At 43.6% G+C, this 72,089-nt stretch overlaps 1 protein-coding gene across 1 annotated transcript; it reads left to right on the top strand.

The window, feature by feature from the left end:
- Positions 1–16,088: 16,088 nt before the first annotated feature.
- Positions 16,089–50,446, top strand: LOC147633031 (BTB/POZ domain-containing protein At1g30440-like). The gene is made up of 4 exons (XM_086806029.1): positions 16,089–16,337; positions 48,206–48,275; positions 48,395–49,618; positions 49,737–50,446. The coding sequence occupies exons 1-4, from the start codon at positions 16,279–16,281 to the stop codon at positions 50,295–50,297; spliced, it is 1,914 nt and encodes a 637-aa protein (XP_086662155.1). The 5' UTR covers positions 16,089–16,278; the 3' UTR covers positions 50,298–50,446.
- Positions 50,447–72,089: the final 21,643 nt, after the last annotated feature.

Here is a 72,089-nt window from a genome sequence, read left to right as displayed (position 1 = left end):
TGATGCTCACTAAGAGGGAAACTCCATCCCACTTGTATCTCATGTTCAAATTAATAAAGCAACGAAAAAAGAGTGTTTCTGCGTACTTGGTTTTTGTATGTGAAAAATGTTAAAAATGATGATGTACAAGTAGACACTCTTATGAGTGATAGGCTGAGATTTTTAGATGCATATAAAGATTGTTTTGTAGATGCATTGCCAGGAGAGTTACCTCCCGATAGACCCGAGGATCACTGCCTTGATTTGGTGCCGGGTAGCTCCGCCACCAAATAGACTTGCATATAGGGCAAGTGGAGCACAGCAAGAGGAGATTATGAAACCGGTGACGAAGCTATTGGACCGAGGTTTAGTTCCGCCAAGCTCTTCACCATATTGATATTGCTAGTGCAGGAGGAGGATGGTTCCTTCTGTATGTTTGTGGATTACACGGAGAATGATAGGTATGATAAAGTATGATTCAGCTCCTGGTAGAGTTTCATACGTGGCCTTAAATTTGGGGCTATATATGCATGTGGGAGTCGGGACTTAAAAATATTGACAATTTGACACTTGAAACTTGAAAGTTAAGGCTGAAAACTTGAATGTACATATTACATACTATGTACTGTATGTACTAGTAAGTATGTGAAGTACATTGGTACATCATAGGGATTTTTCATAGTATAGTGCCTACTACCCAACATGAGGCCCAGGTTCTTTACAACCCGAGCCTAGTACCTATAGGGTGCAAACCAGCCACAATCACTTTTAGCAAAAAAGTCTCAAATTTTTTATTTAAAAAAAAAGAGCAAGAATGATAGGCTAGTTTCATACGCCGTTTTACCATACGTTAGTAAATGTTTTCTTCACTAATCAACGAATATGATATGAACTATGGTGTGCACAAAACATAAGCTAAGGGTTGTCCTAGGATGACCTACGCTCTTATACCAATGTGACATGCATTGCAGAAGCATGTTCTTGATTAACGCTAAGCAAAGTAGATTAATGTTAATCCTATGTTTAGCAAAGACACAGAAGAGAAGGAGAGATAGACCTAATCTATTGTATATTGCCAAAACAAGCTATTTATACAATGATCTTCCTGATTCAGAGCTTCATATGCATACCAAAGATCCTTGCAACCCTCTACTTGTTGCAATCGAACAAGAGAAGCTCGTGTTGATCCACCAACTGTGTCCTTGCTGCCTTGCATACTCTGAGAAATGGATCCTCTTGATCTTTGAATGGTGATCCTAATGAATGAATAATGATCCTATTTGTAGGGAAAAGATAGAAATTCGTAAATTAAGACGATTTTGCCTTTTTAGCCCAGAAAACTGTCCACAAAAAGTCATATTTTGTGTTCATAATGTGTCCAACTTGTTTTCTAACCATCACGAAGAAGAGGATAGGGAGAGGAAAACAAAAGGGGGAGCGAAAGGTTGGAGAGGAGGAAGCGCAGATGCAAGGGGGGGAGCTGGGTGGCACCTAGATTGGAGGAGGAGGAGGAGGAGGCACTGGGGAAGGCGAGGAGGTGGATATGAGGTAGGGTGGTGCGGAGGCAGACACTTGTGGTGGGCATCATTTGGGCTGCCAAGACTAATCAAACTTGCCTCTTATCTTGCCCATATATCTGCTCATGAGGATAAGCATGTCCATGAGCATCAGGATTAACAGATGGACCTTTTGAAGCCTCTAGTCAATAATGGGTTCTCTGCCTCTTATCTTGCCTCTTATCTTGCCCATATATCTGCTCATGAGGATAAGCATGTCCATGAGCATCAGGATTAACAGATGGACCTTTTGAAGCCTCTAGTCAATAATGGGTTCTCTGCCCGGGTAGTCCCCCCAAATTTGATTGTATCTCTTGTTTGTTTTTCCTTGTAATGCTCCATCAATTCCTATCTATCCTTGCCTAGAGAAAGGGGGGGCTACTTTGAGTAGACTGATGTAAGTTGAAGTCATGTGGTCAAGCTCCATTTGCAGGATTGACTGTGATTTCTTGTACCATGTCAGGTATGGCCATTGTGATCTTTTGCATCACATGGTGCCACTGAGCCCAAATCACCGTGCCTATTTAAGGTCTATCTTAATACATCTCTACCTTTGCTCCCTAGTCCGTACTGTGAGTCACCCTTTGGAATGATGATAGGTGTTCCAGGTATTCGGCTTGTAGCCAGATGCCAAGCACCTAGGAAGAGCATGTAGGATTTACATAGTGTCGGTTTGTACCCAACACTTGGGCTACCTAGGGCAGCCCATGGGCCTTGACATTGGCCCATAAGAAGCCCTAAGCATGTAGGATTTGCATAGTGTCGGTTTGTACCCAACACTTGGGCTACCTAGGGCAACCCATGGGCCTTGACATTGGCCCATAAGAAGCCCTAAGCATGTGTGGCCAGCCCTTGGGGCATAGGCCTTCATAAGAAGCCCTTGACATTGGCCCATAAGAAACCCTAATCATGTGTGGCCAACCCTTGGGGCATAGGCCTTCATGGCCAGCCTCTAGGAGAGGCAAGGGGCCAGCCGGCCAGCCCCTAGTGGGCATGGACTGGCTGTGGACAGCTAGTCGGCCAGTGCCAAAGGCCTCGCCAATCAGTCGGCCAGCCTATGGAGGGCGGCATTCCACAACAGGCGACCAACACCTAGGCAGCCTGGAGGACAACAAGGCAGGCTAGCACACAAGGGCTGCCAGGCAGTAGTAGATAATGGTGCATGTTTAATGGACATAAAAAATAGACCTGCCCCCAACTAGGGATCAGATGATCTATGATTGAACTGTTGCTTGCTATTTATAGGCTCCTGGAGATCCCCTACATCAATCCAATTGTTGTCGGCCAATAGAGACAAGCACAAAAAATCATTTAAATACTATATAATGTTGCTGACTTCTCCTAATTGTTGCCAAAAGACATGGCGGACTAAGTACCCAAAGTATGGGCATCTTCTTCTCCCTACTACCTGAGCCAAAATCTAACCTGCATATGCTGCCTAATCAAGGATTAGCTAGGAGACTTAGCCATGTCCACGTGTGTGGATGTGACATTCCCTCCTGCTAAACTTGATAATGGGTTGGAAACCTGTCATCCTTTCTCTTGGGATTACTATCACGGGGGACGCTCATCTCGGGCATGTTGCCATATATGTATATAGGCAGTGATATGTGTGAACACACTTAGGACCGCCGGGGCACTTTTTTCCTCTTTAGGAGGTTTTTTCCCCCGGCTTGTATATACGCCCATCCTTCTAGGGCTAACTTATCTTTTGTACATTGACACAATCTAATACATTGTGTGTTGTGTGCATTCTTGCTTCTTCTTCTCCAAGCTTTGTGTGCTTTCCTGCAACCCTAATTCCAACAATTGGTATCAGAGCAGGCATCAGCTCCCAGGGCTACGCCGCCAGCACCCTCCGACTCACGTTCTCCGATTGAGGTGAGTTTTCACGAGCGCTTGTAGGTTCCTATACTCTGCAAATTATTCCGTAGGGCTCTGCGTTCTCAGAATTTGCATCTGAGGTCGTTTCGGGCTCCGTTTTTGCATTTCAAGTTCTGCACATGTGTTTTCGTCATTTTCTGCAGAAATTTCGACAGTGCAGTTTTCTGCAAAACAGGCATACGTACTCTATTGTGGTCGTGCTACATAGCATGAGTTGTTTTCTGTTTAGTGTTTGCTTCATTATAGGTAGCTTTTGCATCAGTTTCAGTCAGTGGCCATGGCTGATAACAGCAATGATGTATTTCGCATGTTATCTGATGACAAATTGGATGGAGACAGCAACTACCCACTTTGGGCATACATGATGCAGCATGTTTTGGTTGCAAAAGGAGTGTGGAACATTGTGCAGGGTATGGATGTACGTCCAGGTTCTGTGGATGTAGGATCTGTTGAGGATGTTGCAGGTTCTAGCAGCTCTACTGTTGCTGCTGTTTTACCCACTGCTGAACAAGCTCGTTTTGGGATGGTAAAGATGCGCAGGCTCATGCCTTGATTGCACTTTCTGTCAAACGTAACATCACCCCATATATTCGTTCAGCTAAAATAGCAAAACAGACTTGGGATATTCTAGCTGGTTTGTATGCAAGTCATAACGAGGCAAAAATCGCTTACCTGCGTAAAGAGCTAGAATGGAAGATTATGCAAGAAGATGATGACATGAATGTTTTTCTTGCTGAGATTAAAGATCTCAAAGAACAGTTGTAAAGGCTAAAGAGGCAAAGAAGAAAGAGTCAAATGCAGCCACAATAGCAGATGCTTCTACAAATGCAGATTCTGCAAATGTTGTGCAGGATACAGAATGGGCGTTTAGCATGTATTGCCAGTATGACCCATCTGTACATGATGCATGTTTGGCAGTTTCTGTTGACTCTAATGTATGGTATTTTGACAGTGGTGCTACAAAGCACATTACCTTGCATCGTGATATGTTCACTTGTCTTGAGGCTGTTTCTAATGGGAATACTGTCACATGTGCCAATAATGCTTCTTACCCAGTGAAGGGCGTTGGTAAAATTATGCTTACTGCTGCAAATGGCAGCGCTTTCACACTTTCAGATGCTTCGTATGTGCCAGGGATAAAGAAGAATCTATTGTCTGTCTCTACGCTTGTTGCTAGACTTGGATTTGTAGTCAAATTTGTGGATGCAAGATGTACTGTTCATGATTTGGCTTCTGGTGATACGATTATTGCATGTGGCACCTTGTTTTGTGGGCTGTATAGGCTCAATTCTTATGACAAGTGTGTGGAAGATTCAGCAAATGCAGTTTCTAATGAAAAGGCAGTTTCAGATGCAAAACTATGGCATGCTCGTTTTGGTCATCTGAACTTTGCTAGTTTGCTGCGTTTGCAGAAATTTGATATGGTTGCTTCATTGCCCCCTCTTGAGGCACCATTGAAACATGTTTGTGAAGGCTGTATTTTGGGCAAAATGCAGCGTTCTGCGTTTCCAAAGGATGGTTCGTGCGGGCCACTCACAAATTGCAACTTGTACATAGTGATGTATGTGGGCCTATGCAAACTCCGTCATTTGGTAAACACTTGTACTTCGTGACTTTCATTGATGATTACTCGAGGCATGCATGGGTATATCCACTGAAGGCAAAGTCCAAAGTGTTTTTGTGCTTCAAACAGTTTTTTCTTATGGTTAAAAATGTATCCAATTGTACTGTGGGCACCCTCCGTTCTGATCGGGGGGGGGGGAGTACTTGTCTAAAGAGTTTGATGCATTTCTGGCTAGTCGTGGGATAAAACACCAATGTACAGTGCCGTATACCCCTCAGCAAAATGGTGTTGCTGAGAGAAAAAACAGGTCACTTATGGAGATGGCACGATGTATGGTCAAGAGCCAAGCTTTGCCACATGCATTTTGGCTTGAGGCTGTCATGTGTGCTGCATATGTACTCAACAGGTGTCCCACTAAGGCCTTGCAGTCTATTACTCCATACGAAGCTTGGCATGGCAGGAAGCCTTCTATTGGTCACTTGCGTGTCTTTGGTTGCTTGGCCTATGCTTTAGTGCCTATGCAACAATGCAGAAAATTGGATGATAAGGCTGTCAAATACATTTTTGTTGGCTACAGTGCTGAGAGCAAGGGTTACAGATTGTATCATCCACAGTCAAAGCGTATCTTGATTAGTTGAGATGTTGTTTTTGTAGAAGATGCTGTGCAGCCTTTGTTATCATGTACCAAAGAGACAGATGTGAGCTCACGGGATGTATTTGATACATTGTTGCCTCTGTTTACAGGTGGGAATTCAAATGTAAGTCCTAATGAGGCAAATATTCAGCCTATGCAAATTTCAAACGACATCATAGATCAGCCTATTTCTGATGCAGATTTACAGGATGTAATTTCTAAGGATAGGGCTGAAAATGAGCAGACTAGAGGTATGCCTAAATGGCTGGTGCAAACCTTGCGTGATAGTAAAATTGATGCACCTATATCTAGTCGTACTCGTTCAGGTTTTCAACATGCCTCTTATGCATCAGATTGTTATGCTTTGGCTGTGTCTAGTACGTGTGAAGAGGAAGAACCTCTTTCATTTGATGAGGCACAAAAATCAGAAAATTGGTTGGCTGCAATGCAAAGTGAATATGATGCTATAATGAAGAATGGTACATGGTCTTTGTGTGATTTGCCTATTGGTAAAAAGGCCATTGGATGTAAGTGGGTTTTTAAGTTGAAACGAAAGCCAGATGGCAGCTATAAGGCTAGACTTGTTGCAAAGGGTTATGCTCAAGAAAAGGGCATTGATTTTGATGAGACCTTTGCTCCCACTTGTCGTATGACTACCATTCGTAGCATTTGTGCATTGGCAGCTCATAATGGTTGGAATGTACATCAGTTGGACATAAAGACTACATTCTTGAATGGAGATTTGCATGAGGATGTGTATGTATCGCAGCCTCGTGGTTTTGTTCAAAGAGGGCAGGAAAACAAAGTGTGCAGGTTGAAAAAGGCTTTATATGGTTTAAAGCAAGCTCCACAAGCTTGGTATGAAAAGATACATGCATATTTGACTGCACATGGTTTTCAGAATAGTCCAACAGAAAGTGCTTTGTATGTTAAACGTGTGGATGATGTACATCTAATCATTGCTCTCTATGTCGATGACATGCTGCTCACAGGACCAAATGAGAGTCATATTGCTGATTTTAAGACTGACTTGAATGCCTCTTTTGAGATGTCAGATTTGGGGCATTTGCATCATTATTTAGGGATACAATTTAAGCAGTGTGATGGAGGTAGGTATTGCTTTGTGTTAGACAAAGTATATTGAGACATTGTTGCAGAGATTTGGCCTTGAAGACTGCAAGCCTATTGCTACTCCAATGGATACAGGTTTGAAGTTGAGTCTTCATGATGCTGGAGATCACTTTGATGTCACACTCTATCGGACAGCTGTTGGTTGCCTCATTTATGTATGCATTACGAGGCCGGACATTCAGTTTGCAGTCTCACAGGTGAGCAGGTTTATGCATAGCCCAGGGTCTCAGCATTGGAAGGCAGTTAAATGCATCTTTCGCTACTTGAGTGGCGCCATACATCTTGGGTTTTTTTATCCCAAGGGGGGATCGTTTTGCCGCCAGATTTACATGCTTTTTCGGACTCAGATTGGGCTGGTTGCTATGACACAAGAGTGTCCACAAGTGGTTTTTGTTTCATGCTCGGTAGCTCATGCATATCTTGGTTGAGCACGAAGCAACCTACTGTGGCCACTTCTAGTTGTGAAGCTGAGTACAAGGCAGCTTTCACAGCTACGGTTGAGTGTGTGTGGCTCAGACGGCTTATGGCTGACTTGGGTGTTGGACAGGAGTCTGCCACCTCTATCTTCACTGACAGTCAGAGTGCATTGGCAGTTGCGAGAAACCCAGTTTTTCATGCTCACACAAAGCACATTGAGGTGCATTATCACTATGTCAGGGAGAGACTCTCAGCAGGAGAGATCAGCTTGGCCTATGTGCCAACACAGGACAACCTCGCCAATCTTTTCACAAAGGTGCTTCCTCATGAGAAGTTCGAAGCTTTCCGCAAAGCTTTGGGCTTGCTCCCCTTTGTGGACTGATCTACTTCGGGCATGGCAGTCCCCTATACATGAGTGCCAGCTCTCGTTCACACCATCACTCCGTTGACATATATATATATAGGCAGTTATGTGTGTGAACACACTTAGGACCGTCGGGGCACTTTTTTCCTCTTTAGGAGGTTTTTTCCCCCGGCTTGTATATACGCCCATCCTTCTAGGGCTAACTTATCTTTTGTATATTGACACAATCTAATACATTGTGTGTTGTGTGCATTCTTGCTTCTTCTTCTCTAAGCTTTGTGTGCTTTCCTGCAACCCTAATTCCAACAATGGATATGTGTTAAGGCTGTGGCCATGTTTAAGTGTTTTAATATGCATTGATGGTATCAAGAAGTGTGTCAAAGGTCCTAGTCCCCCGGGCACCCGCGGCGAGTTACATTGGTATCAAAGCATAGGTTTCCTTGGAAGCGGAGGCTTCCTTCTATCAATAAGGAAGAGAAAAGATCTCAAGTGGGGACCACACTTACCATCATTGCTGTTAAGCATGGCCAGCCGCTTCATAGTCTATGAAGCAAGAGCATGAGCAATAGACAACTTGGTCTAAGGATTTATGAATTCACAAAATTTATCTTGGAAGTATGGAGTTGGCTTTATGTACACACGTTTAGCACTCTTTCCATATGGATATTGTGGATTATATTATCAAGCTTACAAGCAATCTATATGGAGATATATCTCAAGATATCTTAAGGATATGGCGACGAGATATTTCTTTTGGCTTCGTGACCAACCTGGCAAAGAAAAGCTAAGTATACTTTGAGTTTGCAAAGTTGGTCCTTTTGCTATTTACTATGAAGTGTTTTTGATGTTCACTAACCTTTGTACATGCAAGGAGAAAGGTGTTGTTTGCCTTGAGATGGCTTCAAGGAAACATTGTTTATGGCTCCCTTTATTGGGATGGATTATATCTATGGAGATTTCTTTCTTGGACGAGATTTATATAGATATTGGGCTTCACAAACAATTTCTATGGACGAATCTATCCGAGTTTATAGAGAAGAAATCTTTGGATATCTCATGGATATGGTGCTTTTATGGATGAAGCCCACCTCTACTCCAAGGTGTGTGGTTAGCACTTAGTATTTGGTAAGAGTTTTGATATACAAGAGTTGTGGTATATAGATTTATAGATTCATGCACTTCTTTTGTAGGGATTAGGATCCATCCTCAGGTTTATGGATTATTCTTTTTGGCTCCCTTTATTTGGGATGCATTGGACTTATGAAACTCATGGTTCGCATACCCTGTGTAGTGTTCTCTTGTCCTACGTGCTCTCTTGAAGATTGTTTCTACCATGGTGGGTGGAATAATAGAGAGCAGATGGAATGGAACATGGGCACTTTATAGGGTAGTGTCAAGGACAACATACCCTGTGTAGTCTTAGATATATGGCTTGAAGCTTAAAGTTGCAGACAACTTTTAAGAAGTTGGGGAGGATATCACCCGCTTGGACATTTCCAAGTGTGAAAGGGGTCTAGTGGACTCAAAGTCGTCTAAATATTTGAAAAGTACAAGCTTTGGGAATGGGGGATTATCCTGGAATACAAAGGATCACACTCCTAAAATTTAGGAGAGTTGTTATTTTTGGGAATGAGGGATTATCTTGGAATACAAAGGATCACACTCCTAAAATTTAGGAGAGTTGCTATTTTTGGCTTGACTCTGATGGAAATTTTGTTTCGCGTCATTACGTCTGGAATTGAGCAAATACCAAGAGTTGCCAAAGTACTTATGACAAATGGGCTACTAGTTGTGATATTTTTAGAGGTAAAGATTATGGGAGAACCCATCTCTTAGATTGGAACATGTGGCAAGAAAGTGAATCAAAGTGAGACAAGTGGCCTCACACTTGTCAGAAAGTGGATCAAAGTGAGACAAGTGGCCTCACACTTGTCACTTCAGTTATTGTGTGGCTCTCCACTTGTCATTATAGCCTTCTCTTGCCATTTTAGCTCATGGGAGGCCCAAATCTATAAATTGGAGCCCTCTCTTCATTAAAGGAGGCTCTCTTGTTGAACACTAGCCTCTACCACTGTTACAGGCTGCCCTAATGATGGCTTCTCTCTCTCTCTCTCTCTCTCTCTCTCTCTCTCTCTCTCTCGCTCTTGAAGGCTGCCCATGAAGTATACTAGCTGTTGGGGACTGTTTTGGAGGCTTCCATCGCAAAGAAATACTGAAGGCAAGGGTATTTAATCATTTATTATGATTTCCAGCCCTTATACTGGCTGTACCAGCCAGTACTGTACTGACTGTATCAGCACTGTACTGGCTGTACCAAGCCTTGTACTTGCTGTACCAGCCACCACTGTTCTGGTTGTACCAATCCTTGTACCTACTATACACCAGCCACTGTACTTGCTGTAATCGGCTGAAAGGAGAGCCATTGTACCTACTATATACCAGCCTCACTGTACTTGCTGTAATCGGCTGAAAGGAGAGCTATGTTAAATTTGCAGCAATGTGATGAGCTATGGTGGATCAAATGCTAGAATCAATATCATTAGAAAAGAGATTAGATGATAATTAAGATATGATTAGTGAGCAATTAATTGATAGCTTAATGTAGGCATGGATAATCAAAAACCAGCAAATTCTCGTTAGACCAATGCCTCAATTTATAGAGTTTACATCCAAGCATCTTATCCCACTGATCTCTCCTTGATTCACTCCACCTATTTTGCTTGATTCTCTCCACTCCAGAATATCTCCACACCTCCTAAATCTTCTCATGCTACCCTTTATTCTCTCCTAGTAGATACTTCTCACCTTTTCACAGCTTCTCTCACATTTACAGATTCTCTTTTACAGCCTCTTGCTAAGGGCTTATTCCCGCACACACCCTATTCACTTGTATATTTCAACACCTCCCCTCCTAGCACACCTGGACCCTATACCAAGTTTCCCTCTTACTTGATAGTCCGCGACCAATGCCTCAAGTCCCTAAACTCATAGTCCTTGACACACTCTCTCTCTCTATGTGTCCAAGGCTACTACAAGTCCCAGTGACCTTGACTAAAGTGCTCACATATACATCTACCACATGGTCTACATCATCGGTGGCTCAGAGGTGGTTTTACTCTGTTGGGACAGGTTACGTTGGGTTGTGGGGTTCCTCTCTCTCTCTCTCTCTCTCAGAAAAGATGATCTGACTCCACTTCCTTAGGAGCCTCCATGAAGTTTGCTGATGTCGTTCCTTCTCCACTGGGTTTACTGTAGTAGTCTCTTGCCATGTGTCCTGGCTTTCCATAGTTATGGCAAGTGAAGGTCCTTCTTCCTACTCTGCCTCTTCCTCGTCCTCGTCCTTGAGAGAATCCTCCTCGGGTGAAGAATGCTTTTTCTTCTCCAACAATTGTTGAGTCCAGTCATTTCTTCTCTTTGACTCTGGTCTCTTGCTCTAGTAGAGCTCCTTCTATCTCGTGCAGCTTCAATTCAGGTACGTTCTTTAATTTTGCTACAATGTTTTCATATTCACCTTTGTCCACACTCTTTAGAAGCACTGCTAGTGCCTCATCATCTTCTACCTTTTTGCCAATGGATGACAGTTCTTGCTTAATGCTTTTATATTTGTTCAAGTGTGTGATTAAAGGTTCACTTTCCTTCATATCCAGTTTGTAGAATTGCATTAATAGATTTATCTTTGAATTTTTTGCTTGAGTGCCAAATAATTTATTGAGTTCATCCCATGCATCTTTTGCCCATTATATCCCTATGATGTAATGAATGATTTCATCATTTAAACTAAGTGCGATAAGTCCTAATGCTTTCTCATTCCTGCTCTTCCACTCATTTTTCCCTCACCTCTGGGCATTCATCTCTTCCCTCAACTAGCCCCCACAGATTTTTCCTCATGAGCAAATACATGGTATTTCAAGATTCAAGGGCAGTGTCTACCCTTTTACAACTTAATTTGGTGTTTAGGTCATGATTACAACAGATTTATTAGATTACAACTCAATTTGGTGTTAAGGTGATGATTACAACACATTTATCAGCATAAATTCACCAAAAATTACATTAAACCAAGGGTAACAAATCTGTACGGAATGGTTGGATATCAAACCATATCCGAATTGCAATCTGAAGTTATAGGGATCTGTATCAGATACCCAATGGTTAATTTGAACCCTCAATTGCACCAAAATACAGTGATTAGAATTGATTAATCACTGATTAGCAAAATAATCCTCTGTTTTGTGTGCAGAAAACAGAGTATGCGGGGAGTCCAGATCTAGGGCCTTAGAGTTCAAATGAGCTCAAATCCTTTCAAGGCCATCAATAGTAGAGGATTAAGCCAAGAAACACAAGATTTGACCAAACATTGAATGCTTAATCTCTGTTTTACCAAAGTCACCTGTAGATTTGATGAAGAGCTTGGATCTCACTATAGACTTGATCAAATCAAAAACTGTCTTCACCAGCTTGTAGAGCACCCTTGAAAACCCCTAGGGCCAAGAGGAATTAGAGCCATTTCATCTGGTGTAGACAAGATCTCCATTTCCCTTCAGAAAAAAGGCGCCTGCAGATTCGCAAAATTCGGCAGCAGCTACTACGAGCAGCGATTTGGCACGCCGATTAGATGGGTTGATCATGGGCAAGGTGGCTATGTTTGCCTAGAAGCATTTACCCTAATAATGATCCTGGAGGGAGATCAAGCCCCTCCACTAGCTGGGGGTGCAGAGACTCTTTGAAAAGAAGAGGTAAAACTTGATTATCTACTAATCTTGATTAGCTAGGTGATTAGCAAGATAATGAGCTCATAAATTTGATGGATTCTAGGCTAGGCTCTGATACCATGTTAAATTTGCAGCAATGTGATGAGCTATGCTAGAATCAACATCATTAGAAAAGAGATTAGAAGATAATTAAGACATGATTAGTAAATTTCTCATTGGCCAATGCCTCAATTTATAGAGTTTACATCCAAGCATCTAATCCCACTGATCTCTCCTTGATTCACTCCACCTCTTTTGCTTGATTCTCTCCACCTCTTCCCAGAATATCTCCACACCTCCTAAATCTTCTCATGCTACCCTTTATTCTCTCCCAGTAGATACTTCTTACCTTTTCACAACTTCTCTCACATTTACAGATTCTCTTTACAACCTCTTGCTAAGGGCTTGTTCCCGTACGCACCCTATTCACTTGTATATTTCAACAAGCTAAACCTGTTGTACCTAGCTCTATTGCATGAAGACTCGTGGTTTTTGGGGAAGAATTAGTACCCACACGGAGGTATATGGATTATATTATTGGCTCGTTTCTACAGCCTGTGTTCCGGCTTGGTTGCCTCGTGTTGGGTTGTGTTATGGCATTTGTATATGGATAATCTGGCATCTCCTGTGGGGAGAGTAAGGCCCGCAAAGCTTGTACATGATATTATTCTCCTTGGGTAATAAAATAATCCAAGGGGGGGGTCGGCCCATTCCGGCCTCTATGTAGTGTCATATATGCAAGCTCCATTTTCAGCATTTGTGGATGTTTTGTCCAGCTTCTATGTTTTATGCAAAGTGATGATGGATATGTGTTAAGGCTGTGGCCATGTTTAAGTGTTTTAATATGCATTGATGGTATCAACAAGTGTGTCAAAGGCCCTAGTCCCCCGGGCACCCGCCGTCTCGCGAGTTACAGACAGACTATGCCTTGTTGTACTTGATCCAACCCTAAGCCTGCTAATTAATGCTATAGCAATGAATAGATAGTAGAGAGAAGAGAGAGAGGAACTGTATTTTCAATATATGGATATGATAAAAAAAGATGTATACTACTTTATAACTTCCATATCCTTTGGCCTTCCAAAAGTGGACTGAACTCTTAACCAAAAGACTTCCTAAGTATGACTATGATCGGCATGCCCGCAACTAGGGATCAAATACCTATGCCTATGACTGAGACTTTCTATTTATAAGCTCCTAGGCTACCCTTGCCCCTACTTGACTGCTATTGGCCAGTAGAGGACAAGCTTAAATAATATTTTTTTGCTCATTAAATGATGCTGACTTTGTCTATATGATGCCAAATGGGAGCACCTAAATCTAATCTAAATCTACCGCCTACTAATAGGGGATTAGCTAGGACTAGCCAGGTCCACGTGTGTGCATGTGGCATTCCCTCCTGCTAAACTTGATGAAGGGTTGAAAACCTGTCATCCTTCCTCCCTGGACTACTTGACTTTGTACTTAGCTTGACTTATGCATCTATTCCACTTGTCCCCATGCCTACAATCCCTTTCCCTTAACACAGCTATGGTCTTCTATTGAAAATGACCATGCCTGATGCTCCACCTTTGAAACTGGTCTAAGGGCCACTGGTATGCGCCTTTGAGCACACAACTCCCAGGAAAAGCCTTCCTTTGGCTTTGCATGCTATAGACCACCTCATAAAGGCTACCCTGGCTACATTCTTCCTTGGATATGTGCACCTTTCTTGGGACAGCTTGGTGCTTAGATGGCTGAGCTTAAATGCTCTATTACCAATGTTGCATGCGGAAGCCTTGCAATGTATAGATAGCAGAGAGAAGAGAGAGAGGCGTTGTATTTTCAATATTGATATAATACAAGCTGTACAACTTCATGGGCTTTGGCCTTCTAAAAGTGGACTGAATTCTTGACCAAAAGCCTACCTAAGGGCTGACTATAACCTGCCCCCCATTGGGGATCAGATGATCTATGACCAAACTGTTGCTTGCTATTTATAGGCTCTTGGAGATCCAGCAATCTAACTGCTGTGGCCAGCAAAGACAAGCACAAAAAATCATTTAAATATTATATAATGCTATTGGCATCCCCTGATTGTCGTCAAAAGACCTGGCCGACTCGGCCTTGCTAAGGTGTCACTTGAAGTTGGAGCAAGAAAAAGAAGAGTGAATTTCAAAAGCACTAATGAAGACATGCATAGAGGGAAGTGACACTGTGAAGAAGATAAGAATCCAGATCTTGCAAACTAGATCCAAGTTGATAGCCTAGCTTCCCTGAGTGCCAGAATTTTAAACAAACCAGACCAATGTGATCCGAGGCTCCTATGGCAAGGTGGCTTTCTGTACATTTTAAAACAGAGCCTCACCTCTTAATTGAGCTATACCTCTTCAAGGTGGTCAAGACTAGCGAGAGATGCAAGGTACTTCATATTTGGATGGAGATGCAATCACTCAGTGGAGACGAATTGAGGTCGAGCACATAGACAAGTGTGGGAATATGACTAACAATCGGCAGGAGCAACATGACTTACACTTGGCAAGGATTTGTAGACCAAATCCAGCACTGTTTTCATCCAATATTACATGAAACCGTGAAGAAGCCAGGGACAATTGAACAATGTATCCACAAACTTCAACAACTTCGAGTTCAACTACACATCACACAAAAAGCCAGCTCAATGCCTTCATCACTGGGCGAGAAATCCAATTGATGTGGGAGGTTTTTGGCAAAGCCTTGGGTCTTGCACAATGATACAAGTCAATAGCCTACAAAGAAGGAATCGGCTTGTTCAACCAAGCCAACCCTTGAGTAGGAACAAAAATCCAGTACCAATACAAGGAGAGAAATACTTTTGGTTTTGTATCAAGAGGATATGGAACACCATTTCAGGAAAAACAAAATGTCATGAAGTGGACTGTGCTAAGAAGATTGTCCCATGCTTTAAGACACTATGTAGATCACATAGCAAACACCACACATTTCAGACACAGCTTAGACTATTGTTGCTCTAGTTGTTTTACTTCAATAGAAGCAAGGTCCTTGACATAATGGGGATTCTGCATAAAGGAAATCATCAAATTGCTTTGGAGGACAAGTGAATGGAATCAAGGTAGCCGTAAAGAGGATTTGACAACCCTAGCAGTGGTATCTCTCCTTAGAATACAGCAGGGCTCGTCGTGAGCACAAATAAGATTTTGCAAACACGCCTCCCCCTCGACACAGCCTATGGCCCCAGCCCATCCACTGTCTAGTGGTCTGTCAGGTGTGGCGGGTCGTGTCATGTGCCCATCCTCTGCGTGGGGACGTTGGGACCCCTCCCTCAGGTCATGCACAGCAGGATGGTGATGCTTTGGATCACAGTAGTGAGACCATCCGTGCAGAAGGATGGTGCCTCAGGCCAGGATGACTTTGTTTAGTCATCCTGGCCTGAGGCAGTTTGCAGGATGTACAGGGCATAGTTGTTACGAGGTGCGCCTCTAACAGTTCGAGGCGTATGATTGCCCGATCGAGGCGTCCACAATTTTTATTTATTTATTTGCCCAACAACGTCGATTATTTTTTCTGGCTATCACACCTAAATAATGTGTAAAGACCTAAAGACGGTTATGCATCTTGTGTCACACTAGCACCAACCGTGTGACACAAGATCATCGATGCATATTGGTGGGGTGGGTCATGGCTCAATGAAGTCATGGGCATGGCCCCTAAAGTAAGTGTGTTTCATACTTGTCCAAAGGATTGCTAATTTAATTAATTGATATATGATGATATATGTTCAATTTGATTAGATTAGTCTACTATACGATCAATTTAATATATTTGTAGGCTTGAGTTCTTCCTGTATTCGTGGGTTGTCAGGACTCAGCTGTATATGGTTTTGGGCAAGCTGTAGCTATTGTTTTGACCCCGTGTCGTCTCTCGCGCTTCCATGGCGCCTCACCCTGCCAGTTGGCTGCAACCCTAAAGTGCAGACCCTGTGTACCAGTTTGTCTCCTCTTAGATTTTGCACCCCGGACATGGCCTGCCTCAAGCTGGGCTCCAAGCCTGATGGATTTCAACGCAAAGGGCAAGCGTGGTGAGTATTCCATGGTTAAAACTGCACTTTCATCAAATTTAATTTATAATGAAAGAGGGTCCCATAAGATCTTCTGTGCTTGCATTCTGTAGTGCATTATATGCCTCTTGTGTAATGGGCAGCAGCTTAATAGAATGCCTGTTGCATAATAGGCAGAGCTTAATGGCAAATCAGTTATGCCGGCAGGTCAGATTAGCCTTTTGTCAATGTTTTATTTCTCTGAAATGCTTTGCCTGCCTTCGATGGCAAGGCACCTTTGTTTAGAGAGCCTGTTGGGTTGGGAGTTTTGTGGGGGAGCTAAAGAATATTTCAGATGGCTCCCAGCAAACCGACTGGTCACTTTGATGGGTTTTGGGAGTGACGAGCATCAGCTGCAGCCGTTAAGACAACGGGGCTGATTACTGTGATATGGGTTCACAAGTGTTTGAAAGAAGCGAGACCGATCATTCTATGAGGGACGTGGGGCCAATCACTCTAATGTGTTAGGGAGCTTCACCGAGGCTTTCCCGGATAGGGAAAGTCTGAGCATCCAAGAGGTCAGGAGTTTTTCATTGTCTGTTTTTTTTGGCCTCATTGATGCTTTGAATTCTGACTGTCACACGAAAAGGATGCCATGTCAGAGGGTCCTCTTGAGATTTTCCGTCTCATTTATGCGTTATACACCCTCTTTTAAATAACAACCTGAACACCTCAAAGTAAGAGATCACGAGCTCTACTAACTTGTCTTGAAATAGCTCAATACTGCAGGCATTCTGGAGTTTTTAAGCTATTAATCAACACCTGTACTACACTAAATGTGCATGAAGGCTTGATTGCACTACTCAGGCCATCTCATTGGGAAATGGCAGGCCAGCATTATCTCACCCTATCTAGCCCATCTCGAGGATTGATGCATCTCAGATCTCCTCTTGCTTATCTCCGAGGACTATACATGCTCAAATTTGTTGCTGAGAAGATTTGGGTGGATTGGCTAGAGGGAGATTTGAAATCTGGGTCCTCCAATAAATGTGTCATACTATTGGAGGTGTTTGAAACAAGGATAACATAGACAAACGTGTCATACTGTTTTTTTGAAACGAGGATCTGGGTTATCCGAACATACTTCAAGTCCCCAGCTAGTGCGATGTGCTACTGTGTATGCTTTGAGGCTGTTAATTGGTCCTGAAACTCCACACACGCTGTCTGCCATATTCGGGAAAATGGATGGAGGATGTTGAACCAGCGTTTCCCAACCCGTGCACACCATGGATAATGTTTGTGAGAATGGGCCCAAAAACAATGCAGGAATAATGCAGAAGTACGCAGCAAACTGTAGTGGAAGAAATAACATCATAAACTTGAAGATAACACTTGCAAAGATTTGCTAATTAATTCTTAAAAGAAATAGATACAATCACCTTTGCAAGTTTGTTGCAAAACTGCACAGCAAGTGTGCACTCCCTCCTTATTATGGATCTGTTAGAAAATGCAGAGTCAATGGGACAAAAGAGGAGAGAGAGAAACACTTGATTACATGAACACACACACTTGCGCAAGAGAGTGAGATAGAGCACAAGGGAACTTGCTTTAGCTTGATTGCACTTATGAATAATGTTACATGAGGGTCCTTTTGTTACGACCCTTACACGTGGCAACACATGGGACGCATACTCACTGATACGAGGGATTTACATATGCTAGTAATGCGTGGGACACGTGGATGCTGCGTGGGAAAACCAATGGCGGCATACTTTTGCACATTACCGCTTATATTAATAAGTGTGAACGGGTAATGTTTGTGGGTGACGGTTGTAGGCCAAAGACCCGGTGGTGTGTAGCATGGGGGTATCAGCGGGGACACAGGGGGCTCGTGAGTATGGTGTGTGGCCGGTAAGGTACACACTGGACACCCGGGGTCATCGGTATATATAATGGTTGGGTGGTTAAACATGGTATGCCTAGCTAGGTTTATTTTTTTGCTATTCTTAAGGAGTTCTTCTTCTCTCTCACGTTTTTGCATGAAGCTGGTTTTTCACAGAGCTAGGTTAACTTGCATGGAGGCTTGACATTCGGTATCAGAGCTTAAGGATTTGTTCTTGGTTATGGTGGAAGAATTGTAGCAGGTTTGAGCTTGCCTTGAGCATGGAGATTTCAAACTCGTTTCTGTCATTGAAGTTTGTCCATTGCTGTCGCATTTTTTTCGACGTTCCGTCCGTCGCTATTCGATTTCCGTCATTGTCACTGTTCCGTTGATGTACTAGTTGTCGTCCATTCGTTTCCGTTGTTGTCATGCTGCCGTTGCTGCGATAGCTACTGGGTAATCGCCACCACACCAAGGTGGTGGCTAAGGACCTTGGGGTGGCGCTTGTCAAGCCACACACAACCCGGTCTTCTATCCTTCGATCTTGCTACACGAGTTGCGCAGTCGCCATCGGCGTCGTTGCGTGTCAACGGTGTAGAGAAGAAGAAGATAAAAGTCCGCTTCTCTTTTACCTAAAGCTTATTAGAGAGAAAAAAAGAAAGCCTAAGCTTTTTATTTTTCTTAGAGGGAGTTCTTGTGCATTGCATCTTGGCAACTGTTTCGTGAAGCATTTGGCACGATCTATGAAGCTGTAGCTTTACACGACTTCCATCTTCATCGGCTTCCACATCCTTTCGACTAGGGAGCTCAATTATCCCTTCTCTTTTATTTTCTGTCGTTTAGTACTTCTTGCATATTATTGGTTAAAAATGGAATCCGATCACTCTGCCCCACAATCATTGGAATCTGTTCCTCTTCGCCAACAAATGCATGATTTGCGGGAACAAATGAATTTATTTATGAATGATATTCATACTGTGATAACACCTATAGTACCTTAGTCGTCTACTTCGAATACCCATCTCTTGGGTAATGTGAGGGTACACCGAAAAAGGGATTAAAGCCAAAACTTGCATTAAAGGATTTGAAACCACCAAAGTACATTGGTACTTTACTTTCTCGTACGGCCGATGCAGTAGATTAGTGGCTTTCTAAGTGGGAACAATGATTTACTTTGTGTGATATCATAGATGAGCACATTAGAATCCAGCATGCTGCATATAATTTACAGGATGTGGCTCATCATTGGTGGAGGAAAATTTAAAAAGGCAAGGCGATCCCAAATACATGGGAGGAATTTAAGGATATGTTTATTCAGAATTTTGTGCTACTAGATGATCAGAGTAGAGCCCTTGATACTTGGTTTTTTATCTCTCAAAAGAATCTTACGGTGTAGGAGTATGCAGATAAGTATCGAGAGGTGCTTATGAAAATTTCGCAAATTTTACGAGATTTCTTATAGATCTTCTCTCACTCCAGAACAGTTTGAGAATGCAAAGAGTGAAGGCTTATGCTATGTTTGTTTGGGCAAGCATCAAAGGCATGATTGTCCATTGAAGAAGCAGTGCATAGTTGCAAATATGACCACGATGCCTATAGATTCAGATCACGGGGATGATCTCGAGGAAGATTTCTTACTAGGATAAGTGTCAATTGAGAAACAGGTACCTACGGTTGCATCTTATCTTCAGAGGCTAGTCGTGGTTACCAGTTTTCGGTTACAAAACTTATTGTCATGAAGGGAAACCAGTGTAGGTACTCTTCTATACAGGCCCTTGTTGTTTGTTTGTTTGTTTATTTGTTTGCAGGTTTCGAGTCTAGTACCAGGAACGATCACGAGGAGATCCGGTGGGGATTTGACACCTTGGCTCAGGAGTGATTTCTTGGAGCAGCAAGAAGTAACCAACTGTTGCCTTATCTTCCATGGAGGCAGAGTATCGGGTTGCTTGTGGTGCTTCTCGCGAGGTGGTGTGGCTGAGGAGGTTACTTTGCGAGATCAGGTTTCCGCAGAAGGAACCTGGAACCCACGGTCATCAATCAGAGCTGTATAGCTATTGCTCGGAACCATGTCTTCCATGCTCGAACCAAGCATATAGAGATACAATATCACTTTGGTCGAGAGAAGATTTTGGATGGTGACATCCTGCTAGCCTTTTGTACGACGGAGGACAATGCGGCGGACCTCTTCACGAAGCCTCTTCCTCAACAGATGCTCCGTTAGCACTCCAGCTCACTGGGATTGGTTCCACATCCAGGAGCTGAGAGGGGTTGTTAGCATTCATCTCCTGTCTGTACCATACTATACCATAGGGAGTGAGGGCCTATGATGTGGGTGTGCCCACCCATGGGAGGAGTCACTGATGTTTTTTCCTAGTTTTGTAGGCTTGTGTGGAGGGCTGTTTTCTCTCTGGTCGTTTTGTAGGAGGCGGCTGGCCAAGTGGGCCCGACTAGGGGCTGGCCGACCGAGCCATGTTGGCCGATCTGGTCATAGGGCCCATGTTGGGGTTGTTGGCCCTGTTTATATAGGCCGACTGGCTGCCCTAGCCTATATATATAGGGGCACCATGCCCCCCACCCACATCTCTTCTCCAGCATTAATGCATATTCTGATCTCAGTTTTCAGTCTCATTTCCGCTGCATGTTCCGACAATGCTAAGCTAGGTTTATTTTTTGCTATTCTTGAGTCTTCTTCTTCTCTCTCATGCTTTTGCATGAAGTTGGTTTTTCACAGAGCTAGGTTGCCTTGCATAGAGGCCTGACACCTTTATATAGGCATTGGGCCTAGCCCCAAAGTGCGTGCACTAAAGTGTATTCACACTAACCTTAACACTTAATTAAGAGGTTGTTAGTTATGTATGTACTCTGACGTCCCCTCAAGGAGGCGCACAAGTGGAGATGCACCGTAAACCCTACATCCAAGAGGAACTTGGCCTTTCAATGAAGGAGAGGTGCCTTTCTATAGGTCTGCAAGGGCGGTTTCTGAACCGATAAGCAGGAGGGCAAGGTTGAGGAGCAAAAGAAAGCCCTCATTCATGCTTATGGCTCAGCAAAGGGACAACAGTTCACTGTTCTCTTTGATATGGGTAGCTCTGAGGATGCCATTTCTCCTCAGTTAGCTAAAAAGTTGTACTCTTGTACCCCATCATCTGGACGTAGACAGGTTCACACCCGGTCTTCGCACACACATCTCTCATAAGGCTCAACAATTCACATTCATCACATTTCAGCGAGACTTCATTGTCTCACCTCTTTTGGGGTGTGATATGATTCTCGGCATTCAGTGGTTTAGGGAGTATGCACCCATTCCTGATTGGAGGCAAGACACTTTCACGATTATTGATGGTGTTCTTGAGCCTGTCATAATTTGCGGGGATAGGAGCATTCCAGGTATTCCCCTAATCTCACACATCCAGGCCCAACAAGCTATCAGAAAAGAAGCTGAGTGTGCATTGATATACGTCCCTAGCGAGCACTTTGTTGTTCAGTCAGCAACCCCATTAAAGCTCAAATTGGATGGCCTCCTAGCACAGTTTCAGGGCATCATGCTAAAGGATGATCTTCCACCTCTGCAGCTCCCACCTAGTCGTCTTGAGGATCATCACATTGAGTTGGTCCCCGAGACAGAACCACCCAATAAGTTTCCCTATTGTCTTTCTAAGGCACTAGAGAGCGAACTAGAGCAATAGCTTTCCCAGCTACTTCGCCGTGGATTCATCCGGCCGTCATCCTCGCCCTTTGTTGCACCTATCCTATTTGTGCAGAAGAAATACAAGTCCGCATGATTTGCGTGGACTACAGGGCGCTTAACAAGCTCATAGTGAAGAATAGGTTTCCAATGCCCAAGATCAAGTATATCCTTGAGCGACTCAACGGTGCAAAGTTCTTTTCAAAGATAGATCTCAAAAGTGGCCATTACGAGTTTGTGGTGATGCCATTCGGTCTCACCAATGCACTTGTGACATTCAACAAGATGATGGCTCCGGTATTTGTAGAGCTCATAGGAAAGTGAGTGTTCTTTTTAGATGATATACTCATTTTTTCTGCAACTGCAAAGTAGCATGTGCAGGATGTCGAAAAGGTCTTGCAACTTTTGTGAGACAAATTGACAATGTGCTCTACATCAATGCAAAGAAGAGCAAATTTGAAGTAGAAGAAATCCATTATATGGGATATATTATTAGTTCAAACAGGATTAGTCTCGACCTTGAAAAGGCAAGGGCAATTCTCGAATGGGATGTTCCCAAGAATGCGCAAGAGATCCGCTCTTTTGTGGGTCTCTGCCAAGCATACAATACCCATATGGACAATTTTCCGACCTTGCAGCACCACTCACTGATCTGCTCAAGGGCGTGAAGACGCGTCGTCAAAAGGTGTCCGTCATCACGGGCAAAGCACTTGAGGCATTTCATGCAATGAAAAAAGTGGCCTCTGAGTCTTCGGTTCTCAAATTGGCTTCATGGGATGATCCTTTCGAGATAATCACCGATGCCAACAATTTAGCCATAGGAGTTGTCCTCCAACAGGAAGGACGCCCGGTGGCTTATTAAATTAAATGATGCATAAAATGATTATTCTGTGTATGACAAAGAGTTGTTGGGGGTGATGACAACACTTAAACATTGGAAACACTTTCTTAGAGATTTTATTGTTAAGACAGTTCACCAGGCACTGAAATGGTTATAGAGTGCCCAATGGAGTGACAGACAAGCTAGATGGAGTCGGATCTTCCAATAGTTTGGAGGTATGAATGAATATATCCTTGGCTCAAATAACCCCGTTGCCAATGCCCTCAGTCACAAAGGCACAATTCAAAATTTTCAAGAGTCCACTGCGCTTGAAATATAGGGAAAAAGATCTTGACAGTATGAAGGCACATTACGAGGATTCTTTGGAATTCGAGACTCAATTTCGATTGGCCCTGAGTCAGAACCGGGTCACTACACCATTCATGATGGTTGGTTATTTTACAAGAACCGGTTGTGCATTCTCAAGGAAAAGCGACAAGCACTTCTCCATGATGCACATGATTCTTGAATGAGTGCACAGAGCGGAAGCAAACAAGCACTAGAGTGTGCTGAGCAGAGAGTGCAAGAGAGAGGGAGATGGAGCAACTATGCTGAATATACTGAAATGATACAGTCCCAAGCAAGAGATAGGAAGAGTCTCATAAGTGAGGGGGCAAAAGGAAAGACTAGACTATGAGAAAAGTGAGAGGCCAGCCCACCTATTTATAGGTAAGAGGGGCTAGCCGATTGGACAAGAGAACTTGGCCGATTGGACAAGAGAACCTGGCCGACTGGACATGGTTATGTTGGCCAACTGGGAAAAAGGTACCCGACATGGGAAAAATCCCAAAAAAATGTGCAAAAATAGGGTGGCCAACCCACAATCAAAGGCCATGAAAAAGGGACCAAAAGGGACACCAAATATGAGCAAAAATTGGGGATGAATGTGCTAACACCCCTCCTTAGCACCAGATACTGAACATACTCCGAGAAGCCGAAGATGAGGAGCCAAGGAAGCTTGAGAAACCGGCTTGGTGAACAAATCTGCTGCATTCTCCGCTGAAGACAATACTCCAAACGCAAACCTCCAGCAAGAACCCGTTCATGAACATAGTGATATTGTATCTCAATGTGTTTCGTACGAGTATGAAACACAGGGTTCTTGGTGATGGCGATGCAATTTGATTGCCACACCAAAGAAGAGTAGAACCGGTAGGAGGACAACTAAGCTCCTCCAATAATCTCTGTAGCCAAATCGCCTCACATGCAGCATAACAAACCGCACGATAATCCGCCTCTGTAGAGGAAAGTGCCACAGCAAGCTGCTTTTTACTGCTCCATGAAATGGCTCCAGACCCAAGTGAAAAAACACAATCCGTGGTCGAACGCCGAGTATCTAGATCTCCAGCCCAATGTGAATCAGACCATCCAAAAAGAGTACATCCTTGGCCATAGAAGATGCCAAAGTCTAGAGTGCTACGCAAGTATCGAAGAACTCTGCCGTCATCTCAAACTCTGTCTCCAAAGCATCCATGATTGAATGGATCCTCATAGAATAAGAACCGGTAAAGATAAGGTCATCAACGTAGACCACAATGATAACAATCAACCCCCTCTCAAGGAGGATATAAAGGTTCGAATCTACATGAGAACGGCGCAGGCCGAGCTTCTGAAAGAACTCATCAATCCGCTAGTACCAAGTCCGTGGAGCCAGCTTCAGACCATATAAAGCTTTCTTCAGCCGGTACACCTGATCTTGATTGCCTCGAACAACAAATTTCGGCGGATGATCAACATAAACCTCCTGTGTAAGCTCTCCATTCAGGAAAGCCGACTTGACGTCCATCTGGAATACGGGCCATCTATGATGTCTTGCAAGAGCAAGAACGGTGCGAATGGTAGTCATCCGGGCCGTCGGAGCGAAGGTCTCATCGAAGTCGACTCCACGGCGCTGAGCACAATCCTTGGCAACCAACCTTGCCTTGTGCTTGTCCAAGTTGCCATCAGCTCGGAACTTCGATTTGAAGATCCAGCGCACACCAATCACCTTATGCTGCAGTGGCCTACGCACCAAAATGCAAGTGCCATTCCGTTCAATAGCATCCAGCTCTGTCTGCATAGCACAACGCCAAGGCTCATGTGAAAGAGCCTCGTCCTCAGAAGTGGAATGAGAAGGACCATGAATGATAGAGGACATAAGAGCATAGTTAACAAACATGTTGCCCTCATGAATTTGTTTCCCTAAAACTCTAGAAGATCGCCTAAGAGAACCAAGCGGAGGAGCAGAAGGAAGCTCACGTAAGCCAGAATCACGAACTGTGTGAAAATACTATCAAGGCACAGATCTGCTCGAACTCGCTAGAGGAGGAGCAGAGTCATCATTATCTGACTGAGAATCCAAAGCTGGAGGTGTAACAGAAGCAGAGGGAGGAGGAGGAGGAGGAGGCGGAGGAAGAAGGAGCTTACCACCCTCCTCTGAAGATGTAGGAGTATCGTCGAACACCACATCACGGCTCACAACAACTTTGCCGGCCTGCTGATCATATAGTTGATATGCCTTGGACACAGTGTTGTATCCGAGAAAAGTCATGCGCTGAGACTTCGAGTCCAACTTGGAGCGATACTCCTTAGGCACATGTACATACGTTGAACAACCAAATACCCGGAAATAAACAACAGAGGGCTTCTCACCATGGAAAGCCTCATATGGAGTTTTATCTGGAAGAGCAACAATAGGAGACCTGTTCTAAATGTAGACAACATTAGAAGCTACCTTAGCGCACAAATGTCGAGGTAATGAAGAATGCTCAAGCATAGCATGGCCATCTTCATAATGGTCCTATTCTTCCTCTCTCCAACTCCATTCTGTGTGATGGAGTATATGCTGTAGTAAGCTATCTCCGAATGCCATGAGCCTTGCAATATTGCTGAAACTCCTGGGATGTAAGCTCACCCCCTCTGTCGGTCCTGAGAGCCTTGACCGAGGAACCGGTCTCTTTTTCCACCTCAACTCTCCAATCACAAAAGGTGCTGAAAAGCCTCATCCTTGGACTTCAGAAAGAAGACCCAAGTATATTTGGAGAAGTCATCCACCATCACGAGCATGTACAATGCCTTACTCAAAGACGCGGTACTCATAGGTCAACATAAGTCTGCATGAACAAGAGCAAGTGATGTCAAAGATTTGTGTGTCGCCTCCTTCGGAAAGGCAGCTCAGTGTTGCTTCCCTTGTAAACAAGAGGAACAAACAGAAGATGGAGCCTTGATGGTCGGTAAACCCTCAACCAACCCATCCTTCGAAGCTCGCTGTTGAAGCTGATAGCATAGTTGCATTCCGTACCCGTACTCATCCGATGAGTACCTTCAGTACTTTCCGTACCACTCCATACGTACCGTACCTCGTACGGATAAGGTCTTCGTACCAAATATGAGGTTCAATGTACAACACTTATTTGGCCCGTTTTTTAATTATTTTAGTCAGTGGTCATTGCTCAATAGTTAATAGATTGGTTTTCATTTTAGTATTACCATTGTCTTTCATGCTATTTTTGTATGGATGCTAGATATTTTTATTTTACATACATGCATGCATATAGTACCTCTTGTCCTTGGAGGAGAGGAAGATGGGGATGGTGTCATGTCCATGCACTGGCACGGAAGAAGAATCACCCAAAGTGATCTCGCCTTTCTTGGTAGTGAAGTCCTCGAACCAATCTCGATGGGGTGTCATGTGAGCAGTAACACCGCTATCCACAATCCACGACCGCGGCTGAGAAGTCACAAGAGCAAGTACACGACGAGTACCTGCTGCTAATAGAAGAATACCATCATCCTTCTTGGTTTGAGACACCGCTGTAGAGGAAGAGTTCTTTGCTTCTTCATCTCGCTTCTTCTTGTGACATTGGGGCGATTTATGACCCTTCTTGCCGCAATAATGACACTCAATGTCCTTGTTTTTAGAAGATCTGCTTTTGTCTGTCTTTATCCTTGTCGTTATCCTTGGAGTTCTTGTCAGAACCCCCTTTCCCTTTCTTTTGTTGATTCTTCCCTTTATCTCGTGCAGCCAAAGCTCCATCAGAACCACTAGAGGTGCCAGTCCGCTCCTCAAAGCGAGACTCAATCTGCATAATGGAGGGGAGAACTTCCTCCCAAGTAACTGGAACAGGACGAGGAGAAGAAACAAGAGACTGAAAATAAGCATCAAACCTCTCTTGAAGCTTGGAGAGAAGCCGAATAGCCATATCCTCTGTAGAGATATCCTTGCCACAAACAACAAACACATCCCGGAGATCTTTCATCTTAGAGATGAAAGTAGATAAAGATGGAAAGGCAAAACTTACAAGTTCATAAGCTGCTTTTCCAAAGCCAAAATCTGTCCCAGAGACTCAATCTCGTAAAGACTTGCAAATGCCTTCCAAACTTCATGTGCAACGTCTGCTGTACACACATGAGAGAGAACAGAATCCTGACAATTCAACATCAGAAAAGAGAAAACACGACGATCATTTGCCTGCCAAATATCAATCTGTGCCTAAGTCACACCATCGGAAGCAAGAGTGGGAGGGGTGGCATTGGCAGGTGTAACAAGCCAATCCTAGAGATCCACGCCACGCAAGGCTGATTTCACCTTCACCTTCCACAAAGTGTAGTTGGAACCATCCAACTTTGCGGACTCAAGAGAACATATGAAGTGTAGTCAGGGCAGCCATCACAAGAGCTTGGGCTCAATCTTAGAAGAATGCTCAATCTCGGAAGGAGTGTCCACCACAGGTACCAGAAGCCACCAATCCTTAACTCAGAACACCAAAAGCTGCAAGACCCACCTGTAGGGAAGAAAACGCAGCAAGGTAGATGCTGCAGCCCTGAAAAGGAGTAGCCGACAGGTGAAGAAGGGAATCTCAGAGATCAAACCAGTGAGGGAAGACCTGAATCTGCAGTGGAGAGGCACCGAAAGAAGCCAGCCGACCAGCAGCAGAACTGAGAAGAAAACGCAGATTTGAAGGTGCTGAAAACTGAGGCAAATCTGGGCCAGAAAGTTAACGCTGACTGGGGCAGCAGATTAACGCTGAACCGGGAGCGATGATACCATGAATGAGTGCACAGAGCGGAGCAAAGAAGTACTAGAGTGTGCTGAGCAGAAGGTGCAAGAGAGAGAGATATGGAGCGACTATGCTGAATATACTGAAATGATACATTCCCAAGCAAGAGACAAGAAGAGTCTCATAAGTGAGGGAGCAAAAGGAAAGACTAGACTATGAGAAAAGTGAGAGGCCAGCCCACCTATTTATAGGTAAGAGGGGCTGGCGGACTGGACAAGAGGACCTGGCCGACTGGGAAAAATCCCAGAAAAATGTGCAAAAATAGGGTGGCCAGCCCACAATCAAAGGCCATGAAAAAGGGACCAAAAGGGACACCAAATATGAGCAGAAACTGGGGATGAAAGTGCTAACAATTCTCTTGTTGGAGGGCATTGTGGTATCGACAGTACACCGGAGAAACTTGAGTGATCGTTCTATTGGCCAAAGATGAGACGGGATGTCTATTAGTATGTCCAAGCATGTCAAATGTAAACCGGCCTGACGGGCGGTGAAACAAACACTTCCACATAAAACACTTCAACACCATTGAGGACCTAGAAAAGGAAAACAAACAGGGGGAGCTAGAGTGCTCCTGCAAACAGTACACGGACACCGATTGGCCCCAAAACGCAGTGGCGTCCCTTGCGGTATTTCTTTAATTGATTATAAGAGCTTTGATTACAATAAGGCTGGGAACTCAGCCGTCATAGTAGAACTCCTGAAGCCTGCAAAGAACCTGCATCATGGCTTCTTGTCCACTAGGCATCCACAAACAAGTCCAGCCATTGTTCACATCGAAAGACTCTCTCACATTGAGTCTGCATACAGAAGCTTTCTCCCATGATCAGGGCTGCCACAACCATCCATAGCCTCTCACACTATGAACAACATCACACCCTGACACATCCAGTGCTTCTGCATCACAACACAGACTCCCAAACTGTCTCTCAAAAGAGAACTCGTATCACAGCACAGCATACCATACAGTTGACACACCTGTACCAACCCTCTCTTCCTTCCCAGGGTACTATCCATCACTGTCATGGATTCCCTGTCCCTTGCCCAATCAGTAGCAAGGCTGTACCAAACATGTGGCCATTCCTGTACCTTCTGCCTGCATGTGACCTATCTCCTAGAGAAACCCAAAAACATGTTTCCTCGAGAAACCTACGACCTGTTTCCACATGAAACCCTTAGGCATGTTTCCCTTTGAAACTTCTGCCTTGTTTCCATACAGAACCATTCATAGCACCATTCAACAACAGTGCCAACAACGGCATACATCTAGTTACCTGTTCCCTCATGAAACATCTGGAAACATAGAGATGCCCATAACTGTAGGTCCCTCTGTTCCTTTCTAGCAGGAAGAAAACAATCTGCTCCATGAGCACGCAGCCATGCGAGCTTGCATCACTCCCATGCCAAGAAACATAACCACGTGACCTGTACTTGCAGCCAGAAACCCAAGTACATAGCTGAATTTGCAGCCAAACAAAAACAGCCCCAAAACAGTCCCAAAACAGTCTCGGAATTGCTCATGTTCGTAGCCACATGCACTGCCACGAAACAGTCCATAAAACCTTTCCAAAACAGTCCCGAACCAAAGCAAAGAGAGGTTGAAAGTTCCATCAGTTGAACGCCATTGACATGATGTCTATGTTCATGAAAAACCAGCCCCTGTCCGCCTTTATGTCCAGAGACATCAGCCCCCTAGCCACCTATATGTCCAGAGAAACCAGCCCCCTGTCTTCTGCAAAAACACGGCGTCCTCCAAAAAGCACACACATGGCCTAGCTTTTTATGCGCCGCCTGTACCCTGGTGATGCGCCGCCTGCAACAGTACAAAACTGAACTGAACTGGCCCGCCTGTACCTGCTGGACAGAACTGTCCTGGTCCGCTTGCATGTACCCGACTGTATCAGCTAGCAACAGAGCAGCAGCCACCTGAACCAGCGCCACCTGTACCTGCAGCCACCGTACACTGTACCTGCTGTCCGTACAGGGCTGTACGGCCTGTTCTTCAAGAACTCACAGCAGCCACACCTTCTCGAGCAGTCGACTGTGCTTCCCTACGCATCCACGCAAGAGAACTAGCACGCTTCCCAAAAAGCTAGAGAGAGGGAGAAGAGAGAGACGTGGACCTCCAAAATTGGAGTAGCCTCCCTAAATTTCCTAGGGACCTCCCAAGGTTTTAATCAAGAACTCACAGCAGCCACACCTTCTCTAGCAGTCGACTGTGCTTCCCTTCCCATCCACGCAAGAGAACTAGCACGCTTCCCGAAAAGCTAGAGAGAGGGAGAAGAGAGAGACGTGGACCTCCAAAAGTGGAGTAGCCTCTATAAATTTCCTAGGGGCCTCCCAAGGTTTTAAAACCTTTATAACTTCAATTTTTGCCCACCAAAGGTTATAAAACCTTTTTAAATTGAAGTCTCTTTGCCCCCTTCACACTTGGGGTTGTCCACACATGGGCTTACTTTTTGACTCAAACCTGATGCCATTCACACTGTCCACCATGTCCCTGTGCTCACCTGCATACTGTCCAGAGAAAAACACAAGGTCGTGACATACCCCCCTCTTGAAAAATGGCAAGCGTCCTCGATTGTACTCAATGGCACAGTAAAGCATCTTATGAGCAAAGACACCCCATATGGCAAAAACAATGGCCCTCCAATGCATCTGGGTGATAATACAATCATCCTGCACAATAAGCCACACTGTCACGCCAAAGTGGCAAACACCTCTTGCTTGTTCCTTCAGAACCTACAGCAAAAGTCTAAAACCAATTGGAAACACGTTAACTGTGTTAGCCAAAAACAAAACCATGCATCATTCTACATATGACAAACATATGCATGACACACATGCATTCGCAAACAATATGCTCCTCAAAATGCTCTACCTACTCTAGAGTAACAGTCTAAGGGTTGCTCGCAAGCCTTACGCCCATGGGCATCCCGCAGGACCCACGACTGATGGTACAACATGAGCATATGAAAGCATTCAATGCATCCAAACACTACATCCACTAAGTACTGTCCCACATATGTCTCATGGCCATCCCACAGGAGTTACACCCAGTGGTGCATCCATGAACATAATAAAGCACTTGATGTATCATACCAACATACATGCAGCACACGACACTATGCAGAGTATTTCCCAATGTATTCTCAATGATACCAGGATCCAATGGCACCAGAATACAAAAATACCTCTACCTCAAAAAGTGTATGCATACATGCACAAATAGGGTTCAATCCATATATGAACCAAACCAACTCTAGGACTGCTTGCAAGACTTATGCCCTCCATAGAGTTATCCATAGTTGCAGTTATAGTTCAAGGTGCGGCCGACTGTGAACCATACCCAACTTTACCATCTCATGTGTCTAGAACACAAGATCATAGAAGTCCCATAAGCAGATGTACTGTCAGCCTCAGTACCTTCGGGTGAATACAAAGATGTCACCAAGCGACTCCTAGATGACAATTGAGCCTATCTGTAACAAGGGAGCGGAGGTGCTACCCCCCTCTTGAGCATCAGGCAATGCTCCAGACCTATGCTCTGCTGAACTTGAATGAGTCGTAACAAGAGTCGACTCCAACTCAAAGGCATCAAGATAAAGCTGCAAATCCTGAGGTGAATCTGCTAAGTCACCCTCCTCCATCCACTTCGCATCCATCAGTGAACCTCCTCCATCCACTTCGCATCCATCAGTGAACAGCTCTTGAACTTCACAGGATAGCGACGGGAAACTTTACCCTGTACCTTTCTTTCCTTATGTGCCAGTATGTGCTCGGAAATAAGAACCTCATAAAGTTCCTCTGCTTCCGTCTGGGCCTCATCTGATACATCCTCAGGCACCCAAAACGTGCTTGCACTCCACCCAAGTGGTAAGCACAAGTCCTCGATGAAGCATAGTAGATCACCACTGCTAAACATAGAAAGAAACTGTCTTTCGAACCCATGAAGCCTCTATAAAGATACGACCAGTGACAAACTGTCGAAAGTCATAGCCTTCAACCCATGTTTTGCACCATAACACTTCAACTGCTTCTTGTTCCTGGCCGACTACTTCTTGTCCTTGGTGTCTTTTCTCCTGAGCTTCATCTTCAGCTCTTGCTCTTCACCTCATATAGGCAAAGGCACACAATCTTGCACTGCCTCCTGCACTTCCTTTTCACTTTCCTCATGTTGAAGCTTTTGATGTGACAACCACGAGCTCGCCTCCTTGAGAAAGTCGACGATGTGTCTCGACCAAAGCAACCACGGACTCGCCCACGTGAGAAAGTCGACGATGTGTCCCGGCAACGGAACCTTGAAAACCGGCCTAACGGGCGGTGAAACAAACACTTGCACATAAAACACTTCAACGCCATTGAGGACCTAGAAAAGGAAAACAAACAGGGGGAGCTAGAGTGCTCCTGCAAACAGTACACGGACACCGATTGGTCCCAAAACGCAGTGGCGCCCCTTGCGGTATTTCTTTAATTGATTATAAGAGCTTTGATTACAATAAGGCTGGGAACTCAGCCGTCATAGTAGAACTCCTGAAGCCTGCAAAGAACCTGCATCATGGCTTCTTGTCCACTAGGCATCCACAAACAAGTCCAGCCATTGTTCACATCGAAAGACTCTCTCACATTGAGTCTGCATACAGAAGCTTTCTCCCATGATCAGGGCTGCCACAACCATCCATAGCCTCTCACACTATGAACAGCATCACACCCTGACACATCCAGTGCTTCTGCATCACAACATAGACTCCCAAACTGTCTCTCAAAAGAGAACTCGTATCACAGCACAGCATACCATACAGTTGACACACCTGTACCAACCCTCTCTTCCTTCCCAGGGTATTATCCATCTCTGTCATGGATTCCCTGTCCCTTGCCCAATTAGTAGCAAGGCTGTACCAAACATGTGGCCATTCTTGTACCTTCTGCCTGCATGTGACCTATCTCCTAGAGAAACCCAAAAACATGTTTCCTCGAGAAACCTACGACCTGTTTCCACATGAAACCCTTAGGCCTGTTTCCCTTTGAAACTTCTGTCTTGTTTCCATACAGAACCATTCATAGCACCATTCAACAACAGTGCCAACAACGGCATACATCTAGTTACCTATTCCCTCATGAAACATCTAGAAACATAGAGATGCCCATAACTGTAGGTCCCTCTGTTCCTTTTGAAACCGATCCCGTCAAGTGGGAAAGACTCCGTTGGACACCCACACGCTTAAAAGCACAACTTTAAAACCACAAATAAGAAATGGACAACTTAAAACAACTTGAAATTAAATGAACAGAAATGGAAAGATGGACACCAGCACTGGGGCCGGAACGGGCCGACCCCCCCCTCAATATATGATATATTTATTGGGAGTATTTAATGAATACAATGCTCCATGGGTTCTGAGAACCAGATAATGTCCATGTACATATGAAAACAGTACCAAACAAATAGGCTCGGATTTCGATGAAGAGAACTCGAAGCAGAACGACCACTAGTGTGGTCCAATCGCTACGGTCCTGTGCTTTCACTGGACTCCGCGGAGAGCGCCTCACTGGTGTTCCGAGACCACGCACAAACAGGCGCTCTCGTACTAACGCCTGGCTCTCCCGATCTCAGCACCTTTGGACCGAGGTTCGCCAATACAGCTTGGACAACCCGGCACCGAACGGGTGTGGCCGTAGAGGGATGAATCCCTTATCAGATTTAAACATATAATACTTTACTCAAATCTGAAAATCACTTACTTGTATATGGTTGATAGAAAACCAAAACTTGTGGTGTTTGTGTAGACTATGAAGCCACCCTTGTCGAAGAAAGAGTTGCCTCAAGTAGTACCATCAAGACAAGCACCACCACGATGGGTACAGCCGCCTGCTTGTATGGAGAAGAGGGATACTTGCTGCAGCCGCCTGTAGGAGATCTCACGCAGCCTGCTGAGAAGGGGAACCGGTAGAGGGTATAGCCGCCACAGTTGGTCCAGAAGCGCAGCCTGGACAGCATATAGGTGAGGTTGCCAATAAATGGTGGGCAGCCTGTAGCATGTGCAGTTGTAGAGCAGCCAGCCGCCTGGGAAAAACAAGCGCAGCCTGGAGTTAACAGCCGTAGAGCAAACAGCCATCTACCACAGTATTCAGCCTCCTGTAGAGAGGCAGGCGCAGCCAGCAGCAGAGGGTCGCCTCCATGAAGAGCATGCGCCAGAGTACAGGGGGAAGATGGCAGCGCCAGCAGCAAAAATCAGAGTGGCACAGCCCGCAGCCTGGTTGCTGTAGGAGCAGGGGCACATAATCGCTTGCAAGAAAGGAAGCGCAGGTTGGTGAAATACACGCCTGAAGGAAGCGATGGATGCCCACGCTTGAAGGAGAGAAAACGATTGATAATTTTCACTTCATGGATGAAGCCTTTTTTAATAAAATTAATGTGTAGTTAACTAGGTGATAATACCCACGTTTGCATGTGGGTGGGGAGTTTGGGTAGGTGCCCATGCCCACCCCCACACTCACTTAAGTGGGGCTCCCCACCTTGGCCCCTAAATGGGTGCCCAAAGGGAGTGCCCACATTTAAGTGAATGTGAACACCTAACCTTATAAAACAAAGGGGTTAGAATAAAATATTAAAACAACATGTGTAACATACTTACCACCTGTTCACATGCACTAAAACTCGTCAGAATACAGAGCAGACTTCACGACTCACTGGCAGGCGTCCCCGCTCAGTAAGTAACACGTCAGGCAGGCAAACACACAAATACATGTCATGCGAAAACAGTTTCAAACATGCAAAATATGTGTGCATGTGCAAATAGTAACATGGACATATCTCCCGTTCATGGAACATGTACAAAATATCTGTCGGCACAAAACTGGCACGACATAAAAACATAAAATCCTGGTCTTCCTATGGAGTGACAGTCCCATAGGTAAGACACAGTTCCAGGCACGAGTTTCCCTAGGTGTGACAGTCCCATAGGTAAAACACGGCACGAATACTGGCTCTTCCATGGCGTGACAGTCCCATGGATCGAACACACTCCAGGTCATACACGGGTGGCACTGATCTGGCTCCCGTCCATACGACACCATCCTGCTAACACACGGGTGGCACCAGTCTGGCTCCCGTCCATGTCAGCAAAATACTGGCCTCTTCACATGAGACACCGGCCTGGCCTCAACAAGTGAACGAGACGCAAAAACTAGGAATGGACCAAATGGTCGGCCAATTGGTGACATCCCCCCGGGCTTCTAAAGAGTTGACCTCAACTGAAAAGCCTCAAGATATGCCTGCAATAATTGCGGATAATCTGCAAAATAATCCTCATTTACCCATTTGGCATCAATAGGCAAATAATTCTTAAACTTCACAAGGTATCTCCTGGAAAGCTTTCCTGCAGGTAGCTTTCTCTCCTTGTGAAAAACAATCTGTTCTGGCTGGAGGATCTCCTCAAGCTCTTCAATTTCTGGCGGATCTTCTGTGACAGGCTCATCAGGATCTGGCCCCACATATTTCCGAAATAGACTCACGTGAAAAGCATTGTGAATCTTCCAATGACTAGGTAAAGCAAGCCTGTAGGACACTTCATTGATTTTGTGAATCACCTTGAAGGGTCCATAATAGCGAGGAGAAAGCTTAGGATATGATCCTTCTCGTCCTGGCCTCTTCCGAAGCCTAGCCTTCTCAAATTTCAGCAATACCCAATCACCTTCTTTGACTTCCATGTCCCTTCTATGCTTGTCAGCAGCCATTTTATGCTTATCCTGAGATCTTGCAATGGCTGTCCGCACCTGACCAAAGGCAACATCCAAGTCACGAACATATTCATCAGCTGCAAAAATCTCATCCTTGGTACGAAGGATGGGTGGCAATACCACTCTGCCATAAATAATCTCAAACGGAGCCTTTCCTATGGAAGCATGGATCGTATTGTTGTAGGCAAATTCAACAAGTGGAAGATACTTCTCCCATGCACTCTTTTGATCTGCCACATAACACTTCAACAAATCCACATTTTGATGATTTGGCGCAAGATTATCACGCACAAAAACCAAGTACGCTGAAAGACTGTTTTTCATTGCTTTATTAATTTGGATGTGTGATACAACTGGGATGGAATCCCCTTCTTTGCCAGCATCAATAAAATGCATGCGGCCTTTATGCATAAAAGAAATCATATTAGACTTGTAGTCTTTGCGGGGCTCAAGCCTATGATGCCACGGCTTGCCCAACAATACATCACATCCATTCAGAGGAGCAACTAAGAAATGCTCATTATCAAGATAGCCCTGTATATGGATACGCAACTTCCCAATCAAAGGGGTAACCTGCACCTCTTTACCAATAAATGCAGCTTCAGCTTCAATCTGAGGTCCCATATTTTCAACCTCAATACCCAATGCAGCTGCCATTTGCATAGAGATGAAATTGTCAGTTGCACAGTCATCAAACATGAAGAGTGCGGGCTGATCCTTGATTTGCCCCCAAGCCTTGCAAACCATACGCTCTTTTGCATCATGACCTGTATTACCTTGCACATCAGGAACTGCATGAACATTTGCTTTGGTGTGCTTGTCCTCGTGCTTTGGTTTGCGATCTGGGCATTGCCGAAACATGTGGTCTTTGCTACCACAAGAAAAGCATTTTCCATCCTTAGCATATTGCTCTCTTTGCTCCGGGGTTAATCCAAATTTGTTCTTTCTTGGGCCCTGTTCTTTGGATGTGTAATTTTCAGCTTTACCACCCTTGTAAGGCTCCCGGAAGTTCTTTTTAGATGGCTGTCCGCCCTTTTGCTGATTTGGGGCAGCCTTGTCCTTCGCCTTGGAACCTCCTTGATCCTGCTTGATCTTGAGCACCAATTGCTCTGTAGCAAGGGCAGAAGCTGTGAGTTGTTGCAACGTATGTTTTGGGTGCAATTCAATACCCGATCTATAAGCAGGTTGCAATCCAGAACGAAACTTCCTCTTTCTTTCATCCTCTGTGATTAGCATGAAGGGAGTCACTTCCAGCAACACTTTCCAAAATTTGTTAACATACTGTTGCACACTCTCATTGTCTTTTTGTTCCAGCCTGTCCCACTTTTGAGTGAGAGTTTGCTCCGCATTGGGTGGCAAGAACTGAGCATAAAATCTATCTTTGAATTCCTTCCAAGTAGAGATGGGATCCTTGGTGATCTTTTCGGTGATCCACCAATGGGCAGCAGTGCCTTTCAGAAACATGCTAGCATGGCGCACCTTCGACTTTTCTGTAAAGTCCTCATCGCTAAAAGCAATGTCGAACTGTGCCACAAACGCTAACACCTTAGAAGCATCATGTTCACCATGAAAGACATCAAATTTGACAGATTTATCACCTGCTTTGAACTCCTTGAGCTTCCTGGCATGAGGCTCATGGTCCTCTCTTTTTCTTTTCCCCTTATCCAACGGGGTAGCCCTGTCTGCATGGGCTCCATGGGCCGTCATAGAAGCTTCATGGGACACGGTGGCATGTACTCCACGAACTCGAAGCTCAGATGCATGTGACTTACCTGCATGTGGCATGGTCTCTCCATGAGACAACTCAGAAGGCAAAATTTTTCTGGAAGTAGACCTGTCACCATGAGATACATATCTTGCATGCATGTGACTTTGATGCCCTCCATGAGCACTGGCATACATAAATCTATCAGGCTTAGTGCCTTGGGGAGAGGATGCATGACGAGAGGTGACAGTCACCTCTTCCTTTTGCATAAAAGATTTCAGCCTCTGGGATGCGGGATCTCCATGCTTCAAACGAGGTGGATTTCTGAATTTTAGCTCTCCGTCATCCCCCTCTTTGATATCACCTTTGCGAAGGAGATAGGCAAGTGCCAACTCCCTTGGTTTCTTGCCCACTTCACGAGCCATTGATTCAAAAGTTACATCAACCATAGCATCAGCCTTCCTGGCTTCAATAGCACTTTGCAGATGTGGATCTTCATGCAAAAACTTTAATTCTTGCTCTTGAGCCTGCAAAAGTTTTCTCATATGTTCCATTTCAGCCCTCATAGCTTCAGGGTCTTGTTCAAGCATAACTGTCTTTCCTGGAGACAGTTGACCCTTGGATTCACTATCAAGAACCCTTTCAAGGGGCTTGTGCCTACCTCGCAGGGCATCAGACCCACGAGAAGCACTAGATGGACCCCTCGAATTAGGCACTTCCAAAGGGTTGCCTTGGCTGTCCATTGTGTTCAAAGTTTGCTAAAAGCGGGATGTCCAGTACACAGGTTCGTTTCCCCACTAGGAAGAGGGAAACAACCGTGCTCTGATACCAATGAAACCGATCCCGTCAAGTGGGAAAGACTCCGTTGGACACCCACACGCTTAAAAGCACAACTTTAAAACCACAAATAAGAAATGGACAACTTAAAACAACTTGAAATTAAATGAACAGAAATGGAAAGATGGACACCAGCACTGGGGCCGGAACGGGCCGACCCCCCCCTCAATATATGATATATTTATTGGGAGTATTTAATGAATACAATGCTCCATGGGTTCTGAGAACCCATGGAGCATTGTACATATGAAAACAGTACCAAACAAATAGGCTCGGATTTCGATGAAGAGAACTCGAAGCAGAACGACCACTAGTGTGGTCCAATCGCTACGGTCCTGTGCTTTCACTGGACTCCGCGGAGAGCGCCTCACTGGTGTTCCGAGACCACGCACAAACAGGCGCTCTCGTACTAACGCCTGGCTCTCCCGATCTCAGCACCTTTGGACCGAGGTTCGCCAATACAGCTTGGACAACCCGGCACCGAACGGGTGTGGCCGTAGAGGGATGAATCCCTTATCAGATTTAAACATATAATACTTTACTCAAATCTGAAAATCACTTACTTGTATATGGTTGATAGAAAACCAAAACTTGTGGTGTTTGTGTAGACTATGAAGCCACCCTTGTCGAAGAAAGAGTTGCCTCAAGTAGTACCATCAAGACAAGCACCACCACGATGGGTACAGCCGCCTGCTTGTATGGAGAAGAGGGATACTTGCTGCAGCCGCCTGTAGGAGATCTCACGCAGCCTGCTGAGAAGGGGAACCGGTAGAGGGTATAGCCGCCACAGTTGGTCCAGAAGCGCAGCCTGGACAGCATATAGGTGAGGTTGCCAATAAATGGTGGGCAGCCTGTAGCATGTGCAGTTGTAGAGCAGCCAGCCGCCTGGGAAAAACAAGCGCAGCCTGGAGTTAACAGCCGTAGAGCAAACAGCCATCTACCACAGTATTCAGCCTCCTGTAGAGAGGCAGGCGCAGCCAGCAGCAGAGGGTCGCCTCCATGAAGAGCATGCGCCAGAGTACAGGGGGAAGATGGCAGCGCCAGCAGCAAAAATCAGAGTGGCACAGCCCGCAGCCTGGTTGCTGTAGGAGCAGGGGCACATAATCGCTTGCAAGAAAGGAAGCGCAGGTTGGTGAAATACACGCCTGAAGGAAGCGATGGATGCCCACGCTTGAAGGAGAGAAAACGATTGATAATTTTCACTTCATGGATGAAGCCTTTTTTAATAAAATTAATGTGTAGTTAACTAGGTGATAATACCCACGTTTGCATGTGGGTGGGGAGTTTGGGTAGGTGCCCATGCCCACCCCCACACTCACTTAAGTGGGGCTCCCCACCTTGGCCCCTAAATGGGTGCCCAAAGGGAGTGCCCACATTTAAGTGAATGTGAACACCTAACCTTATAAAACAAAGGGGTTAGAATAAAATATTAAAACAACATGTGTAACATACTTACCACCTGTTCACATGCACTAAAACTCGTCAGAATACAGAGCAGACTTCACGACTCACTGGCAGGCGTCCCCGCTCAGTAAGTAACACGTCAGGCAGGCAAACACACAAATACATGTCATGCGAAAACAGTTTCAAACATGCAAAATATGTGTGCATGTGCAAATAGTAACATGGACATATCTCCCGTTCATGGAACATGTACAAAATATCTGTCGGCACAAAACTGGCACGACATAAAAACATAAAATCTTGGTCTTCCTATGGAGTGACAGTCCCATAGGTAAGACACAGTTCCAGGCACGAGTTTCCCTAGGTGTGACAGTCCCATAGGTAAAACACGGCACGAATACTGGCTCTTCCATGGCGTGACAGTCCCATGGATCGAACATAGTCCAGGTCATACACGGGTGGCACTGATCTGGCTCCCGTCCATACGACACCATCCTGCTAACACACGGGTGGCACCAGTCTGGCTCCCGTCCATGTCAGCAAAATACTGGCCTCTTCACATGAGACACCGGCCTGGCCTCAACAAGTGAACGAGACGCAAAAACTAGGAATGGGCCAAATGGTCGGCCAATTGGTGACACCTTTCTAGCAGGAAGAAAACAATATGCTCCATGAGCACGCAGCCATGCGAGCTTGCATCACTCCCATGCCAAGAAACATAACCACGTGACCTGTACTTGCAGCCAGAAACCCAAGTACATAGCTGAATTTGCAGCCAAACAAAAACAGCCCCAAAACAGTCCCAAAACAGTCCCGGAATTGCTCATGTTCGTAGCCATATGCACTGCCACGAAACAGTCCATAAAACCTTTCCAAAACAGTCCCGAACCAAAGCAAAGAGAGGCTGAAAGTTCCATCAGTTGAACGCCATCGACATGATGTCTATGTTCATGAAAAACGAGCCCCTGTCCGCCTTTATGTCCAGAGACATCAGCCCCCTGGCCACCTATATGTCCAGAGAAACCAGCCCCCTGTCTTCTGCAAAAACACGGCGTCCTCCAAAAAGCACACACATGGCCTAGCTTTTTATGCGCCGCCTGTACCTTGGTGATGCGCCGCCTGCAACAGTACAAAACTGAACTGAACTGGCCCGCCTGTACCTGCTGGACAGAACTGTCCTGGTCCGCTTGCATGTACCCGACTGTATCAGCTAGCAACAGAGCAGCAGCCACCTGAACCAGCGCCGCCTGTACCTGCAGCCACCGTACACTGTACTTGCTGTCCGTACAGGGCTGTACGGCTTGTTCTTCAAGAACTCACAGCAGCCACACCTTCTCGAGCAGTCAACTCTGCTTCCCTTCGCATCCACGCAAGAGAACTAGCACGCTTCCCAAAAAGCTAGAGAGAGGGAGAAGAGAGAGATGCAGACCTCCAAAAGTGGAGTAGCCTCTATAAATTTCCTAGGGGTCTCCCAAGGTTTTAAAACCTTTATAACTTTAATTTTTGCCCACCAAAGGTTATAAAACCTTTTTAAATTAAAGTCTCTTTGCCCCCTTCACACTTGGGGTTGTCCACACATGGGCTTACTTTTTGACTCAAACCTGATGCCATTCACACTGTCCACCATGTCCCTGTGCTCACCTGCATACTGTCCAAAGAAAAACACAGGGTCGTGACATCAAATATGCTAGAAAGTGAAGGTACCTCATCCGAAACAGGCAAGGTTACTTCAACCTTTACCAGTTCCAGACGGTCCTTTCCAGGATATCAGTATGGACTTTGTTGGACCTCTTCCCGCTGCATTTGGATCTCGGAACACGCAGTGCATGACCATTGTGGACTGATTCAGTAAATTTTGCATGTTGATCCCATGTAAGCAAACTGCCACAGCTGAAGACATTGCTTGCCTATTCATCCGACATTGGTACCCCATCGGAGGTTTGCCAAGGACAATAACATCAGACAGGGATCCTAAGTTTACTTCAAATTTTTGGAGAGCATTGTTCGATAACTTTGGGACCAAGTTGCATATGACCTGTGCATTCCACCCGCAGAGAAACAGCCAGATAGAAAATACAATCAGCTGGCTTTTGATGTTCTCAAATCATATTGCCATGATAGGCCGTCAAAGTGGGAGCATTATCTTCCTTTGGTTCAAGCCATCCTTAACAACTCATTCATCTAGCATTGGTCGAACTCCATACGAGGCAACGTTTGGTCGTTGTTTCTTGTCACTTCTTGTTGAGAATCCTACTATGGGATTAATCATGGTGATTAGCAACATAGATTAAGCATATGCAATAGAGATTGTGTGTTGAGTGTGCTACTCTCTCTCTCTCTCATGGATTTCTTGGTGTGGTTTAACCCACCTTAGTTATGCTTAATCTATGTTGCTAATCACCATGATCAATCCTATAGATCCATATTTCCAACAAGAATGGTATCACCTTCTTTGGAGGCCAACAAGACCACACAAACATTTTCAGAGATCATTGAGTCTATCAAAGAGCGCCTTGCCAAAGCACAGGAAGCATACACTAGGCAAGCCAACAAATCAAGACGAGATGTCACTTAAGAGAGTGTTCCATGTATACACACTCATAAGAGTAGGCTATATGGCACGCTCCGCATTGCTGCCACGTCAGCCCGCTTTCTGTAGCACACAATGCTTCTTGTTACTGTTTGCTTGCTTGGCTACCTAGCTCAGTCCACTACAGATTTGCAGATCTAGCTCGAGTATATGTTCTTCAGGATGACCTACAGACTTCTTGAAGCCTTCTTAACAAATCATGTAAGTGCATGCTTCACCTACTACAATATGTAGCTATCTTTCCATCATCTGCAGAGCAAGGTTGAAGAAGAGGAGTATAGTCCATCCTATCCATTAAGCACTCATGGATCCTTCCAAAGCTTTCGAAAAGCTTCTTTCTCTGCAGAAATTCTCTGGATCAAATTTCTCTACTTGGCAGACAAAGATAAGACTTCTTCTCATGCGAGATGGGGTTTGGGGGATTGTCAAAAGAAATGAAGAAAAGCCCGAAGGCACACCATCGTCACCTATGGTAAAGTCCTGGAATGAGCGTAACGACAAGGCACTTGCTCACATCGGCCTCGGTCTTGTAGATAATCTTATCCATCACCTTGATTTGGACAAAAGAGCAAAAGAGGTATGGGATAAGCTTGAGAATCTATTCGGTAACAAAATTAATAATTGTCAAGTTTTTCTCAAGCAAATGTACTATAATTTGAAAATGAAAGAGCATCAAACTCGTCAAGCACATCTCAGCAACATTGGCTCTGTCCTGCAACAACTTGGTGCATACAATGCACATCTCGACGGGGATGACAAGAAAGTTGTGTTGTTCTCCAGCCTAGAAGGAACCAAGAAGTACAAAGAAACGCTTTTTGCACTTCAAATGTCCCGTGAAATGCCATATGAAAGTATGGTAGCTATCCTAATTGATGAAGACAAGAGACTTCAAGAAGAAGAAGTGGTTGTGCTTGACTGTTAAAAATCTTTCCTCTCTAAAATCACTCTTTTGAGGAGCAAGATCAAAGGCAAGGCCATCAAATGCACATTTTGCAGAAAGCTTGGTCACACGGAGGACATATGTTTTAAGAAGGTGGTACAACAACAGGAAAAGGAGCATGCCAACCTGGTTGCAGAGGAACATGAAGATCATGAAGATTTTTCAGAAGCTTCCACATTCGCAACATATAATGCTTTAGTTGCTACAATCAAAGAACTCGACCTTGATGATGAGGACAAGTATGCCTTGTAATTTCCCCTTCATCTATGTTTTTCTGTTCAGGTCAATAATGGGTCCTCTATCCGGGTAGTCCACCCAAAATGTGTATTTCTTTGTTAGCTTGTGTGTGTTTCCACTATGATGTCAAACTACTCTCTGTATAGAGTGAGGAGGGGCTAGTTCTTGGAGTTGAGGGATTTCATGTGTGGTCAAGCTTCTATCATGCCTGACATGAGAGTTTTAGGTGTTGGTACACTGCGATCTTTTGTATCACGTGTACAGTTGTGGGTCCAAATCATCTTGAATATGAAGGCTACCCACATAACACCTCGCTGAATCCGAAGGGGGGTTTGTTGGGTTTTGTAGTCCGCCTTGTTCCACCCTTTATGTGTGTGTGTGTTCCTCCTAAATAACCCTCGTATAGCCCCACTCTTATGAGTAAGTGTGTATACATGGGAACACTCTCTTAAGCCTTTTAGCTAAGTGGTGATGTCAGCACCTTTTAGGTAGATATTATCTCCTTTGATTTAGGCCTTCAATTTAGCCAAAGATAAGGCACAACCAAGCCTATAAAAGGTCTCTGTGCTTTCATTTCATATCAACCAAAGAAGTACTTGTGCCAATCCTTCTTGCACTCTTACTCACACACACACTCACTTTGAGTCGCTATCACACTCTGCATAGTCTCCTACTCCTGCACACCATGTGAACTCCAAGGCTTCAACAATCATGAGAGATGGTCAAATGAGAGGGTAAATTAGATGATAGAGGACATCCTACAATCCTATTGTAGACGTGAATCTCGAAGATGGATGAACTATCTACACTTGGTGGAATTCACTTATAATGCCTCTTAATATCAGAGTATTGGAATGAGCCCATTCAAAGCCTTGTACGGACAAGATTGTCTCACGCCGTTAAATTGGTCAGATCCCATGATCAAAGTAGAGATTTCTAGAGAGATGTGACATGTGAGAGCTTAAGACCGTAGTAATCACAACCTTAGTCTGACTTAATTGCACTTAATGATGTTTAAGAGACAAACAGATATGTGTCAATGCAATGCAGCTATATTAGATGAATGAAAGATGTTACAATGATGATCCAAATGGATTTGTAATGCTGAATATGCTGCCTATATGCTGTAAATGCGGGCTGAACTGCTGTCCACTCTTTCCCTTGTCTCCTGGGAAGGAAACGCTGAAGGGAGCTTTGGGAACAGAGGCTGAATACTGATGAATGATGAAACGCAGACCTGAATGGCTGATTCTGGACTGTATGCTGCTGCGTTTGCTGAATATGATGCTGAAGGAGATGCGTTTGCTGACTACAACTGCTGAGGATGATGCGTTAACTGTAGATGATGCTGAGAGTGATGCGTTACCTTATCTGCTACTGATGATGAGGGCTGATGCTGATATGCTGAAACGCCAACTGATCCTGAGGGGGATGCGCTTCATTGCTGAGCCCCTGATGATTGAATGGATGAGGTGCTGAATGTATATATATGGGTGAGAAGATGCTGGTCGGCCAGGTGGACTGCAGTCGGCCAGTACATATTCCCATCAAATCCCAATATAACCAGTCGGCTGCCTCATAAATGCCTAAAAATGCCTGTAAAATGCTGATTAAATGCCTGATAATATCTATGATGCTAATGATGCCATATGATGATGCCATGTCACTGTACACCTGACTGGTGTGCACGTGACATTCCCCGCTGCTAAACTGTTGCTGGGTGGATACCTGGCAACCTTCAACTCGTCTGCGATCCTTCTCCTCCGAACCACTGCCCCCTTCTGTCTTCTGCTGGGACTGAGGCCGTCTGCAGGAGTGAGATCCTTGAGCCAAGACTCTATATACTGCGGGAACTAAATGGCAACTACCTAAGTCACCCCTGACCTGTTCCTGGAAACCTTTCACCTACCATCTCCGTCGTACCTGAAGCTCTGAACCTCCTGAGACGATGTTGGAGCAAACTTCCGTCTTCTGTGGAAGAGAAACCCCCTGCTGCCAGTTGAAGCCAAAACTTATGTGCTCCTTTGATGATGGATGTCCTTCTTCCCTGAGAGTTCATGGGTAACATGTATGCAGGACTGACTGCTAAGATGACTGCTAAGATGACTGCTATGATGACTGCTATGCAAACCATGTGCAACCCTATATGCTGTGCAAGAATGCAGGTGGATGGGTTACTAATGCAGACCTAAGGGAAAATCCCTAAGGGTGGCTTGCAAAATTTTGAGAACTGGGTTTAACTGTGCGGAAGCGATAAAAATGATGACTGACTGAATGACTGATGGAATGAACATGCTCTAAGGCTGGCGACCCTGTGACGCTCTGATACCAATGTGACATGTGAGAGCTTAAGACCGTAGTAATCACAACCTTAGTCTGACTTAATTGCACTTAATGATGTTTAAGAGACAAACAGATATGTGTCAATGCAATGCAGCTATATTAGATGAATGAAAGATGTTACAATGATGATCCAAATGGATCTGTAATGCTGAATATGCTGCCTATATGCTGTAAATGCGCTGAACTGCTGTCCACTCTTTCCCTTGTCTCCTGGGAAGGAAACGCTGAAGGGAGCTTTGGGAACAGAGGCTGAATACTGATGAATGATGAAACGCAGACCTGAATGGCTGATTCTGGACTGTATGCTGTTGCGTTTGCTGAATATGATGTTGAAGGAGATGCGTTTGCTGACTACAACTGCTGAGGATGATGCGTTAACTGTAGATGATGCTGAGAGTGATGCGTTACCTTATCTGCTACTGATGATGAGGGCTGATGCTGATATGCTGAAACGCCAACTGATCCTGAGGGGGATGCGCTTCACTGCTGAGCCCCTGATGACTGAATGGATGAGGTGCTGAATGTATATATATGGGTGAGAAGATGCTGGTCGGCCAGGTGGACTGCAGTCGGCCAGTACATATTCCCATCAAATCCCAATATAACCAGTCGGCTGCCTCATAAATGCCTAAAAATGCCTGTAAAATGCTGATTAAATGCCTGATAATATCTATGATGCTAATGATGCCATATGATGATGCCATGTCACTGTACACGTGACTGGTGTGCACGTGACAAGAGATGTTAGATGAAATTGATCAACAGATGCATGCCATTAAGAAAGTTATAAGCGCAGCTCAAGATCGTGAAAGGCATTATGCAGATATTGGAGTTTGACCTAAGATGAGCTCAATTTTTCCTTGGGAAAATACAAGAAGTTGTCACCAAGATATTGCGGACCTTATGTGATCACAAGGAAATAGGGGATCAAGCTTACGTGCTTTTGCTTCTCCCATACTTGCGCATTCACAATGTCTTTCATGAAATTTTTCTTAAGATGTACCTAGAACTGATGATGTATTGGATGATAAACAAGTGGTATTTTGAGCTCAAGGTCAAGTGGAAATTAAATGTGAAGCTATCCTAGATATTAGAGAGAAGGTACTTCGGAACAGAATGTATTTTCTGTTGGGAGTGCTGTTGATAGTTGGAGCAACAAGAAGAAACCAACGGTTGCTTTGTCGAGTACAAAGGCTGAGCACAGGGGTGTTGCTATGGTAGCATGTGAGGTAGCTTGGTTGTAAAAGCTACTAGAAGATATGGGTGAGCCCATGGATAGGGCTATTGTCATTTATTGTGAAAACATGATCAGCATACAATTGGCAAGAAACCCAGTGTATTGTGCATTGAGGTGCATTATCACTTCGTGAGAAGGTTCTCGCAGGTGATGTGGATTTTGTGTGTGTAGCACAAAGGATCAGGTAGTTGACATCTTCACAAAGGCATTGGGTAAAGGGAAGCTCCACAGGTTTAGTAATTTGATAGTCACTTTTGGAGGGCTGCCTTTCAAAGGGTGGATATGAAGGTGCATATGAGCACAACTGAACATCCATAGACAGATTGTTAGATCGAGAGGGTGAATAAGATCATTGAGGATATGCTTCGTGCATATGTTAATAAGAGGCAAACTAATTGGGAAGACTGCTAATTTCTGTGATCGGGTTTTTCAAAGTTCATACCTGCTAGAGATTGATAGCTAATGTTTCACCAACTGCCACGTGTCCCTGCCCGATCACGCGTGTGCTGCTGCCAGGTTCTTGTGTGCTGCTTCCAGGTGCTGCGTATGCCCACAATATATGAAAGTGCGTCACACTTAGACCATGCATGCGTAGCTATGCATCATCAGCAAATTATGCATCTAGGAGGAAGTCAATCATCACTTCAGCCACAGAAAGAAAGATGAAGAGGGGTTAGCAATCAGGAGATGGCAAATTGGTCTCGTGGGACACCCTATATCAGAACAGCAAATTATGCATCTAGGAGAAAGTCAATCATCACTTCAGCCACAGAAAGAAAGATGAAGAGGGGTTAGCAATCAGGAGATGGCAAATTGGTCTCGTGGGACACCCTATATCAGAACCCTGCTATGCATTGAAGAGGAGGGTGGCAAGTGGCAATCCCACTCTTGAGAGAAGTCTCTCCACGCTGAATTCCCAACATGCACACACCCCAAAACATGAAGAAAAAAGGAAAGATATCTTGATTCTTTTATTCCACAAAAATAAAAGTAGCACAAACAGGTTGGCCCCCAAACAGCACGTCGGAGTTAGCCTGCAGCAGCCCGCAGCAATCCAGGTCATGTGTGTGATGTAAGGGGGCTGCTGATCAGGTTGCATATGTGAATTCCATCAGAAGGGCTACATAAGTGTGGGACAAGGCTGAATCTGGTCTCATGTGTGCAAACTTGAGTCTAGACTCTAGAGGGCCTCGCCTTGCCCTGCATAAATAAAGCACTCTGTCACTCCTGGAGTGAACACTGAATATGGCTAGTCTCCAATATAGCAGCTCAATGTAATGTGCACGTGAAACAATGGAAACTAATGAAATTATACCATTGGTACTAGGTGAAAAGTAGCCTCGTAGAAAATTCCTAATACCTTGTACTAATGTGTGAAGGCCGTGATAATGCAGGTTTTGTACATCTGGGCTTCCAAGCGATGTCGTAATTGAGGTGGAGGAGATGTCTTTCCATCTTCACAAGGTTAAATTATAGCTTGTTTACTCTCAAACCCATTGACTTCTACTTATTTGCCTGATTGTTATGGTCTTGTCTTCAAAAGCATCTCTGACAAAACAAATTATTGTGTGATATGTATCCAGTTTCCATTAGTTTCTAGAAGTGGAAAGCTTGCCCGACTTACCGAGGAGCATTTGGAGAAACTGGAAGACATGCTTCATTTGCAGCTTCCAGACATGCCCGGTGGCCCTGATGCCTTCGAACTTGCAGCAAAGTTCTGCTACGGAGTTAGGCTGGAGCTGACAGCCACTAACGTGGTTCCATTAAGGTGTGCAGCTGAGTACCTCGAAATGACAGAGGAGTTTGGGGAGGGAAATCTGATAGCTCGCACTGATGGTTTTCTTAACCAGGTTGTACTTAGGAATTGGAAGGAGTGTTCTCGGGCATTACATAGCTGTGAAACTGTGTTTCCTGAAGCAGAGGAACTTGGAATTGTGAGTATGTGTGTAGATGCTATAATTGTGAAGGCCTGCACAGACCCAAACCTTCTTGGATGGCCAATGCCCAACAGCTCTATGCAGAGTCCAGGGGGAAGTTTCTTATGGAATGGCATAAGCACAGGGGCAAGGCCGAAGAAGCCACGCTTGGATTGGTGGTATGAAGACATTGCTATGTTAAGCCTTCCTCTTTACAAGAGAGTGATAACAGCAATGGAAAACCGGGGTATAAAACCTGAGAGTATTGCCGGGGCACTGATGCATTTTGCAAGGAGGTACCTTCCAGCGCTTAACAAGCGGCAGGGTGCCAAGGAAGGGAGCGGTAGGTTTAGCTCACTTTCTCTGTCATCTGTTCCATCAGAGGGTGATCAAAAAGTTATCTTGGAAACCATTGAAGGCCTTCTGCCTGTGCAGAAGGCTGTGGTGTCAACAAAGTTTCTCTCCGGTTTGCTACGAAGTGCCATTATATTGAATGCAAGCCCTCACTGCAAGAGCAACATAGAAAGGAGAATTGGTTTGCAGCTTGAACAAGCCAGCTTGGAAGACTTGTTGCTGCCCAATCTAGCTTTCAATCTTGAGACCCTTTATGATATTGATTGTGTCCAACGAATATTGGATCACTTCCTTTTGCTCGAGCAATCGACTGGACCAATGTCTTCATCGAGCTCTGATGATGATGGACATGTCATAAACTCCCCCTCACTGACCCCCATGATGATGGTGGCAAGGCTGATGGATGGCTATCTCGCGGAAGTTGCCCCGGATGTGAATCTGAAGCTGTCGAAATTCCAATCTCTTGCAGAAGCTCTTCCAGATTTCTCTAGAATATCAGATGACGGGCTGTATAGGGCTATTGACATATTCTTGAAGGTTTAGTTCTAAATTCCATGCTGCCTTTTCATCTTTGACTTTGTTTTTGGCATAAAAATCTGATGATTTTTAGTTTTGTTTGTGGCGTAAGGATCTGATGTTCTTTAAATTTTGAAAGGCACATCCGTGGCTCAAAGAGGAAGAAAGAGAACATCTGTGTCGGTTGATGGATTGTCAGAAGCTTTCGCTGGAAGCTTGTACTCATGCAGCCCAAAATGAGCGTCTTCCTCTGCGTGTCATTGTGCAAGTACTTTTTTTCGAACAGTTACAACTCCGTACAGCCATTGCAAGCTGTTTTATGGTTTCCGACAATTCCCGCCCCTTGCGGCATCAATCAGCTACTGATGGAGCTGCACCAGCTGCAGCTTTAAGGGGGGAAGGGTGGGCCAATGCAATCCGCGACAATCAAGCATTGAAGGTTGACATGGACCACATGAAGTTGCGCGTTAGTGACCTTGAGAGAGAGTGTTCTGGTATGCGGGAGGAGCTTGAGAAGCTTGGTAAAGTTCGGGGGCAATGGCGTCTTGTCTCAAAAACTCTAGGAGGCAGATTTAAATCTCATATATGCAGGACAAAAGAGAGTGCTGTGCAGGACCAGACGCAAGCAAGCGCAATTGCTCGAGGCCCTCCTGCCCATCCAAGGCGATCCAAGCATCGCAGAAGCTCCTCTCTTAGCTAGCACTTTATTTTCTAAGTAGTGGACTAGGATGGCCATGTAATTTATTCACGACTCCAAATTTTTTTGTAAGCCTTGGTACCTTTGGACTGTGCAGTTGCTAGTGCTAATTGAGAGGCTTGAGGCTTTTTGAAGCCAGATCAATTATTTCAGTTTGCTTTGTTGAGTCAAATTTTCCCTCGCCTTTGTTACAGCCATATGAAACATGCCATGCTTAACCCACGCAGGTTCTTTTTGAAAGCACCTGCTGCATTATTTAAGAGTGGGGTACCCAAAAACACTAGTGTAGAGTAGTAAAAATCATGCTTGGTATATTGAAAATAAAAGATGCTCTGCAGAGCAGTAAAAATCATGCATTGATATAACGAGGACGGTGACTGCGTTTTCTTTGTTACTTCAAATCAGCAGTTTAGTTAGGGTGGTTCATCATATGTGCATTGCAAGCAGTCAAAAGAAATGTTATCGAGCTCATCTTGTTTCTCTCTCTCTCTCTCTCTCTCTCTCTCTCTCTCTCTCTACTCTATCTCTGTGCGGAATAGGCCCTCTGCATGGCGTGCTCTCATCCCGGAGAAACAAAGGACATGAGAGTATCCCTTGTCTGTCCACAAAGAGAGAGAGAGAGAGAGAGAGAGAGAGAGAGAGTATAAAGAGTAAGAGGACCCAGAGCAAGCTGTCCCTAACCCTTAAGCTCCTGCTACTGCCAAGCATGTTAGGGTCTGGTATGTGCTCCTGCTCGCAGTGAAGGCATGGCAAAGAAAGGCGACTGCTTTGGAGCAACTCATCGTCTCTTGTCGAGGCAAGGTTTCTCTCTCTCAACTTGAGTAGAAGCACGGTATCGGCTAAGATTTAAACTTTAGACCAAATTTATTCTCGAACCCTAGTTGTGACGCCCAGGCTATGCTGCAGGAGAGCCCCAGTCCATGTTGAAGTGAGACTAGTGTCGTGTCACGGGTAAGCGCCTCCCTCTTTCTCTCACATACACAAATTAACCCCCCCCCCTCTCTCTCTCCCCACATTATATAGCAAAAGGCAGCTCTCTCCCTCTCTCTCTCTCTCTCTCTCCGTGGTGTGACGCTACGCAGGCCCCCTCTCCCTGCGCGCGTGTGTTCCCGTGCCCCTTTGTTGCACTATGCGCCTGTGCCCTCTGCATGGCGTGACACTATGCAAGTCCACCGTCCCTGCTCGCACTACGCGCTGGTGGTCTCTCTTGCGCGTGCACCCCTGCCTCGCCATCTCTGCTGTCCATCGTTGTCGCGCCCCTCGCGTTTCTGTGCACTTGTGATTGCGCGCTCCCTTTGCCTCCTTTTTCCCACCCACCCTTGCTCAGGCCCCCAAGGTAGCAATCAGGTGAAAATAGCCACAATGAATCTACAGGAGCTATACAGGCATACATCAAGACAATGGAGGACAACACCAAGAAGGCGATGAGCGAACAAAAGGTGTTGGATAGGGTCCTGAACCAACATGAAAAACAATTGGAAGGCATCTGCAAGGAGATACATGGCAAGAATAACGAGGTTGAAGAATTGGCAGTAAAGGTGAACCACTAGGAGGAGGAGATTTGGATTTTGAAGGAGACCAAGATGCAACAACAGGGAATGCCAGAGGCTATCCCAATTCTGGGTAGAAATGGAAGCCCTCATCATCAGATTCCCTGATGCCATCAGACAAGCCTTTTTAGACAAACGTGCTGCCTTGAAGGGCACACGTGTACATGGGAGATGATCTCATCCCAACACAAGTGGCATTGGCGTGAGGTGATGATGACAGTTCATGAGGCCCGTAGAGTAGGCAAGTGGGCTATCTACAGAGATGGTAGGGTCATTATCACTGAGTGCCGTCCCAAATTGGGATGTGGGGTCTATGAGACAAAACACATGAGGTTAGAAGTATGGAACTGCAATGGCACCCTGTGGTCGAATCTAGGATGTTTGAGCGAGATTCTCATAGGCAGGGATGCCATTTTCTATGCAGAGCCTTGAGAGGGGCTTACAATGCATAGTTGAGTATGAGTGGGAATCAACTTTTCGAGGCTAGACCCGCACATTAGGAGTACGTGGCTCCGGAGGGGAAGTTGTCTCATCTTCGACAGATTTTTAGCATCGTCCAGAAGGACAAGGATGCACGATATCTTTGGGTGTGGCTACAACTTAGCAGTGACAGAGTCATCCACATTGTTGTTTGTTATTTCGCTCCTTTTAGTAGCTAGTCTTTTACTTTTTCACGTTACTCATGGATCACATGTAACAGCTTTTTGGTCTCATGCTACAATTCCTAGTTTGGACACTGGATGGCGTGGCCAATGTCCGGGCACAATTTGTTTAGAGATTGGATGGTGGCGGCGGTTATGAGATGACTAATGTAGACTACTCTGCCAAGTAGGATGCATGCTTGTGCGGGCTACGGGATCGCATTAGTGAGCATTGGATAATAAATTGTTCTCGGGTTGCCATGCTCGTTTGAGGGTTCATACAGTCTTAGTTGGTTGTGGGAGTTGTCGAGACATACATTGTAGTTTAATATGGTCCTAGTTAGATGATGTGTTCGGTTGGCTGACATTGCCGACCTACATCCATGCCGACCTTGGGCACTATATATGGACTTGTTTGACAGCCTTGTTCGTCAACGAGTTCATTGTGTTTAAGAACGCTTGTAAGAAAGACATGCTCCGTCTAGAGTTTGATGACCATCAAAGCTCCTTATTTAGAGAACACGTGGGTAGGCGGATAACCATCGGTTTGTAATCAAAGCTTGCAATCACTAATATTATTTTCTCACTTCTTTTTGCAATTCAGTGCTTTGTATTGTGAAGATTCTGCTTCTGCTATTGTGTTTTCTTAGATTTCGTAGACGTATAACGTCTCTCTCTCTCTCTCTCTCTCTCTCTCTCTCTCTCTCTCTCTCTCTCTCTCTCTCTTTGACCCAGTAGGTCTTTTGAAGATGTTTAATATAAATTTCTTTCGTGTCTCTCCCTCTCTACAAGATCACCATCTCGTAGGCTCTTTTTGTCTCTCTCCATGTCAAGCACAAGAAGCAAGGTTGTGTTGAACACAACATAAAGCTTTGTGTTTAGTGTGTGTGTATATACAGTACTTTGCTATGTCTCTCAAGGGACGGAGATATGAAAAGAGCCTCTCTCTCTCTCTCTCTCTCTCTCTCTCTCTCACACACACACACACACATACACGCACGCACACACGCACGCACACACAAAAGAAGTAAAAAGCACTTAAAGACACCAATATATTGGTTGATCTTAATGCAACTCAAGCAAAAGCGTGTAGAATTAGTTAAAATTTGAGTAGTAGTAAGGAAAGTGGGCGGTCTACTGCATGAGGGCAGAGCCGTCACTGAAGATTTTTGTAGACCCAAACCAAAACTTAGCCTGAATTTATTAGATGGTGATTAGGACTTTTGAAGTTTTTCTTTTGTTGGCTTAGATATTTAGTTTAAGACCCTAATGGTATCAGTATTTGTGTGTTTGGTCTTATAGGCCATTTAGCTTTGTGTAGAGGTTAATAGAGATTTTTTCATTTCTTTCTTTCAAGTTTTGCACACAGACATCATATATAAGCCCCACTTTCATAGAAATCTTTAAGAGAGCACTCTCCGAAGGCTTATCCTTGCCTGGTATGAAAGGAGAAACTTATGGCAAGGTAAAGCCTCTAATTAATGCCACCTAAGTATGCACATCTAATAAAGGTCCAAGAGAGTAGGGAGAAAAGGGAAGAGAGCTCACATGAAGGGGAGTGCTTAATGTAAAAAAGATCTTATATACAAGTGGCTACACTTGGCCAGCCATAATTTAAAAATAGTTCATGGCACTCAATTACTAGCCTAAACAAGCATATACATGAAACTTCCCCATTTGGCATTAATCACATAGTAAGGCAGGCTTTATATGTTCCAAACGGTAAGATGGCAAAGAACCTTCCAAAAGAAAGGTGGTTGAGACCATGTTAAAGAGTGGTTAACATTTCCCCCTTTCTAAAGGTGACCACTTTCTGTCGTCACCAAGCTCGAGTGGTGAGGATGCTATCGGTTATAGATGCATGGATGGTCCTTGAGGTATTATCACTGAAGATGTGTTGTGAGGTTAAGTAGTCAGCAAGGGACAAATCCACGCGCTTTAGGGCTTGTTGGATAATAAGGTTTGGCCCTTGAGGTCGAAAGCTTGCCAGGCTACATGTAGGGTAGTGTTGGCATAGAAGTGCTTGATAGAAGGCCTCATCTCCGGAGTTGTATGTGTTGGAAAATAATTTTCTCAATGACCTACCCTTGTGTTGTTTCTGTGGGTGTGACGGGTGTGCTCTATTTTGTAAGGCCCCTTTATGAGGAGTAGCCATTGTGTGGTGAGCACCCAAGCACATGATAATTCCCAGTTTAGACACTAGATGGTGGCCAAGTTTGGCCAGATGGTTAGGAGACGACTTATATAGACTTGGCACTCTATAGGATGCATGCTTCTGTAGGCTATATGATCGAATTAGTGTGTGTTCTCGGGTTATGGGGTCTGTTTAAGGGGTCAGACAATATCAAATGGCCGTGGGAGCTACCTCAGTTGGATGATATGGTTAGTTGGTCTACTAATGCCAACCCTACGTACTATATGTAGACTAGTTTGGCAGCCTTAGTTTATCATTGAGTTTATTGTGTGCAAGCACTCTTGAAAGCGAGACATCGTCCGTCTCCCGAGTTTGTCTAGATCACCATCAAAGCTCCTTAACCAAAAGACAAGTGGGTGGATGCCATCAGTTTGTAATCAAGTTTGCAAGTAGTAATATTGTTTACTCTCCACTTCTTTTGTAATTCAGTGCTTTGTATTTTATTGATCCAGCTTCTGCTATTGTGTATTCTTACACGGTATCAAAGCATAAGCTTTATGCAAAGCTCGTTTTAGTAGTTTGTTATATTTGAAGGAAGATTTGGAGAGATGGCCCAACCTACAAATAATGTAGTTGCCCGTGCACACTCTCCACCTGCACCTTTTGGTGATGGGAAGGTTGATGAGACAAATTACACTGTATGGAAGTTCATGATTATGTTTATTCTTAATTCATATGACGTGGGAAACCGCAACAACAGGGAATGATGCAAAGCCGGGTCCTCCTTCGGATCGAGTGGATCCACTATTGACTATACTAAAGAGAATGTGGGGGAGAGGGAGAGCTTCAAACCCTAGCAAGCAAACACACACACAAGAGAGCAAGACGACACAAGAGAGAGATGGATAGCTGAATTTTCTTTTATCTTCTTCTTCTCTACTCAACCAACATAACATAAAGATAAAAGAACACACTATATGGGTTAGTACTCAACTACTACAATATACAAGGGTCGGTCCATAATGTGAACCCGACTAAATGAGCTGGCGCTATAACTATGCTAGTCTCTAGTAATTCAAAATGGCTGTCACCACACAGCCTGTCATCCCACTGGCTGCATATCACCCATAATCTCACCAACCATGTCAATGGTGTAGATGCGGAAGCTATCACCCAGGCGGGTCATCAATGTCCGCTGTAGCACTAGTTGAGCTTGATATCTCAACACTCCCCCTCGAGCTCAACTTGACACATTGCACTCCAAGTAAGTTCCTAAACCTGTGGAGCTTCTCTGTGCCCAATGCCTTCGTGAAGATGTCAGCCACTTGATCCTCTGTGCTGACATATACTAGATCTACATCTCCTGCTAGAACCTTCTCCCTCACAAAGTGACAATGCACCTCAATGTGCTTCGTTCTAGCATAATATACTGGGTTACTCGCCAACTGTATGTTGCTCATGTTGTCACAATATATAACAACTGCCCTATCCACGGGCTCTCCCATGTCACCAAGTAGCTTCTGAAACCAAGCTACCTCTCACAAGCTACCATAGCAGCACCCCTGTACTCTGCCTCTGTATTCGATAACTGTTGGTTGCTTCTTACTACTCCAGCTCACACTCCCAAATGATAACATAAAACCACTGGTAGATCTCTTGTCTGCAATACTACCAGCCCAATCAGCATATGTGTACCCATGCAACTGTATCTCTATACCAGCCTCATAGGAAAGTCCATAATCAACTGTGGACTTTATATACCTAAGGATCCATCTAGCCGCATCCAAGTGTGGCTTCCTAGGAGCCTGCATAAACTGACTCACAAGTCCAACAACATAACTCAAGTCTGGCCTTGTAATGGTCATGTAGATCAAACTACCTACTATGCGCTTGTATGTAGTGGGGTCCTCCAAAAGCTCACCAACACATAAGAGAGAATAAGACACAAGAGAGAGATGAATATCTGAATTTTCTTCTATCTTCTTCTTCTGTACTCAACCAACATAACATAACATAAAGATAAGAGTACACACTATATGGGTTAGTACTCAACTACACACATACAAGGGTCGGTCCATAATGTGAACCCGACTAAATGAGATGAATATCTGAATTTTCTTCTTCTTCTTCTGTACTCAACCAACATAACATAAAGATAAGAGTACACACTATATGGGTTAGTACTCAACTACAACATACAAGGGTCGGCGGTCCATAATGTGAACCCGGCCGACTAAATGAGATGGCGCTATAACTATGCCAGTCTCTAGTAATCCAAAATGGTTGTCACATAGCCTGTCATCCCACTGGCCGCATATCACCCATAATCTCACCAACCATGCCAGTGGTATAGATGCGGAGGCTATCACCCAAGCGGGTCATGAATGTCCGCCCGTAGCACTAGTTGAGCTCAATATCTCAACATATACCTCCAGATCCTGCCCTTGCTTTGGCATAGAGGCAAAGGAATGCAAATACACTATGTGCCATCCTCACCAGCATCATTAATTCGGTGATGACCCTTATTTTATTTAGCATACTACCATAGCTTCTAAAGCATGGCAAGTTCTAAATAGCCAATATAAGACAAGTAATTAGACATCTCGAGTCAACCTTGCCAACCACTTTCTAGTGTTTGATCATTTTCTACTTAGACCAGTTCCATAGAATTAGCCTAGCCCTACCATCCACTTTTCCAATGTTTGATCCTTTTCTACTTAGACTAAATCTAATCCCATGGGTCTAGCCTTTTGCCTGACCACTAGAGTTAGCATGAACTTAACAACCCCTAATTGAAATTGCCATTTGACTCATGCACACCACTTAACAAAGTTCACACACACTCCTCTGAAAATGATTCTTTTTATGAAAATAACTCACACATGCACTCTGAAAATAATTCACATGCACTCCTCTGAAAACACTTTTTTTTAAATGAAAATAAACTATCATATTAAGTTTTTGACATAACATCTATAAGTTTCATATATCCAAAGACAATAATCACATCTCAGTGTTACAATATCATCATAATATATCTCCTTGCTCCACGATCGTGATCCTTAGATAGGATGGCACACACATCGCTAAGCCTGATCATAATATATCTCCTTGCACCATGATCATGATCCTTAGATAGGATGGCATACGCATTGCTATGCTTGATCACTCCTATATCTCTATGTAAATCAACACATGGAGGAGCCCACATGTCTCACATCCACCACAAGTTGTAATCCCACTATCCTAGGAGATGCTCCTACCTGTCGTCACCTATCCTAAAATCTCGCACACTCCAATACCGATGTCAGCAGGGCCACATATATCTAGTTCCATACCCAGCCACTAGGCACTTCCTTGCCTGAATAATGTAGAGTTGCTTCCTTTCCATCACACTAATCATGTCACGTGCACACCCATGTTTGGTTGACATGGGTCAATGTCTAGGATGATTGCCTTTGTGTGATGCGCCCCGTGGGATGATATCCATGATAATGTATGAACTTATGTGGTAGTCCATGAACCTATGTGGTAGCTCCATATGCTTTCACAAACAGATAACACATATGTATAACATGAATATAGTGTCCAAAAATTTGTTTCAAGATATGATTTTAAGCAACATGCATTATATGTTAGAAGGTCATGGCCGGGCCGTCTACATACCACATGCATAGTGCCAAGTATAATGAGATCATACATAAATAATAGAAGATTAGGGCCATTATCATCCCTCCTCCACCAATTTTTGTGGCTTGGAAGGGAATAGAGTGGTTGAAGTTAAGTATGCAATGGCGTGAACACTACTGAGATATGGGTGACCTCCCAGGAAGTGGCCCCCAATTTCTAACTGGTATTAGAGCTAGGGAGGGCATGTTGGGATGTTGTTAGCGGAGGTGGTTGACTTGCCGATTCCTATTGGTGGAGCTGAATGAAGGCCGAATGCATGTATGACTAAGAAGGCTATATTACACTGGTATGCCCGGAGTAATCACTAGCAGAGGCGAGCATATGTTGGAATAGCCAGGTGACATCTTTGTGAGAGTAGGCAGACCTTTGAGCCAAGTGTCGTGAGAGCCTTTGGGTACCCTATGTCCTGGCCATCGAGGGAGGGTGGCTTGGCCGTCTACATACCACATGCATAGTGTCAAGGATAATGAGATCATACATAAATAATAGAGGGCCATTATCATCCCTCCTCCAGCAATTTTCACGGCTTGGAAGGGAATAAAGTGGTAGAAGTTAAGTGCGAAGTGGCATGAACACTATTGGGATGGGTGACCTCCCGGAAAGTGGCCCCCAATTTCCAACATTATACACATAACCGAGAGTGTAAATTATCAAAAGTTTGACAAGACATCATAGCTCTCTAGTGTAAATCATCGCAAGTTCAACAAGACATCATAGCTTTCTAGTTAAAATTTAGAATAAGTCGAATTCCTCTAAACACATGTATCGTGTGGTGAGGTGCTCTCAAGACACCTCCTTTTAACATTCTTAGGGTAGTACCTAATTTTCTCAATAGATCACAATTCTTTTTTCTCTCCGATCTTCTAGAGTCATCATGATTTTTTATCTAAATTCAAATTTTCTTCCTTGGTCATTATTATGTGCAAATGAAGTACTCAAAGTGAAAATTAATGATTATACTAAGTAAGTTGCAAAGTAATGATTGTACTCAGTAAATTGCATGTGCAAGAAAGATAGATGATTATACTAAGTAAATTGCAAAGTAATGATTATACTAAGTAAATTGCAAAGTAATGATTGTACTAAGTAAATTGCATGTGCAAGAAAGATAGATGATTTTTCTTTTTTCTTCTTACTTCTCTACAACCATAACATAAAGGTAAAAGTACATACTATAAGGGAAAGTACTCCACTACTATAAGGGAAAGTACATACTATAAGGGAAAGTACTCCACTACTAAAACATAGAAGGTCTATAAATATATGAGTTGACACTATAACTATGCCATACTCTAGTAACCAAAGTGGCTATCATATTGTAAATCAATGGTGCTATATCACCCACAATCTCATCAACCATGCCTTGGTATAAGTGCAAAGGTGTCATCCACATCCACACTAGTTCATCTTGATTTCTCAAGAGCTTTTGGCTAAACGAGCTACCAAGTCTTTGCTTAGGGACTGTATATTCCTTAGCTCGCTAGGGTACTCTTAGGTATCATGACTCCCCTACTTGGTATAAGTGCAAAGGTGTCATCCATATCCACACTAGTTTATCTCAATTTCTCAAGCTTCTAGCTAAATGGGCTACCAAGTCTTTGCTTAGGGATCATACATTCCTTAGCTAGCTAGAGTTCTCTTGGGTATCGAATCATACTTGGTGACCTCTGTAAAGGGTGCTCTTAGGTATCGACTCCTACTTTGTGACCTCTATGAAGAGTTGTTAAGGTTGAGTCTTAGGAGGTAAAGGAAAATTATGCACCTAACCTTTCCGTGGAAATAGATGTGGGTGTCTATGGTTTAGAGGAATTGTGGCCTTGAGATTTCCCTTGGCACTACTAATGATGCTGGCCTAATCATCATTTGAGCATATTATATGTCAACTCATCTATGCTTATGTTCTTAAATAGAGCCCTTTGCTCATGGTGGTTAGTTTCCCTTAGCTATGGAGCCTTTGGATGATGTGTTCCCTATCTCTTGGTTCAGGTGGATGACTTGTACATCCCTATCTTGTAGATTTTTTATAAGGTCAACTGCCTCATGGTAACACTCATCAAAGACATAGTGCCTAGACGTGTAGAGATGGTCATGAAGCCTCTTACTCCTAAAGACAATCATGAATTGGTCAATGAGCACGACAAGTCCTCTAGTCTTTCTTAGGGATTGCATCTCAAGATACTTAGCTTGGGAAATGTGCATAAATGAGCACGACAAGTCATCTAGTCTTTCTTAGGGATTGCATCTCAAGATGCTTGGCTTAGGAAATGTGGTCCTGAATGGATTCTCCCTTCTCTTACTAAAGGTTATAGAATTGAGAGGTAGGACTCCATATAGCTCCTCTCTTAGCGAGAATCTAACAAATGAAGGTGTGCCTTAAGACCCCATATGTGGCCTTCTCACGTGGGTTTAACGCGGTAAACCATTGGCTTGCTCTTCCTTCAAGGAAAAGTCTTGAATAGATCTTGGTGTAGCTTAGCATTGTAGATATAAGAAGAGTCACAAATGATAGTTCGAAATATGAACTGATGTAACAGATAGGATTGTTTAAAACTTAGGTAATTTTCTTAATAAGTAATATCAGTTGTGTTGCATATAGTATATATACAACAATTTCTTATCTCGCTATAAGGAGATTTTCCTCTTTATGAAGCAATGAAGCTATGTTATTTGATCTCTCTCTTTCATCTTTTATGTTTTCTTTCATAGTCATTTGTGTATGTTCTTTGAGTTTACATTGATGCATGTCGCACACATAATCGGAGGAACCTCAGTATATTATTGGTAGGAGTCAAATACCCAACAACACTTTGGTGATAATGATGTGTTTTTTTTCATGCCTTTCATTTCTTTTGGATTTTCCTTTGATGTTGGTTTTTGCCTTTTCTTGGATGGCCAAGAGGGCTCTTGTTAGAGCATGAGCAGTACTATTTGGCACGTCACCATGCTTGGGAGTTTCAGTTTAGAGAGTTAAGTTTTGAATCTTCTCAGGATGGGAATGAGGATGACGTTGTAATTCAAGAGGCAAGGTTGGGACCGGAAGGTGATGCTACAATAAGGGACGAGGAAGAGTTCCGACTGGAGGATGAAGAGGTCCATTTGGGAATCGATAATAAAGTACATGATGAGGAGGGGCCTTTGAATCAGCAACATCCCTCATATTTTCAGCATCCTCCACCCATGTTAACCCCACTACCTCTGACCATTTTTCATTGGTACATTCCACTTGTTTGCAACATTCATCAGATGTTTCCAAATCCTCCACGTCCCACCATGATAGTGAAATGTCCAAAGTTCTATGGGAAACCCTCAAAGGATGCGGATGCTCACATCCTTCTGTTTGATAGTGCATGGATGGTCAATGTCCTAGGGCCGATTGATCAAGATTTGAAGAAGGCCGCATTTGTGCCAACTTTACAAAAATGTGCTGCACTCTAGATTGCTCAATATGAGTATGATCATTTTCTGACCTATGATGCGATCCGAGATGCATTTCTTCAAAGGTTTAGGGAGGAAGATAAAACATTCGTTCATATGTTGGCTAAGGGATGGTGGAAGATTATGCAGCAAAGGTTTCGATGGTTGGATGTGGCTAATTGGCTAGTGGTTGAAGTTGTAAATTCCTATTTCATCAAGGAATTAAGAAAACAACTAAAAAGAGAAGTGGTTTGTTTGGTTACTATAACTTTGGAGTAGTTGGTGGAGTATGTGTGGTAAGGGTTGAGAGAGTGTCGGTGAAGTCTGCAAAGCACAAGAGGAAGAGTAAGAATAAATCCAAGAAGCATGTTTCCGAATCCTTGGATGAGGAGTAGGATTAGGAGTTTGATGACTTGGATTCTGGCGAGACAAGTGGGATGACAAGGAGAAAAAATGCAAGGCACTGGCAAAGAGCAAGAAGGCTGGGAAAGTAGCCAAGGAAGTGGTTGCGAGCCACGGCTCATATGTTCGGTGTGAAGGAGCAGGGTCCCCTCATAAGGTTCGATCGTGGTGTACAAGATGTCAAAACCCTAGTCATGTTGCAAAGGAATATAGATGAAATGAGCTTTGGTGTGCTATTTATAAGACTACCACTCATAACACTAAGGCTTGCCAGGTATAATGGGAGAAGAACCCCACCACCTGCCGTGGTACCACTAGTTCCACCTAGAAAATTTGTTGTACCAGCAACAACTCTGCTGAAATTGGTCAAATTTCCTTTTTGACCAAGGGTAAATTTTTCTCCCAGGGATGCTTTAGGTGCATAGGGTGCGGGATCAAATTTTTGCATGTTTTTATTGTCATGCACTTTGGCACCACCAAAAATCAGATTGTGAATTCTGGAGGATAGAATGCCTAACGAACTATCTACAATGGAGGAACATAATGTTTAATCTGAACCTCTAGAAGCAATGTAGGTCAGTCGGTCAGAACCAGAGCAATCATCTATTCATCAGAGGTAGATCTAGTATATGACAAAGCGATTCATATCATTCATGTGAAGCTTATAGGATAAAATGGATTGGATGTGCTTTTAGATGGAGAATCTAGTGTCAACATTGTATCTAATACTACATGTCAAAAGCTTGGCTTAATCAGTTGTTGGGATCTAGCTTTGTTTACCCATAAAGATGGTCAATCAACGTAGAGTTTAGCCACTTGGCTTGATTTGAGTCATGATCATCAGTGTAGATCCTTTTTTTTTAATGTTGAGGCATCATTAATCACCATTTAAAACTCATTTTAGTGGTTTGTTCAACATCAGCCTGCATGGTCTGAAAGGCTACATAGCGTTGTAATGGGCCTACATGGTTTATTCTCCATCAGCCTCCTACATGGTCTCAAAGGCTACATAGCGTTGTAATGGGCTGTTGTCTACATTGTAGTCTATTTAATTGAAAACTCATTTTAGTGGTTTGTTCTCCATTAGCCTACATGGTCTCAAAGGCTACATAGCATTGTAATGGGCTGTTGTCTAGCATTGTAATCTATTTAATGGGCCACTTAACTAAGCTGATGCTATCCACATCAGGTATAGTTCTGCATGATGTACTCTCATGTGCCCTTTCAATAGCCACACCCGCACAATCCTCACCAAGTTGCTCAAAGTTGACATAGTTGTTTGGAAACACATACAAGATCAACCCCTTGTACATCATCTGAGTATTGCTCTCATCCCATAAAAGGACCTTTTTTGTTCTTCCAAAATTCTCAAATTTTTAGATTATTCTCTAAAGATGTTACTGGCATTGCATCTACAATTGGAGGTTCCATAAGATCCGTTTGTTCATCTTCACTTTCAATAGGCTCTCCAAAACTCACAAAGCCACCAAAAGGCCTTAGCAAAATCTTAGGCCACCGGAGGATACTCCAGATTGCACCTCTTAGCTCACTTATATCAATTGTAGGAAAGGGAAGATGTGCATCCTTCACACACTAATCCATAAACACAGAAACATTTCCTTGCCCAATCTCTGTACTGTTGGAAAAACAAGTTGGATCTACTCTAGACACGCAACCAATACCAACACATTCGTTTGCTAGCATCATATAGACCTTGACTCTAGGTTGAACATCCATCCCTATCATTTTAATGTAAGATTATCATCAAACATAATTATAAAACATTCTCTACATGTCCATGCATAATATGTCAATATTATGCATGGTAGAATGGCACTATGGCTAACCTTGCAAGCACAATGTGTTTTAGAATGGCCACATGGTCATTCTACCATGTACAATGTGACTAAAAAAATGGCCTTAGGGCCAATCTAAAGAACATTATGGATGGAAGAATGGCCCTAGGGCCATTCTAAAGCACATCATGGATGGTAGAATGGCCCTAGGGCCATTCTCTACCCTCTCATGCTAGCCTAGTGTATATTAGAATGGATTTAGGGCCATTCTCTACATGTGCATATCTAAAGAACATTATGGATGGAAGAATGGCCCTAGGGCCATTCTAAAGCACATCATGGATGGTAGAATGGCCCTAGGGCCATTCTCTACCCTCTCATGCTAGCCTGGTGTATATTAGAATGGATTTAGGGCCATTCTCTACATGTGCATGTATAAAATATCAAGATTAAATGGACATAGGGCCATTCTTGCAAGTACAATGTGGTATGAATGGCCCTAGGGCTATTCTATAACATATTGTGCCTACAAGAATGGCCCTAATGCCATTCCACCATCACAATGTTGATGTTATACATGCAGATATAAGACTGGACCTAATACCATTCTAAAATTCACCATCAGTTAACATAAGAGACTGGCGAATGGTCCTAGGGCCATTCTTGGAAGCACAATAATGTGCTTTAGAATGACCCTAAGGCCACTTTGCCATCCACAATGTGCTTGAAAGAATGGACCTAGGGCCATTCTAAAGAACATCATGGATGATAGAATGGCCTTATGGCCAATCTCTTAAGCACATTGTGTATGGTAGAATGGCCCTAGGGCCATTGTAAAGCACATTTTTCTTGCAAGAATGGCCTTAGGACCATTCTAAAATTCACTAGCTCTTGGCATAAGAGGGTAGAGAATGGCCCTAGGGCCATTCTCTACCCTCTTGTGCCAACTACTGGTGTATATTGGAATGGCTTTAGGGCCATTCTCTACATGTGCATGTATAGAGAATGGCCCTAGGGCCATTCTTGAAAGCATAATGTGCTTTAGAATGGCCTTAAGGCCACTGTAACATACACAATGTGCTTGAAAGAATGGACCTAGGAACATTTTAAAGAACATCATGGATGGTAGAATGGCCTTAGGGCCAATCTCTTTATCACATTTTGTATGGCAGGGCCATTCTAAAGCACATTGTTCTTGCAAGAATGGCCTTAGGACCATTCTAAAATTCACTAGCTATTGGCACAAAAGGGTAGAGAATGGCCCTAGGGCCATTCTAAAGACATCATGGATGGTAGAATGGTGTGTGTGTGTAGGTAGGTATGTATGTACACACGCATACATACATACATACATATGTATACATGTGTGTGTGTATTCAAATTATAAAATTATTATATTTATGTAATGTGATTTAGTAACTATATACACCATAATAGAATATAACTTTAATAGTTGTGTAATATATACTAATTAAATGTAAACATAATATTATAGTACATACTAAAAATAATATGTTATTACTTTACATACTAGAATTTAGACTAGTTGTGTAAAAATAATATTATATTACATATTAAAAAACTATGTTCTACTTTACATACTAAATATTTTTATGTATTATATTCTCATATTTTATATCATTATCTATTTATTTTTTATTATATAAGTATTATAGAATTATAGAGAAAACACTTCAAATTAGAGGACAAGGCTTAGACTCATGAAGGAAGGGCCCAATGCATGCATGCATGTGTGTGTGTGTGTGTTGTGTGTGAGAGAGAGAGAGTTATTTTTTTTATATAAGTATTATATAATTATAGAGAAAACACTTCAAATTAGAGAAGAAAAGGCTTAGACTCATGAAGGAAGGGCCCAATGCATGCATATATGTTCGTGTCTCTGTGAGAGAGAGAGAGAGAGAGAGAGAGAGAGAGAGAGAGAGAGAGTCAAACCATTCTATTATTATAACAAGCTAATTATAGGTTGTATAATTAGCTAAGGTTGGCTAATTACAACCTAAAGCGGCAAGAGTGTGGAGCATACGAGATGGAGGGGAGCAAGCCGTGTGCAACGTAGGAGCGCGAGAGAGCGGAGGGGAGTAGGTCATCGTGCAATGCCGAAGCGCCAAAGGGCCAAGCTTGACACCAACAGAGGCGCAAGGGAGAGGCGAGATGCAAGGGAGAGGAGAGGTGAACTCCGACATCTGGACCCCAATAGAGCCCACGAGAAGAAGGGAGCCGAGAGGAAGAAAGAGATCGAGAAGCGAAGGGAGAGGCATGATCTCTCTCTCTCTCTCTCTCTCTCTCTCTCTCTCTCACACACACACACACACACATACACACAGTTTTCTCTCACACAATTTTGCTCTCTCTCTCTCTCTCTCTCTCACACACACACACACACACAGTTTTTCTCAACATGTCATCTCTTGACTCCCCTGTCCCTCCTCTCACACACACACTCTCACATCACCCCTTGGGACCGTTGCCCGAGAACCTATCTGGCTCACAGGACTGCCATCCCCTCTGGGTTTGTGGAACACCACCAACAAACCTCATGGGAGCTCTTCCCATTTCTGTGTTCCTTGCCTTGGGCTTCGTATCCGTGTACTTTCATGTACCTTGGACCTGTACACCATCATATGGGACTGAATCAGTGTTTAGCTTTGCTGAGCCTGATGCTCTGATACCAATGTAACACGCGGAAGCTCTGGGAGTCTTCTTTCAGCCCTAAACACTCCTGGAAACATGCTGATGCAAAACGCAGACATGAAGAGAGAGTAGAGAGAGATATATATGCTAGAAATTTTAGTATATTTATATAGTACAAAAAGGTACTCTTCTCTACAGCCCTAGGCTGTCTTCATAAAAAGGGTGATAAACACCAAAATTTGGTCCCTACTTGGACCCTAAGGACCCATCCCCATAAAGGAATGAATGATCTACTCAATGAGCATCCTTGCCTTTTATAGGCTCTTGAACAAATAGATGAGCTGGCCGATGCTAGTCGGCCAGACTGGTAGTAAAACCCCATAAAGGTGATGCGCCCTACAACCGCCTCAATCTGGTCCAGCTGAGAGCCTTCTTTTGTAGCCGACAGTCCCCTCTTGTTGTAGAGCAGCCGCCTGGTCATCCTGGTCCCCTCTAGCCAAATCAGTACTTGATGCTCCAAAATCCTAGATTTAATGGTCTTTTTCTTGGCTGCCTCTTTTGGATTAGCCCTGAGAGTGTCCATGAGCATGTCATGCACATGACATCAACCTAAACAGAAAGGAGGATTTGGGCTCCCAAATATTGAAGACCTAGCCACTCGAATGGAAGGTAAATGGATTATCAAAAGCTTGTTCCAACCAAATTCATACTGGTCAATCCTCATTCACAGAAAATTGAGTTTTCACAGGGTGTTGGAGTGACCGCAATGGAGAAACATTCCATTTTTGCCTCTGTTCTTTAGTAGAATCGTGATTAAACCCTTTGGATTAGAGCTGGTGAGGAGCTTCTGGTCCTCATGGAACAGAGTAAAAGGACTTCTTCGCCTGTCGAAGAGCACCAAGAAAGCTGTTGGCTTCTTTTGTAAAGACTCTATATGGTTCTCTGTTTGCCTACAGAATAGTGTGGATACTAACAGCTTGAAGAGAGCCCATAAACTATTAAAAAAGGGAGTTCAATGTTGGGAAGATATATGGGATTTCACAACTCAAGCGTGGTATGAAGCAGACAAGCTAAGGATGCTATACAGAATCAACAGAGAGGATCTTCTTTTCATTCAATCTAGGATAACCCAATGGGATCCTGACAAGGCAATGCTCATACAGTGCAAAAGCCCCCTCACCCTAGAGATGTGCTTAATTGGGGACATTCTAAATCGTTGTTGCCCATCCCTCCCCTGCCTACTATCAATGGAATGCTGATGCATGTGAGATTAAACTTAAAATGAAACATCGTCTGAGACAGAAAACAGTGGGAATTCTACTTTTCTAAAATCTAGTAAAAAACAATTCCTCCCAAAAAAACAATCTTACTATGGCTCATTATGCATAAAGGAATATGGACATGCTCTGGAGACCAAAAACTGGGAATTGGAGATGGATTATGCCCCCACTGTGCAGACATGAAGAAGAGAGCATCCCTCATATGTTTATTTCTTGCAAATTTAATAAAAGTCTTTTGGATCTGATTCACCGATGCCTTACCCCGGTAAGTGTCACTCAGCTAACATGGAAACAAATTATTCTTGGTGATTTTACTGGATGCTCATCAAGGATCTGGAATGTAATAAGAGCTGAATATCTGTGGTGTGTTTGGAATATGAGAAATTATGCAGTGTTTCAAAATGCAGTCTCACTCAAATGCTTGGCCTGAAGAGTGCTCTGTATGTGCAAATGAAGATGATTCTCAAAAGCGGATAAGACTGTCTGCCAAGCTCAGCAATCACGAATTGAAGTCAAAGAGATTCTTGCTGTGAATAAAGCTTGGGAAGAGTATGAAGAGAAAGTTAACAGCATCAAAGCAAACCAGGTGAGTTAGGAACAAGAATGGAAGGAGGTAGGAAACCAATTAACAGAGGAAGAAGAAGAGCTTGCTCAAGATATTTTGGAGTTAACTAATTTGAAGAACACTATCCAGGAGTTGAGTTAAGATTCTCTAAAAAGCTTAATGTATCTGACATGTTAGTCTTTTGAATAATAAAAAATATATCTCATTCCAAAAAAAATTTTAAAGGCTTGTAGACAGCAAATCAAAAAATTCTATAATATCCAGTGCTGCCTATGTACCGAAAATCTAACTTATTAGGCTTTTCATAGTCTACAAACATTACATGTATATGAAGTTGATCCGTAATCTTAAATAATAGTAAATTCCAAGGAACCGCCCAAAGCTCTCATTGTAAGTGTCTCGACTATACAAACCTAGCAATAATCTAGGTTAAAAAGAATAAAGATATTCCCAGTTGCAAAAAATGTATCAATAATAATTTATATTTACATAAAACGCAAAAGCTACATAAAAAGCAAGTTTCTAATACACATGTGCTCTCTAATAGTTTGATCACTAGAGATGATGTTGCTTGTCCTTCCCAAAATGGGGAGTCTACAATTAAGCCATGAAAATTAAATAGATTATGGTAAACAAGGATGACTATATTATAGCAAATGTTAAGAAAAATACCTTCAATATCTTATCCATAAATAAATGAAAATGATCTCCTTGCGACATCCACCCTAAGCAATATACCCTGTGATATCAAATACTACGACACTACACTACACTACACTAATCATTTACATAAGATTTTAAGCTCTCTCTCTCTCTCTCTCTCTCTATATATATATATATATATATATATATATATATATATATAGAGAGAGAGAGAGAGAGAGAGAGAGATATTCAATATTTCAAGCCAAGTAAGAAAAATAACTAGTTCCACTGTAAATGAAAGCAAGTCAAAAGCAAAACATTTGTTTATCCAAATTTTTTTAAAAACAAACAAGAACTCACCGAGCACCTACAGCCATCTCAACAATTTGAGCCACCCCTTGAGCAATAGATGGGACACTCCATATTTTGGATATGCATGGGGGCTTTACCTCTATGTCTCTCCAGTGGTCAAAATGCAGCCATAGGAAACCTTTGGACATCTTTTGGGCCTTGTAAGGATTCCTAATATTTAGAGATTAAGGCTAATTTTGTGTTTTCTTAAGGAGACAAGGTCAATAAAGAGACCTACTTGGAGCCTATAATTTGAGCTTTCTAGCCCATAACTCCCCTACAAAAATAGGGTAGTCTAAAGTTTTCATTCTCTCTCCTCTTCTCTTTCTAGCAAGCTCGTAACTAGGGGGGGCCCAAAATGGTCAATTTTTATTTTCCATTTTTCAAGTTTTATACTTTGAAACTGACCCCAGACCCATATATATGTAAGAAATTCAACTTTTAACCTTGATTTCCCCCTAAAACCCACTCTATCTCATCATTGAATGCCTCCACCTTTTTCTTCTTCATTTAATGCCTCCACTTCCCCAACAAATCAACCAAATCAACCAAATCAATGTGGAAAGTGTCAAGATCATCTCTTGTCACTTTCCCTATCATCAATCTTGCAACTAAGAGGGGGGGCAAAATAGTGATTATTTTTTTCTCATTTTTAAACTTTTTTGCTTTAAAAGTTATCCCAAACCCATATATATATATATATATATATATATATATATATATATCAAAAAATCATTTTTCAACCTTTCTCTCTCTCTCTCTCTCTCTCTCTCTCTCTCTAATCATCTCTCTACTACTGTGAGCTTGGCCTACATAGCCTCACTCTATCCCTCTCTCTATAATCCTCTCATCTACTCTCAACTCTCCCTTTCTTTCTCTACTCTGAGCTAATGGCCTGCAAACTCTCTCTCTCTCTCTCTCTCTCTCTCTCTCTACTGTGAGCTTAGTTCCTCCCTCTTCTTTTCCACTATCAACTCCCTCTAAGCATGGCGTTGCATGAAATCACTAACACTAATGTGCCACTGCATCGACGGAAGGTGGATTTTCATGTGCGGGTGTTGGAAGAGTATGCAACTTCGGGCAAGGTTCATCTCACAGAATAGGAGAGGAATGTACGTAGACAAGGGGGTCACACTAATGTGGATCTATGGGTTGATGGGCATCTATACCCAGCTAACCCAAGAGCATACTACCCACCCACTTTCAAAGACTTACCATCATTTATTCAGTATGTGGGAGATGGTGAGAATGGGATGCTTAGCTCTACTGCAAGAGATTAGCAACAACCGATGCTAGTAGAGTCTTCCACTTGTCATCACAGTTGCATACATTCCAAGTTAACCTTTCTAGTGTACACCAAGGCCTACTTCAAGCTCAAGCGAAAATCAAGGAACTTGAGGGTGTAAATCAAGAGAGAGTTGTGTGTGTGGAAAAGCTTACACAGACCATCTCCCACATGAAAAGCACTCCTATTGGAGCTAGGGAGCGTAAGAGGCCACTCAACCACATCGAAACACTTGCCATTGGGGGGGGGGGGGGGGGGCATAAGCGAAGAGTTCAAGCAATGCGGTATGGCTCCTCTTTCTCATTCTCTAGCACTTCCAATTCAAAATGCCAATGTAAATCATGTGGGCATCTATACCCAATTCCATATCCTTTGGTTCCATAACAATTAGGATAGTGGTTTGCTACCATTGTTTCTACATGGCATGGATACCATTAGCACCTCTGGGGACTAGATAATCTTAGTTAGTGGGTTGAAGTTTTCTCTAATCTTAAGCTTGCTCCATTGGATGCAAAATAATTGGGTGAAGGTTGAGAGTATTTTTTTTTTTGTCTGTCTACACATAGTGGTGGCTATGGTGTGTGAGTGAGTGAGTGTGTGTGTGTGTGTGTGTGTGTGTGTGTGTGTGTGTGTGTGTGTGTGTGTGTGTGTGTGTGTGTGAATAGGAAGCTACAAATAGCACAAAACCCCTAATGCCTTGACAGAAGCTACTACATCTACCTCTACACAACAGCCTAATCTCAGTTGCTAGAACCATTTTCCAAAACCATTAAACTATATATCTTCTTCAATATAGCAAACCATTCCCACTGTAGAGCCTCTTCTCACAGTTCGCTCTTTGGTTTGCACATTTCCACCTCTACACATCAATCTTAATCATTCCTTGCTACCGATCCATTGTTCATCACCATCATCCTCACTTCCACAATCTACAATGGAACAATTCAATGCGTGAAGTAAAGGGAAAACTTAGTTAAGATAGAAGGGAGTTCCCATTCAAAGCTATATCTAGAATCCCTTCTCAATACCTCACTCCCTAACAAAACCATACATACATTAGCAAAGATCCCATTGGGAAATGTGAATACAAATAAATTAGTATTATCCCAATATATATGTATCATATAAACAATATACATTCAAGGTTTATAGCATATAGATGACTTCTTCAGTTTTGAACAAAATGAATACCCAAATAGTAGTGTAGCAAACCAAGGTCAAACATCTCAAATTGCTCTTTCAAGGCTAATTTGAAAGTTGCAACCTTTAATTCATCATTGCCAGTTACAAGCATGTCATCGACATATAGTGTTAACATGATGATAACACCATCAACCTCTTTAACATAAATAGTGCTTTCAATTGGACTATTCTTGAAACCCTGGCTAAT

This window comes from Cibotium barometz, chromosome 12 (assembly GCF_041138505.1).
Source record: "Cibotium barometz isolate CiBa-2024 chromosome 12, ASM4113850v1, whole genome shotgun sequence".
In the NCBI taxonomy this organism is placed as follows: Eukaryota; Viridiplantae; Streptophyta; class Polypodiopsida; order Cyatheales; family Cibotiaceae; genus Cibotium; species Cibotium barometz.
Note: the sequence above shows the minus strand (reverse complement) of the source record. Positions and strands in the feature narration are given on the sequence as shown.

What these genes read in the sequence shown, in the direction of transcription:
- LOC147633031 (XM_086806029.1), top strand. Translation starts at nt 16,279, where the DNA reads ATGGCCTGCCTCAAGCTGGGCTCCAAGCCTGATGGATTTCAACGCAAA. An exon ending in TGTCTTTCCATCTTCACAAG is followed by an intron (nt 48,276 to 48,394) that starts GTTAAATTATAG and finishes ATATGTATCCAG; the next exon opens with TTTCCATTAGTTTCTAGAAG. An exon ending in CTATTGACATATTCTTGAAG is followed by an intron (nt 49,619 to 49,736) that starts GTTTAGTTCTAA and finishes AAATTTTGAAAG; the next exon opens with GCACATCCGTGGCTCAAAGA.